This window comes from Petromyzon marinus, chromosome 29 (assembly GCF_048934315.1).
Source record: "Petromyzon marinus isolate PM22_M1 ecotype Great Lakes invasive population chromosome 29, UKy_Petmar_22M1.pri1.0, whole genome shotgun sequence".
NCBI classification, from domain to species: domain Eukaryota; kingdom Metazoa; phylum Chordata; class Hyperoartia; order Petromyzontiformes; family Petromyzontidae; genus Petromyzon; species Petromyzon marinus.
This window is the reverse complement of record NC_133695.1, coordinates 8027111-8095674: the sequence shown is the minus strand read 5'-3', so window position 1 is coordinate 8095674 and position 68564 is coordinate 8027111. Positions and strand designations below refer to the sequence as shown.

The 68564-nt window shown below is 57.0% G+C and overlaps 5 protein-coding genes across 8 annotated transcripts in view; 2 read left to right on the top strand and 3 right to left on the bottom strand.

Annotated features, from left to right (window-relative positions):
• LOC116947211 (WD repeat-containing protein 26-like) overlaps positions 1-16483 on the bottom strand; it is a 21388-nt gene extending 4905 nt beyond the window's left edge. Inside the window, exons 1-10 of one of the 3 annotated variants that reach the window (XM_032962715.2) lie at positions 15859-16483; positions 8909-9008; positions 7545-7601; positions 7213-7349; positions 3797-3915; positions 2401-2557; positions 1996-2134; positions 1514-1654; positions 834-953; positions 497-642 (exon numbers count right to left, since the gene is read on the bottom strand). In XM_032962715.2, the coding sequence (XP_032818606.1) occupies positions 497-642; positions 834-953; positions 1514-1654; positions 1996-2134; positions 2401-2557; positions 3797-3915; positions 7213-7349; positions 7545-7601; positions 8909-9008; positions 15859-16043 (1301 nt within the window). In that variant the 5' untranslated portion in view covers positions 16044-16483. Of the gene's footprint in view, positions 1-496; positions 643-833; positions 954-1513; positions 1655-1995; positions 2135-2400; positions 2558-3796; positions 3916-7212; positions 7350-7544; positions 7602-7880; positions 8869-8908; positions 9009-15858 lie in introns of those variants that run through there. The other 2 variants (XM_032962716.2, XM_076070377.1) reach the window with 2 other exon arrangements.
• Positions 16484-35600: 19117 nt separating this feature from the next.
• Positions 35601-41542, top strand: CNIH1 (cornichon family member 1). Its single transcript, XM_032962718.2, has 5 exons — positions 35601-35758; positions 38540-38608; positions 39277-39389; positions 39989-40132; positions 40394-41542. Exons 1-5 carry the CDS (start codon positions 35678-35680, stop codon positions 40419-40421), a joined length of 435 nt encoding a protein of 144 aa, XP_032818609.1. The 5' UTR covers positions 35601-35677; the 3' UTR covers positions 40422-41542.
• A 380-nt stretch (positions 41543-41922) lies between these two features.
• On the bottom strand, positions 41923-47317 carry LOC116947215 (glia maturation factor beta-like). The gene is made up of 7 exons (XM_032962719.2): positions 47162-47317; positions 45074-45170; positions 44184-44233; positions 44005-44054; positions 43310-43392; positions 42556-42629; positions 41923-42445 (listed from the first exon to the last, which is right to left on the bottom strand). Exons 1-7 carry the CDS (start codon positions 47162-47164, stop codon positions 42374-42376), a joined length of 429 nt encoding a protein of 142 aa, XP_032818610.2. The 5' UTR covers positions 47165-47317; the 3' UTR covers positions 41923-42373.
• Positions 47318-47416: 99 nt separating this feature from the next.
• Positions 47417-53635, top strand: LOC116947213 (nucleophosmin-like). The gene is made up of 11 exons (XM_032962717.2): positions 47417-47593; positions 48246-48331; positions 48723-48842; positions 49377-49470; positions 50317-50426; positions 50544-50572; positions 50730-50766; positions 52158-52217; positions 52520-52609; positions 52800-52874; positions 53402-53635. Exons 1-11 carry the CDS (start codon positions 47560-47562, stop codon positions 53447-53449), a joined length of 783 nt encoding a protein of 260 aa, XP_032818608.1. The 5' UTR covers positions 47417-47559; the 3' UTR covers positions 53450-53635.
• A 4142-nt stretch (positions 53636-57777) lies between these two features.
• LOC116947216 (leucine-rich repeat transmembrane neuronal protein 3-like) lies at positions 57778-63658 on the bottom strand. Of its 2 annotated transcripts, XM_076070390.1 has the most exons (3): positions 63099-63658; positions 62456-62495; positions 57778-60173 (listed from the first exon to the last, which is right to left on the bottom strand). In XM_076070390.1, exon 3 carries the CDS (start codon positions 60095-60097, stop codon positions 58478-58480), a length of 1620 nt encoding a protein of 539 aa, XP_075926505.1. In that variant the 5' UTR covers positions 60098-60173; positions 62456-62495; positions 63099-63658; the 3' UTR covers positions 57778-58477. The 2 variants fall into 2 exon arrangements, with proteins under 2 accessions (XP_075926505.1, XP_032818611.2); XM_032962720.2 differs by lacking the exon at positions 62456-62495 and having other exon boundaries at positions 57779-60173; positions 63099-63656.
• Between the last annotated feature and the right edge of the window lie 4906 nt (positions 63659-68564).

The following is a 68564-nucleotide window of genomic DNA, read 5'->3' as shown; positions in this document are numbered from 1 at the left end:
AGGGCCTTCCTTCCACAGGGCCTTCCCTTATAGGGCCTTCCTTCCACAGGGCCTTTCCCTACGGAGCCATCTCCTACAGAGCCTTCTTTCCACAGGATCTTCGTCTAGAGCAGTGGTTCGCAACCTCTCTGGACCCCTCCAACCACTGCCAACCCTCGAGGTGAATGTCACGGAGCAGCAAGCTCAAGGGAAGTTGAAACTACTTGTCGTCATCATTGCACCTGGTGTCGGTAGCAACTCTGCGGAGCACTTCCCATGGTCCCGCGCAGCACTGGGCGGCAACCACTGTCCGAGAAGACGCTACTCTGCAGGGCGTTGCTACCATGGGATTCAGGCTCAGTGGAGATTTCAGTTACATTGGCACCATAAATAAAACAAAATTCTTATTGTGTAAAATGTTGGAGCGAGGGTGTGAGCGAGTGTGACCGAGCGAGCGTGCCAGTGAGCAGATAAGCATGTGATTACTTGAGCAAGTGAGCAAGCGCGAGATGCTTACATGTTGCGGTCCGTGAGCTCCTCGAAGTTGTAACCGCGAATACGCTGGTGTGTGTCAGACGCCAGCACCGTCTTGCCATCACCAACGCAGCACAGGCACTGTACACGCACGCCCTCCCAAGAGTCTAGCACGTTCCCCTCTAGGTCCTGCACACACGCACACACAGCATGCCACCACGGTTTGACGAGCGATGTACTGCGATGGGCACCGTGTGCTAGGCTGCATGCTTGGTTGTGCTGCTCACCGTGTGGTGCTGCTGGCTCCCGGAGTAATCACACACACCGGTAGAACTTCCCGCAGTACTCAAGACACTGATAGAACTGCCCGTAGTACTCACACACTGGTAGAACTGCCCGCGCTGGCCGCCTGTGACGAAGCGCTTGCCGTCAGGGTTCCAGGCGGCGCAGGTCAGGCTATCCTCGTGCGACTGTGACATCTTCACCTTGAGTTCCCCGGTCTGCAGGGGAATTCAACAGCAGCAGCAACTCCGTCAGTCCACACACGTTAGTAAACACGAATCAAATCATTTTAGAATTCAACATAAAGCAGAGTGGGTTATTGATGAATGATCCAGAACTCACCGATTCACTCCAGTAACTCTGCTTACCGGTGGTCAGTCGTCTCCTTTTCACTCTTCTATTGCTACTACAATGGTTACCGTTCCTGTGAACTTGTCATTGATTCCATTCCCTCCCATGTTGAGGACTCGGTCTGCCAGACACTGTTTCGTCCCACCCACACTGAAGGTCACAACTCACTCACTCATTCATTCACTCTCCACACTGCAGATTACAACACTTATACTTCAGCTTATTCCCTCTCATTGCTCTTCTGTGGAATTCACTGTCATCACCATCTTCTCCCAAGCTCCTATAATAATCTTGCGTGATTACTTGATAAATGCGTTCACCATTATCTAATACTTCTCTGATAGTCCATATTTGTTGCTGGCTACCTGACGCTTTGGGTCTGTGCTCAGCAACAGGCCGAGAGACGGGCATGGCTGTGTACGCACACCTGCACGTTCCACAGCCAGAGCTCGGAGCAGTCATCGGGCCCGCAGGCGATGAGGTGCGCATCGTCGGGGCTCCAGGCGAGGTAGGAGACTCCATACGTGTGTCCCTCCAGTGTGCGCGCCACCTTGAGCTGCTGGCTCTCCTGCCATGCATCACACCATGCGCATCACATGACATGTAGTGCAAAGCACGTGCAGCGTGATGCACGTAACACATCCATCACACGCTAAAGTCAACACTGCCGCCTCCTATGGTGCAGCGTGGTGTGCGTGACGGTGCAGTGTGGTGCAGGGTGGCAGGCAGTGTGGTGAAGGGTGGCAGGCAGGGTGGTGCAGGGTGGCAGGCAGTACAGTGCAGGGTCGTGTGTAGTGCAGTTAATAGTGGTAGAGGGTGTCGCGCAGTGCGGTATGAAGTGTGGTGCAAGATGGTGTGTTGGGATGTGTGCTGTGCAAGGAAGTGCAGTGTGGTGTGCGGTGCTCTGACCATGTCCACGTCCCACAGGATGACGGTGGAGTCCTTGGAGCCCGTCGCGAGTTTGCTACCGTCGTTTGAGAATTTGCAGAACCAGACCTCGTTGCAGTGCTCGGTGAGGATCTGCCGCGTGTAGCATGGGAACTGCTTCCTATGCTCACATGGGGTCACACGGGATGGAGAGGGCCAGGCTGTGAGCCCTCAATGGAAGTATTTGGGCAGGAGTACGTACAAGCACACGGCACGAGGACGCACGACAACACGCGAAGCTTAAGAGCGTAGATGCCCACTCACTCACTCACCGCCACGAGTACCACCATTGAAGCCTGCACTCGCTCAGGCACTCTCGTATACCATCACGGGTGGGGGGTTAATAGTGGGGAAGGCGGAGGAGGGGTGGGTGCCATGCGGCGCTACCGGCTGCAGGAGTGGTCGGAGTAGAGGGAGACGCTGTCAAGCGAGGGCTCGTGCCGTGTGTTGTGGTAGACGCAGCGGTCGCGCTGCAGCTCTACCGCCTGGCGCAGCAGTGTCTGCAGCCGGTGCGGGGGCAGCATCACGGACGGCGGCAGGTACGCTAGCGACACCAACAGGGGGCAGCACGCACACGGGGAGAGACGCAGTTAGCACCGTCGCGCTCGCTAAACATTTTCCTCCACCTCCCTTGGGTGTCAGGCCGGTAGTAATTTACTTTTATTTCACCGAGAAATGGAATATAACCCGATTGTAGCAATGTGACTCACTGTCTCATTCGCAGCGGTGCCCGGCAAGCCAGAGCACACTGACGGCACCTGCTCTTACAACCTGTGTAGGCTACATGGGATATTTTATCTTTGTTTCGTCTCTATGCGTTTTTAAACACATCTATCTCCATTTTTTATTTTCAGATCCCTTTCTCGTTAGGTCACTTGGGAAAAGGTGACGTGGGTTTGTGGGTGCGTGCCCGTATGTTGCCTGGGGACGTGAGCATTTCTGCAAGCGTACCTGTGCGTACACCTTTGTGTGCACAGTTGCGTACGCCTGATGTTTCTGAGTGTACGTGGCTGTATTCTTCAGACCTACGCCGTGTCGAGGCGGTGCGATTATTGGTGAGGCCGATAGTTCAATGTTGAAGTGCAATTTTATTTAGGGACTGTGTGTTGTCTTGGTGTGGTCTGGGACTGTTTTTGTTGTTGTATTGCTGCCTTGCCCAAGATTGAATTTGGTGTAAAAAAAATTGGCAGGAATTGATGTACTTGTGCAATTGATACTTATAAACTTTATTTATTTATATTTAGTGACTTGCTTGGCTTTCCTATACTTTGCACTCCAATCGGTTTTTGTATTTTTTGCTGTTGTAACTTTCTGACTGGCCCCTACTGGACATCTGTGAAAAAAGAGCTTCATGGCTTGTCGGATTCTTCCAGTCAAAATAAAGATTCTGATTCTGACTCGACTAGACATTGTAACAGACTACGTTTTTCTTGCAGTCAATTACTCGGGCCCCCTTCCAAACGGTGACCACCCCCCACATCCTGCCTCCTGAAGGTGGGAAACCCCCACCCCCCCCCCCCAACGGGCCACAGACAACGTGACACAATGCGGGAGTTGTTGCCGATTACGTCATCAAGCCCCGCCCATCACCTGCCGTCCAGTGTCACACGCAGGAACAGAGGGGATAATTTTTTTTCAAAAATATTTTAAAGTTATCCGATTGGACAAATAATCAAATCAATAATCAATACAAGAGTCAATCGCTCAGACCATGTGATGAGAGCCTAGCATTTGAGAGGGAGAGTGGGATGAGAGTCCAGTTCTACTCGCGAGTGAAACGCACGGTTGTGGGTCGCGGTCTCACTCTGCAGCTTCTCCAGGAGTTTGGAGCGAGAGGCGGAGCCCTTCCCTTCCCACGCCGCCTTCTCGCGCAGCCCCGCTGCATCGCTGCACATCATATACCTGCCCGCACGCACACAAACATCCCCCAAGTAGCCTTTAATAGACTGTTGGGCCAAGTGCCATTAGCGAGCACCTATTCAAGCCGACATGGCACACAGGGGGGTGGGTGGCTAACAGCATGACCGCAGCCTTGGTCTGCACCAGGTATTTGTTTAAGGCTGAGTCCACCTAGGGCAGGCCCATAACCGGTTCAAATTTTAGACACTGTTATTGGACTTGAGCGGGAATTAAACTCTGGTCGTAGAACATTGCGCTAGCCACTACACTACCGCTTCACACATGGACACACGAGCAAACATGCGTGGGCACACATTTACATGAACACACACGTAACAACACTGGGACACATTTGGAAAATACGGACGCAGAAAACACGCGCGTGTGAACACAGCCAACACATAGGGATTAATGCACGCATACATACACATACAGCTTGACCAAAATACACATGTGTCACACACAGACTCGCGCATACACCTGCACACACCTACACGTGCTCAAATAGGAAAACAATGAGAATATAAACACTGACAAATATATACAGGATTAACAAAACACACACAATCACGCACGCACACCCCAAGCAAAGAGCAACAATCACAAGCACAGGGGAGCACGGCTCGACAAGCCAAGCGTGGATAAGACCACTGCGCGCTGTCGTGAAGGTTGAAGCTCCACTGTTGCTTCACTGATGAGGCCATTAATCAGTAGTGCAATCAGACGGTGCAAATAAAACTCAGCCAGGAAATTAATTGGGCCGACGCCGGCTGCTTCAGCACCCCCACGCCAGCTCCATCAGCTGGAGTCTGGTGGAACCACAAGCGTGTAGCGCCACAACTCCAATTGCCAGCGGAAGCGGCACCATGGGATGGAGATGCTACCTGGCGGCAATGCGCATCATCACGCATACCAACCTGTCGTCACAAACGCCCACAAACGCCCATGCACCCTCACGGCGTTGCACCAATGAAGTCAGCGTGGGTCGACGCTTTGTGAGATCACTGACGGAGCCCATGGCAAAGTGAACAGTGCCAGCGGCACGTGGCAGATGGCGCCGTGAGCGGTCGTCATTCCGACCTCGCCATCTGTGGTGCTGGCCCCTGGCTCTTGGCGCTTGCGTGCGGCAGCAGCAGTGCCGTGATTCCACGACCGTGGCCGGAGTGGAAGGGCGCTGCTTCAAGTATTGCCTGAGATTCTAAGGGCCACATTGATAAGGGCAGCACCGCCTCTTGCAATCGCTTTGGCAGAAGAATTCAAACACCTATTTATTACGAACCTATCGATTTGCATTGGCAGTGATTCGATGAATGCCCATGATTTGATTCAAGAATGAATAACAATTTTCTAGTTCGGATTTGATGGATGAGCCTCTGCGGCTGTGCTGACGCTCACCATGCACAAAGAGCCGGGCAGGGGAGCCACCTGCGGGTCGCCCTCTCAGCTAGGTCCCAGCATGCACCGGGGCCGTGTGCTCATAATCACCATCTAACAACTATCGTCAATTCTGCTTTGAAGCAGAACAATTGCCCAAAACGTCACCTATTGTTCAATATTCCCTCCTCAGGGCGATTTGTAATCGCCGAATGTGTTGAGTGTTTTTTTGCTTGTGCACGACAGCCAACAGTGTTACAAAATGTTCTGTATAATATTCCCATCCATAATGTCACCCCACTGCTGGATGAAGGCGACATTAGCAGTGGTGGAAGTTCGGGTATCACTCGCCACCGAGTGATATCCAAAGCATGGCCAGGAATGTAACTTGAGTCGCTGGGTTTATAGTGCAGTGCTCTAACCACAGTGCCACCGCTCCACCTCAGTCACAATTTTATTGAGTGGAACTGGATTTGTTCAGGAGACACTGTAGAGGTTTTACTCCTGGTTGTGAGTGGAGCTCTCAGCTAACCATGCAGCAGCTGCTGCCCTGGGCCCCCTGCAACGAGCAACTTATCAACGTCTCACCCTTTTGAACCCTGGTTAGACCACGCATGCACAGACTGTTTCAGTCTCGATGAAAACTCAAAACCCAGCCGAGAATAAAAACTAAAAAATAATCCGCACAGGCAAAGCAGAAGGAATCTAAATTCCCTGGCACGCGCCGCCACCGCCACTGGCGGCGAGGGGAGGTCGCTATTTGTTATGCAGAGACAGAGAAAGGGGCAAGGGAATGAAATGAATAAATAAGGACGAGCGAATAAATATTAACCAAGGAAACAGAGACAAACGGCTCCATCCGAACGCGAGGAGGGGCTGGGAGGGTTAGGGGAGGTAGTTGTGGAGGGAGGGAGGGAATGGCTGGGCGGGTGTGCGGGGAGGGGGGCGAGACTGCATTTTCCTGTTGAACAGGATGGTCCGCAGGTCAAACCGCAGCCCAAGTAATTGGTCTGGGTTAATGACCGAGCTGCCACCCGCGCGTCTCCCTCCACATTCACACGACACATAGAGCCAGTGTACATTCGCTCATTGCAGGACAGAGGTCAGGGTCAGGTGGGCAATGGGGTCAGGTGGGCAAGGAGGTCGCACACAATCAGGGCAACCAAAGGGTCCAGGCCACAAGGCCTCGGCAGAGCCCATTGGGCCATTATCACCTTCACCATCGGCCCTGAAATCCTGGAATCACGGGGGGGCGGCCACAAGGAAGGGTGAGGGGTCCACGTCCCTGTGTCATCCCACATAGTGTGGTGCCGTCAAAGTGAGCGACACCACACCGTAGCAACGCTCTCCTCCCAGCCCCCCAATGTGGCTGCAAATGACTGCAGTGCTCTGCGTATATAATCTCACACACGAGTTGCCCAGTGAACACAATCAACGAATGACTGCTGGGCAAGCGCTCTGTGGAGAAGCCTTAACTAGAGTGGGGAGAAACTCGCGAGGTGCGTGCCACTCTGCAGAGCTATCGCCGGGCAGGGTGTGGGATGGTAGGGGCAGAGTGTGGTGTACAGTGGACCGGTGTGTGCATTGGCACGGTGTTGCCAGGGAGTGTGCGGGGTGCCGTGTGGAGACTTGCGGCACCTGGAGCCGCTTTTTGGGTGGTGTGGTGTGTGCTGCAGTTTCTGCGATGTGTGTGTTGCTTGGTGTGGTGTGTGTGGTACGCAGTTAATTGCAGTTAATTGCAGTATGCAGTGCAGTGTTGTACGGTGTGTATGGTACGCAGTTAATTGCAGTATGCAGTGCAGTGTTGTACGGCACATGGGGTGGTTCACAGTGCAACGCGTGTGGTGCGGTGTACACCCACCAAGTGTGCGGCGCACATACGGTGCAGCACGTGACAGGTAGTGCGGTGCAGTGCGTGTTGCGTACCCGCTGAGCGCGTGGATGCGCTCCGTGTTGTACTTGAGCGGTGTGAGCTCGTGCCTGAGCACCTGCAGAGCCTCGAGCACGGCACCGTCCTCCAGCCGCTCCAGGTACTTCTGTTCCAGCAGCAGGAAGCGCATGCGCTGCACCGGCACCATACATTAGGTGGCACCACACCATTTACCACACTCCGCACTGCACCACACCATACCATACAATGCACCATACCTCGCACCGCATCATGCACGGAACTGCACGTCACACAGAAGTGAACACAAGTGAACACACGTGTGCTCACAGGTTAGTATGCAGGCGAGTGGTGCAGTTCAGCTACTCACCAGCATCCCCCGCGCAGACCGGACGAGAGATTTCAGCTCATTGAGGTCGGCTTCTGCCTACAGTACAAACAGACAACAGCAGGAGCAGCAAGGAGGAAACATCATGCACAGATTCTCAAGTGCCCTCCAAAATGCGTGGTCCTTGGGCGTATTCAACTCGTGACAATACGGTAACCTTTCCAAGCCGCACAATTAGATGATGCAGTACACCGCGCACGAAGTCATGAAATAGGCTCGAGACTCAGCGAGACGTTCTTGGGTAAACGAGGGGAATAATAATAAGAGGCGGGATATATGCTGGCACCCCGGGGTCTGTGTGAGGTGAGAGCCGAGTACCATTTGCAAGAAGCCAAAGGGGTAAATTTCCAGAGTCCTGCATCCAGATTCCCAACGGAAACTCCGGGAGGAACCTGTGGCTTCCAATTGATGCCTGACCAGTGTCTGGTGTCCAACTGGAAGCGTCTCTGATTGTAGATTTGGCTAGAGTTGAGAAACCCTTTCCACACGAGTGACGCTCCTGTGTCTCACAGTCGAGGGCAAGTGGAAATAAACTCAGAATCTTGAGACAAGCTCACAGCTACGATTAAAAAATATATATTAAATGAAAACAGCCTTGGCACTGCCGGGAACATTTATACGTCGGCTGGGCGGGAGAGGGGTAGTGAGCACAAGGCTGGGCTGGGGTCACGACTGGTTTATTGAGGCTAAATTTAGCCCACAGATGTCTCAGCCACTCGCCTACAGCAACAGCACGAAAATATAAAACAAACACTCTCCCTCCGTTACTAGAACGATGAAAAACAATAAACAGCCGCAAGGGCTGCTGCAGCTGGGCATCGGTAATCGAGCCAGACCAGTAACCGAGCTCGAGAGCCACATTGAGGGTCGCAGAAAATTCCTTTAGAAACTCACGCAGCCATTTCACGGTGCCTGCGTTTCACAGAGCTCCACTCACTCGCGGCATATCCCTTTTGCTGCTCCACCCGCCTCGACCCGTGGCACGGCACAGGAAGTCTCCATCAAAACCAACAAGCAGCTCGTTCATAACTCGAGCGCTCAGCAAGGACAGGGTGGCGAAAGGCTACCACGGTTATCACACACGGGCACGTGTGTGAGCGCCCATGTGTGTTAGTGTGTACTGTATTTGGGCATCTAGTGTAGTGGTGTAAACATCAGCACTGGGGAGACAAAGGAGCTCGGCGTAGTTCTGGCCACATCCCATCATCGTGCCGGCCTTCATTAGGTGCTCACTAACAGCTGCAACAGCCTGTCCAGGTTACACGGGGGATCTTTGTCTTTGTATACACGGGTATGTGTGTGCTGTGCGTGCCGTGTGTGTACTGTACGTTCCGTGTGTGCGTCACCTTCTCCCAGTCACCGTCCATCACGTGGCTGCGAAAGCGTGCGGCGGTCGGGTGCTCCAGCCGGCACCCGGCCTCCTGCATGAGCAGATCCACGGTTTGGCTGGAAACACAACAGATTGGAGGCTAACTCACCCGCTCACCTAACTCGCCCGCCACACTGCAAACTGGGTGAGAGGGTGGTGCAGCTGTAACACTTGTGTCTCACAGCAAGATGGACCGGGGTTCAATTTATGACGTTAGCACCTTCCTGTGTGGAGTTTGTGTTTTTTCCCCCTGTTGTGCAGTGTGTGTGTAGTCAACATCGCCACCAGGGAGATAAAGGCAGCCGGGCGCAGTGTTGGCCACCCACCCTCTCGTGTGCTGTGCTGGCCTTTATCGGTGCTCACTAACAGCACTTGCCCCAACAGTCTATTAAATATATATGGGGGATCTTTTTCTTGACTTTTTTGTGTGTGGATTAAGTTTTGTATGGGTTTTCTCCAGCGTTTATGGTTTCTTCACGTAACTAAACACATGTCACATAATTGGTGTTAGTAAAACATCCAAATACAGGACATTCCTGAAGAAGTGTGTAAGTATATACGTTCTATACTTGCACTCTAACTTCACTCACTACAACACCACTCTCACCACACTCACAATTTCCACACTCCATACTCATCACCCTCACTCCTCATCACTGCACTCACACTCACCACCATGACACCCACGAATTTGGTGACCCACATCACTCTTGCAAATTATACTTATCCTGGTCTCGTAAGTTATCACTTGGTTAAACAAAATAAACTTGAGATGTGAACTCGAACGACACCCACGGCAATAGCAGTCTCACATATCTCACCCACATTGCACTCACCAAAGTCCTTGGCGTCCCCCACGCCCCAGAGACTATCCTGCCCCATCACATCCTGACCCCGACTCGAACCTGTTTGGCTTTATATCCCCATTTGCCCCAGGGTATCCAGCTTCCATTCAGCCGTGGTGCACGATTGTCAATAAATTAATTAGTTTTGTCAATCTCACGTCTATGACCCCCGTATGTGGCTCCCCCACACACTCTCTGCCCGGATCACACAATGAGTGGAAACCAGACTCGAGGTGGGGCTCAATCGGCCTGATTACGGAGGCGGCTCGGAGACTTGGACGTCATAGACGCAACAGCCTCAATGACCCAACTCTCCACCCTCCATCCTGGGGTTCAGCTTTGTTACCCGGACCCCAGGGGCAGCACCTGGAATCTAGGTGGGTGGTGATGCAGCCACTGACACCAAAGGGGGAGGGAGGGGGACAGTCAAAGGCGAAAGACATAATTTACAGAGGGCAGGTAGATTGACCCATAGCTGCTCATGATGGGGAAATTGCCACCCATTTGCGTCATGCTGCAACACACAGACACACAGATAGATATAGGTGTTAAAACAGCACAGAACCACACACACAGGTTGTGGTACAAATACGAAACTCCCCAATATAGTCGACACAGGCTGTTGGCGCAAGTGCTGTTAGTGAGCACCTATGAAGGTCGGTACTGTGCATGTGGCGGTGGTGTGGCCAACGCAATGGCCACCTTTATGCTGATGTTTACACACAACACTCGTTACTCATTTAATTATGAGTCAACCTAGGGGACGCACAGGATGGATTCTTCTATCACTCACCACGGATGTTAACTGTGGCTAGGATTTAAACATAGGCGACCTGGTTCTTAGCGTCTTAGCACAGTGTGCTTACCACGGCGCCACACAGGAATACAAAGATACATACACACAGGTGTACATAGATAATACAGCTACACACATACATGCAAACATAGGTGTACAACTTTACTCCCAGATGTCCACAAAGGTACACACACAGCAGGGGCGTGCGGTCAGGGGAGGCAGGGGAGGCAAAGCCTCACCTGTCATACTCCAATGAAAATAGCTGTTACGAACAAAAATAATCAAATAAAATAAACATAAAGATTTTTCCACTGATTTATAAATGGAATTTCTGTACGAATCCAATCATTTTTATAGTCAAAATTGCTAAATTTGCGGAGCTCCGCTGCAAATACAGGAAGAGACGAGAGGTGAGGCAGCGACGAGCTCAGCCTCCCCTCTGATTGCGCAACCCCCTCAGTAACTGGATGGAGCGCGGGCAATAAGCGCGTGCCTGTTACTATCTCAGTATGTCACCAATGTAATGTTTGTAGACCCCTTCATTTCATGTCCTCGCCTTCCATACTCCAAGTAACTTATTTCACGTATGTGTATAAATATATTTAGGCTCGCTGGTGTCGTCATGAAACTGCAATGAAAACGTCTCAGGGGAGGCAGCTATCACATCTGCCTCACCTGAGGGGGACGTGTCTAACACACCCCCTCAGCGAGGCCACGCCCCCTCAGCGAGGCCACGCCCCTCAGCGAGGCCACGCCCCCCACACAGTGAGGCCACGCCTCCCTCAGTGTGTGAATCTGGCTTTAACATGAGCCAGTGCCTCCCCAGCCATTGACCTCGCCGCACGTCACTGACACACACAAAGGTAAAATAAAGTGTACACACAGGAACACACACACAATCGTACTCTCAAGTACACACAGACACGCGAAACTACACGCAGTACAAAGGCATATACACAAACACACAGATCATCCCTTTTTCCAGGTTCTTATGACTTCACTCGAAATATCTCGCACAAGGAGTAGAAACCAGACCCAAGATGGGTTTTATTTGTCCAGATTATGGTGGCGGCTGTTGTTGCTGGCTACTTGACATTTTGGGCCCTTGGGCCTGTGTTCATCAACCGCGATAAACAACCACATGGAGAGCCACACATCGGTGTACACCAGCTTGCTAGGCACCCTTGCCAAAGGAACTGTGTCTCATGTTGCCTGAACCGGGTTGTTTTCCATCAACCAGCGATTTAAAAACTGAACTACCCCCACAACTGGTGCGGCACTACTACATGCTTTGGGAGCTTGTGGAGAACCCAGGAACCCGGCGCCACGGACCCACATCAGGGGAGCTTTAATCCCAGCCTGGGCAATGAGTGTACAGAGCTGAGGAAAGGATCAGCTCTGCTGACACTCACAGGGCCAACATTCATTTGCCCGTTTTCCACCGAGCTTAGACAAAGATGTCCTTATAAACAACGTCCGTGCCTATGACCAATTCCCCTGATCTCGTTAGATCTCGGGAACTTATTGGGGTTCGGCCTGGATAGTGTATGGATCAATGGACAACCGTCCGTGCATAAAGCAGGTGTTATAGGCTGCTGTGGGTCTGCATTGTGGACTGCAGTGGGCAGTGCCACAAGCCAATTGTGATCTCCGCCTTCACCTATCCACGCTGACCAACACAGTGAAGTATGGTCAACACGACCCAAACGAGGTCCTCATCCACCAGTGGAATGACAAGAGGGGCTGTATATATACACACATGTCCTTGTACCCAGTGTTAACAAAGATTTTAAAAAAATCCCTCCTATAGCCTAAACAGACTGTAGGGCAAGTGCTGTTCGTGAACACCTATGAAGGCCGCCAAGGGGCACATGAAGGGGTGGGTGGCCAGCACCACGCTCGGCCGGCTTTGTCTTCCAAGTGGCGATGTTTAAACACTGCACCAGGTACTCATTCGAGACTGAGTCGACCTAGGGGAGGCCCAGGACCGGTTTAGATAATCGTCATTGGTGTTAGCCGTAAGCGGGAATCGAACTCGGGACGCCAGGTACACAGCGCAGCACGCTAAGCAATACACTACCGCTCCCCACGCCCGGTTTAGACAAACAGTGTTTACACGAACGTAAAACTCCACCCACAAAGTGTTTTCACTCGGATGTACGTATGCACAACGTTAATAACTGACTGCCCGCGAAGGAGCAGACTAATGTGTATACACGGCCCATCACATGTCATGGCGCCCGGGGGCCTGAGGCTGAGAGCGCACCTAGCCTGGTACCAGTGCCTTGTACCAGGCTTTGGTGAGTTCACTGCCACTTGGTGATGAATGACTCTTATAATGCTGCTGCTGTTGTTGTCACGCACTTAATGCACACGTCACTGTTATATAATCACCAGCGCTATCAGAGACGCAAACAGAAAGATCACCAGCACAAAAATCAACATCTTCCTCACCATCCATCGTCATCTCAGCCGTGACTGCAACCCAGGTCCCACGGTGTGTATGATAGGGTTGGAGTCTGGCACAAGGCGAGTGAAACGCGGATTGCTGTGTGGTGGTGATGGTGGTAGTGATGATGATGATACGTCCCCACGGCCTTTAATTAGACTCGCGCACGTGACGTGGTGGGCTGTTTACAGCTGAGAGCCCTAAACCAACTCACCACTAACACTCACAGTGACCCTCACACTCATCCCACCACGATACTCACCCTCATCACGACACTCACCACCTCACAATGATCCTCACCACCGACACTCACCCTCACCATAACACTTACACTTACCTCAAAGCACACAATGACCCTCACACCATGATACTCCCCCTCATCACGACACTCATTCATCACGTCACAATGACTCTCACACTCACCCTCACCGTGACACTCATCAGGATCCTCACACCACAATGACCCTAACACTCACCCTTACCGTGACACTCATCAGGATCCTCACTTACCACAAACCTCAACATAACAGACTTACCACGTCACTCACCCTCACCTCCACGACCCTCAACAACCTCTTCACACTCACTACAACGCCATCCTCATAACCTCCAAACAATCATTACATTCGCCCACACCAGAACAATCACCCAGTAAAGTGCAACCCGTCTTATTTACTTGTTTATATTCGAATTTGTGTTAAATTATTGTTCAATACTGTATAGTCTAGATTTGATACATTTTAAATGTTTTAAAATATTCTGTTGCATTTTGAGTGGCTTTGTGTAACCCATGAAGCCCTTGCAAAAGAGGTCATGTATCATGTGTCTCAATAGGCATGTGTTTAATCTGCTGGTTTAATAAAGGACGTTAATGCCCTCACCACGACCCTCACTCACCACGACCTTCACCCTCCACTACGTCCCTCAGCATCACACTCGCCACGGCCCTCACCATGACACTCGGACTCACCATGACACACACGCATCATCCTCCACCTAACCACGATCCTACACCCCTCAACTACGACACACTCTCACCGAGGCCCCTCACCATGACCGTCAAATTAGCATCATTCCTCGCCACGACTTTCATCACCACCCTCACCGACACAATGACCGTACTACTCTCAGTCTCATTCCGTCCCTCACCCTTCTTACTTACTCACTACAAGGCCTATGCTGGGCTGTTATTCTCGCGACCCTCACCTGTACCCTCACCTGTACCCTCACCTGTACCCTGAGCCCGTGCCTCATGAGACCTTACACCTCCCCTCCCCCGTCTACTTCACTCACGATTATAAACAAGGGTGAGTTTTGAGGTGGCGGGGTGAGTGGCGAGGTCCCCAGGTATCGGGGTGAATGGCGGCGGGGTTGCGGGTACACGGCGACCATGGTGGTGAGTAGTATGGCGAGTAGTATGGTCCCGGGGTGAGTAGTGAGGTCCTCGGGTCGTGGGGTTCGTGGTGAGGTAACGACGTGTCAGTGGTGAGTAGCTCGTGGTGAGGTAACGACGTGTCAGTGGTGAGTAGGTCGTGGTGTTCGTGGTGAGTAGCTCGTGGTGTTCGTGGTGAGGTAACGACGTGTCAGTGGTGAGTAGGTCGTGGTGTTCGTGGTGAGTAGCTCGTGGTGTTCGTGGTGAGGTAACGACGTGTCAGTGGTGAGTAGCTCGTGGTGAGGTAACGACGTGTCAGTGGTGAGTAGCTCGTGGCGAGGTAACGACGTGTCAGTGGTGAGTAGCTCGTGGTGTTCGTGGTGAGGTAACGACGTGTCAGTGGTGAGGTCGTGGTGTTCGTGGTGAGGTAACGACGTGTCAGGGTGAGTAGCTCGTGGTGTTCGTGGTGAGTAGCTCGTGGTGTTCGTGGTGAGTAGCTCGTGGTGTTCGTGGTGAGGTAACGACGTGTCAGTGGTGAGTAGCTCGTGGTGTTCGTGGTGAGTAGCTCGTGGTATTCGTGGTGAGGTAACGACGTGTCAGGGTGAGTAGCTCGTGGTGTTCGTGGTGAGTAGCTCGTGGTGTTCGTGGTGAGGTAACGACGTGTCAGTGGTGAGCAGCTCGTGGTGTTCGTGGTGAGGTAACGACGTGTCAGTGGTGAGTAGCTCGTGGTGTTCGTGGTGAGTAGCTCGTGGTGTTCGTGGTGAGGTAACGACGTGTCAGTGGTGAGTAGCTCGTGGTATTCGTGGTGAGGTAACGACGTGTCAGTGGTGAGTAGCTCGTGGTGTTCGTGGTGAGTAGCTCGTGGGTTCGTGGTGAGGTAACGACGTGTCAGTGGTGAGTAGGTCGTGGTGTTCGTGGTGAGTAGCTCGTGGTGTTCGTGGTGAGGTAACGACGTGTCAGTGGTGAGTAGCTCGTGGTGAGTAGCTCGTGGTGTTCGTGGTGAGTAGCTCGTGGTGTTCGTGGTGAGTAGCTCGTGGTGTTCGTTGTGAGGTAACGACGTGTCAGTGGTGAGTAGCTCGTGGTGTTCGTGGTGAGTAGCTCGTGGTGAGTAGCTCGTGGTGTTCGTGGTGAGGTAACGACGTGTCAGTGGTGAGTAGCTCGTGGTGTTCGTGGTGAGGTAACGACGTGTCAGGGTGAGTAGCTCGTGGTGTTCGTGGTGAGTAGCTCGTGGTGTTCGTGGTGAGTAGGTCGTGGTGTTCGTGGTGAGTAGCTCGTGGTGTTCGTGGTGAGGTAACGACGTGTCAGTGGTGAGTAGCTCGTGGTGTTCGTTGTGAGGTAACGACGTGTCAGTGGTGAGTAGCTCGTGGTGAGTAGCTCGTGGTGTTCGTGGTGAGGTAACGACGTGTCTGGGCGAGTCGTAAAATCACGAGCCCCGAGGGGGTGCGTGCACCACCGTGCCCCTCACCTGAGGCCCAGGCCGTGGAGGTACTGGCCGATGACGCGCACCACGTCCTGCTCCGTCTGGGACAGCGAGGGCCGCTTCTTCTTGGTCGTCGCCTCCTCCTTGGGCAGTCCATTCGCGATGAGGCCTCCCCCGCCGGCCTCGCCGTTCTGCAGCGGCGCCGCGTCGGGCGCGCCGTTCGCTTGCATCGCGGCCTCACCCGGGCCACCCCCCTCAGGGTCCCCCTCGCTGCCTTTCCACAACCCCCTGGGTTACCTAGGTACCCCCTGGGTTACCTGGGTACCCCCCGGGTTACCTGGGTACCCACCCCCCACCCCGAGCTTCTCTCGCCGCCCGCGCCGCTCACCGAGACAACCCGCCGCCGCCGCCGCCGATCAGAGAGCCCGCGACGCGATCACCCCGATCCGTGTCGGCAGCGAGAACCGCGGGGCTCGATCGGCACGGTTCGGGTTTTTGAACGAGCAACGGTTCGGGTTCGATTCAGCTCGCAGGAGCCGTTGTTGACTCGGCACGGCTGGGCCCGGCTGGTGCGGATCGCGGCCCCGGGGGTCTCTCGGCGTCTCGCAGCCTCCTCTCGCTCCCGTCTCGGCTTTTGTGTTTGCCGAGTGACGTCATCACAACACGGCCCGCGCGCGGCTCGCCGGGACACCGCCCCCGCGGCTTCCGTGCGCCGGGCAGGAAGTAAACACGAAGCACGTGGCCTGCGGCGCGGAGGTGCGGAGGTGGTGGGGCATCGTGGAGGGGCAGAGGTGGTGGGACACCTGGAGGGGCAAAGAGGTGGATCACGTGGAGGAGCGGAGGTGGTGGGGCAACGTGGAGGTGCAGAGGGGGTGGGGCACGTCAAAGGGCAGAGAGGTAGGGGCACGTGGAGGGCCAGAGGTGGTGGACACCTGGAGGGGCAGAGGGGTGGAGCACGTGGAGGGGCAGAGGGGTGGGGCACGTGGAGGGGCAGAGGGTTGGCGTGGAGGGGCAGAGGTGTTGGGGCACCGTGGAGGTGCAGAGGGGGTGGAGACGCCGAGGGGCAGATGGGTAGGGCACGCGGGGCAGAGGGTGGCACGTGGAGGGGCAGAGGGGTGAGGCACGTGGAGGGGCAGAGGTGGTGGGGCACGTCGAGGGGCAGAGGTGGTGAGACACCTGGAGGGGCAGAGGTGGTGAGACACCTGGAGGGGCAGAGGTGATGGGGTACCTGGAGGGGCAGAGGTGGTGGGGCACCTGGAGGGGCAAAGAGGTGGGGCACGTGGAGGAGCGGAGGTGGTGGGGCATCGTGGAGGGGCGGAGGTGGTGGGGCACGTGGAGGGGCAGAGGGGGGCCCATGGAGGGGTAGAGGTGATGGGGCACATGGATGGGCAGAGGTGGTTGGACACCTGGAGGGGCAAAGAGGTGGAGCACGTGGAGGAGCGGAGGTGGTGGGGCAACGTGGAGGTGCAGAGAGGGTGGGGCACGTCAAAGGGCAGAGAGGTAGGGGCATGTGGAGGGCCAGAGGTGATGGGGCACGTGGAGGGGCAGAGGTGGTGGTCACCTGGAGGGGCAGAGGGGTGGAGAACGTGGAGGGGCAGAGGGGTGGAGCACGTGGAGGGGCAGAGGGATGGCGTGGAGGGGCAGAGGTATTGGGGCACCGTGGAGGTGCAGAGGGGGTGGAGGACGCCGAGGAACAGATGGGTAGGGCACGCGGGGCAGAGGGGGGCACGTCGAGGGGCAGAGGTGGTGGGGCACGTAGAGGGGCAGAGAGGGTCACGTGGAGGGGCAGAGGTGGTTTGGCACGTCGAGGGGCAGAGGTGGTGAGACACCTGGAGGGGCAGAGGTGGTGAGACACCTGGAGGGGCAGAGGTGATGGGGTACCTGGAGGGGCAGAGGTGGTGGGGCACGTGGAGGGGCAGAGGTGGTGGAACACGTGGAGGGGTAGAGGGGGCACGTGGAGGGGTAGAGGTGATGGGGCACATGGATGGGCAGAGTTGGTGGGACACCTGGAGGGGCAAAGAGGCGGAGCACGTGGAGGAGCGGAGGTGGTGGGACACCTGGAGGGGCAAAGAGGTGGAGCACGTGGAGGAGCGGAGGTGGTGGGGCAACGTGGAGGTGCAGAGGGGTGGAGAACGTGGAGGGGCAGAGGGGTGGAGCACGTGGAGGGGCATAGGGGTGGCGTGGAGGGGGAGAGGTGTTGGGGCACCGTGGAGGTGCAGAGGGGGTGGAGGACGCCGAGGGGCAGATGGGTAGGGCACGCGGGGCAGAGGGGGGCACGTGGAGGGGCAGAGGTGATGGGGCACGTGGAGGGGCAGAGGGGTGAGGCACGTGGAGGGGCAGATGTGGTGGGGCACGTCGAGGGGCAGAGGTGGTGAGACACCTGGAGGGGCAGAGGTGGTGAGACACCTGGAGGGGCAGAGGTGATGGGGTACCTGGAGGGGCAGAGGTGGTGGGGCACCTGGAGGGGCAAAGAGGTGGGGCACGTGGAGGAGCGGAGGTGGTGGGGCATCGTGGAGGGGCGGAGGTGGTGGGGGACGTGGAGGGGCAGAGGTGGTGGGGCACCGTGGAGGTGCAGAGGAGGTGGAGGACGCCGAGGGGCAGATGGGTAGGGCACGCGGGGCAGAGGGGGGCACGTGGAGGGGCAGAGGGGTGAGGCACGTGGAGGGGCAGAGGTGGTGGGGCACGTCGAGGGGCAGAGGTGGTGAGACACCTGGAGGGGCAGAGGTGGTGAGACACCTGGAGGGGCAGAGGTGATGGGGTACCTGGAGGGGCAGAGGTGGTGGGGCACCTGGAGGGGCAAAGAGTTGGGGCACGTGGAGGAGCGGAGGTGGTGGGGCACGTGGAGGGGCAGAGGTGGTGGGGCACGTGGAGGGGTAGAGGGGGGCACATGGAGGGGTAGAGGTGATGGGGCACATGGATGGGCAGAGGTGGTGGAACACCTGGAGGGGCAAAGAGGTGGAGCACGTGGAGGAGCGGAGGTGGTGGGGCAACGTGGAGGTGCAGAGGGGGTGGGGCACGTCAAAGGGCAGAGAGGTAGGGGCATGTGGAGGGGCAGAGGTGGTGGGCACCTGGAGGGGCAGAGGGGTGGAGAACGTGGAGGGGCAGAGGGGTGGAGCACGTGGAGGGGCAGAGGGATGGCGTGGAGGGGCAGAGGTATTGGGGCACCGTGGAGGTGCAGAGGGGGTGGAGGACGCCGAGGAACAGATGGGTAGGGCACGCGGGGCAGAGGGGGGCACGTCGAGGGGCAGAGGTGGTGGGGCACGTAGAGGGGCAGAGAGGGGCACGTGGAGGGGCAGAGGTGGTGGGGCACGTCGAGGGGCAGAGGTCGTGAGACACCTGGAGGGGCAGAGGTGGTGAGACACCTGGAGGGGCAGAGGTGATGGGGTACCTGGAGGGGCAGAGGTGGTGGGGCATCGTGGAGGGTGCGGAGGGTGCGGAGGGGGTGGGGCACGTGGAGGGGTAGAGGGGGGCACATGGAGGGGTAGAGGTGATGGGGCACATGGATGGGCAGAGTTGGTGGGACACCTGGAGGGGCAAAGAGGTGGAGCACGTGGGGGAGCGGAGGTGGTGGGGCAACGTGGAGGCGCAGAGGGGGTGGGGCACGTCAAAGGGCAGAGAGGTAGGGGCATGTGGAGGGCCAGAGGTGATGGGGCACGTGGAGGGGCAGAGGTGGTGGGCACCTGGAGGGGCAGAGGGGTGGAGCACGTGGAAGGGCAGAGGGATGGCGTGGAGGGGCAGAGGTGTTGGGGCACCGTGGAGGTGCAGAGGGGGTGAAGGACGCCGAGGAGCAGATGGTTAGGGCACGCGGGGCAGAAGGGGGCACGTGGAGGGGTAGAGGTGGTGGGGCACGTTGAGGGGCAGAGGGTTGGGGCACGTCGAGGGGCAGAGGTAATGGGGCATGTGGAGGGGTAGAGGTGATGGGACACGTGGAGGGGCAGAGGGGTGAAGCACGTGGTGGGGCACGTCGAGGGGCAGATGTGGTGAGACACCTGGAGGGGCAGAGGTGGTGAGACACGTAGAGGGGCAGAGAGGGGCACGTGGAGGGGCAGAGGTGATGGGGCACGTCGAGGGGCAGAGGGGTTGGGGCACGTCGAGGGGCAGATGTAGTGGGGCAGAGAGGGGCACGTGGAGGGGTAGAGGTGGTGGGGCACGTCGAGGGGCAGAGGTGGTGAGACACCTGGAGGGGCAGAGGTGATGGGGCATCTGGAGGGGCAGAGCTGGTGGGGCACCTGGAGGGGCAGAGAGATAGGGGCAGAGAGGGGCACGTGGAGGGGCAGAGGTGGTGGGGCACGTCGAGGGGCAGAGAGGTAGGGGCAGAGAGGGCCGCTTCGAGGGGCAGAGGGGTTGGGGCACGTCGAGGGGCAGAGAGGGGCACGTGGAGGGGCAGAGAGATAGGGGCAGAGAGGGGCACGTGGAGGGGCAGAGGTGGAGGGGCACGTGGAGGGTCAGAGGTGGTGGGGCAGAGATGGGCACGTGGAGGAACAGAGTGGTGGGCCACGTGGAGATGCAGAGGGGTGGGGCACGTGGAGGGCAGAGAGGTGAGGCACGTGGAGGGGCAGAGGTGATAGGGCACGTGGAGGGGCACCTGGAGGAGCAGAGGGGTGGGGCACGTGGAGGGGCAGAGGTGGTGGGGCACGTGGAGGGGTAGAGGTGATGGGACACCTGGAGGGGCAAAGGGGTGGGGCACGTGGAGGAGGAGAGGTGGTGGGGCACCCTGAGGAGCAGAGGCGTGGGGTACGACGAGGGGCAGAGGTGATGGGGCACGTGGAGGAGCGGAGGTGGAGGGGCAGAGAGGGGCACATGGACGGGTAGAGGTGATGGGGCACATGGATGGGCAGAGGTGGTGGGACACCTGGCGGGGCAAAGAGGTGGAGCACGTGGAGGAGCGGAGGTGGTGGGGCAACGTGGAGGTGCAGAGGGGGTTGGGCACGTCAAAGGGCAGAGAGGTAGGGGCATGTGGAGGGCCAGAGGTAATGGGGCACGTGGAGGGGCAGAGGTGGTGGGCACCTGGAGGGGCAGAGGGGTGGAGCACGTGGAAGGGCAGAGGGATGGCGTGGAGGGGCAGAGGTATTGGGGCACCGTGGAGGTGCAGAGCGGGTGGAGGACGCCGAGGAACAGATGGGTAGGGCACTCGGGGCAGAGGGGGGCACGTCGAGGGGCAGAGGTGGTGGGGCACGTAGAGGGGCAGAGAGGGGCACGTGGAGGGGCAGAGGTGGTGGGGCACGTCGAGGGGCAGAGGTCGTGAGACACCTGGAGGGGCAGAGGTGGTGAGACACCTGGAGGGGCAGAGGTGATGGGGTACCTGGAGGGGCAGAGGTGGTGGGGCATCGTGGAGGGTGCGGAGGGTGCGGAGGGGGTGGGGCACGTGGAGGGGTAGAGGGGGGCACATGGAGGGGTAGAGGTGATGGGGCACATGGATGGGCAGAGTTGGTGGGACACCTGGAGGGGCAAAGAGGTGGAGCACGTGGGGGAGCGGAGGTGGTGGGGCAACGTGGAGGCGCAGAGGGGGTGGGGCACGTCAAAGGGCAGAGAGGTAGGGGCATGTGGAGGGCCAGAGGTGATGGGGCACGTGGAGGGGCAGAGGTGGTGGGCACCTGGAGGGGCAGAGGGGTGGAGCACGTGGAAGGGCAGAGGGATGGCGTGGAGGGGCAGAGGTGTTGGGGCACCGTGGAGGTGCAGAGGGGGTGAAGGACGCCGAGGAGCAGATGGTTAGGGCACGCGGGGCAGAAGGGGGCACGTGGAGGGGTAGAGGTGGTGGGGCACGTTGAGGGGCAGAGGGTTGGGGCACGTCGAGGGGCAGAGGTAATGGGGCATGTGGAGGGGTAGAGGTGATGGGACACGTGGAGGGGCAGAGGGGTGAAGCACGTGGTGGGGCACGTCGAGGGGCAGATGTGGTGAGACACCTGGAGGGGCAGAGGTGGTGAGACACGTAGAGGGGCAGAGAGGGGCACGTGGAGGGGCAGAGGTGATGGGGCACGTCGAGGGGCAGAGGGGTTGGGGCACGTCGAGGGGCAGATGTAGTGGGGCAGAGAGGGGCACGTGGAGGGGTAGAGGTGGTGGGGCACGTCGAGGGGCAGAGGTGGTGAGACACCTGGAGGGGCAGAGGTGATGGGGCATCTGGAGGGGCAGAGCTGGTGGGGCACCTGGAGGGGCAGAGAGATAGGGGCAGAGAGGGGCACGTGGAGGGGCAGAGGTGGTGGGGCACGTCGAGGGGCAGAGAGGTAGGGGCAGAGAGGGCCGCTTCGAGGGGCAGAGGGGTTGGGGCACGTCGAGGGGCAGAGAGGGGCACGTGGAGGGGCAGAGAGATAGGGGCAGAGAGGGGCACGTGGAGGGGCAGAGGTGGAGGGGCACGTGGAGGGTCAGAGGTGGTGGGGCAGAGATGGGCACGTGGAGGAACAGAGTGGTGGGCCACGTGGAGATGCAGAGGGGTGGGGCACGTGGAGGGCAGAGAGGTGAGGCACGTGGAGGGGCAGAGGTGATAGGGCACGTGGAGGGGCACCTGGAGGAGCAGAGGGGTGGGGCACGTGGAGGGGCAGAGGTGGTGGGGCACGTGGAGGGGTAGAGGTGATGGGACACCTGGAGGGGCAAAGGGGTGGGGCACGTGGAGGAGGAGAGGTGGTGGGGCACCCTGAGGAGCAGAGGCGTGGGGTACGACGAGGGGCAGAGGTGATGGGGCACGTGGAGGAGCGGAGGTGGAGGGGCAGAGAGGGGCACATGGACGGGTAGAGGTGATGGGGCACATGGATGGGCAGAGGTGGTGGGACACCTGGCGGGGCAAAGAGGTGGAGCACGTGGAGGAGCGGAGGTGGTGGGGCAACGTGGAGGTGCAGAGGGGGTTGGGCACGTCAAAGGGCAGAGAGGTAGGGGCATGTGGAGGGCCAGAGGTAATGGGGCACGTGGAGGGGCAGAGGTGGTGGGCACCTGGAGGGGCAGAGGGGTGGAGCACGTGGAAGGGCAGAGGGATGGCGTGGAGGGGCAGAGGTATTGGGGCACCGTGGAGGTGCAGAGGGGGTGGAGGACGCCGAGGAACAGATGGGTAGGGCACTCGGGGCAGAGGGGGGCACGTCGAGGGGCAGAGGTGGTGGGGCACGTAGAGGGGCAGAGAGGGGCACGTGGAGGGGCAGAGGTGGTGGGGCACGTCGAGGGGCAGAGGTGGTGAGACACCTGGAGGGGCAGAGGTGATGGGGTACCTGGAGGGGCAGAGGTGGTGGGGCATCGTGGAGGGTGCGGAGGGGGTGGGGCACGTGGAGGGGTAGAGGGGGGCACATGGAGGGGTAGAGGTGATGGGGCACATGGATGGGCAGAGTTGGTGGGACACCTGGAGGGGCAAAGAGGTGGAGCACGTGGAGGAGCGGAGGTGGTGGGGCAACGTGGAGGCGCAGAGGGGGTGGGGCACGTCAAAGGGCAGAGAGGTAGGGGTATGTCGAGGGCCAGAGGTGATGGGGCACGTGGAGGGGCAGAGGTGGTGGGCACCTGGAGGGGCAGAGGGGTGGAGAACGTGGAGGGGCAGAGGGGTGGAGCACGTGGAGGGGCAGAGGGATGGCGTGGAGGGGCAGAGGTATTGGGGCACCGTGGAGGTGCAGAGGGGGTGGAGGACGCCGAGGAACAGATGGGTAGGGCACGCGGGGCAGAGGGGGGCACGTCGAGGGGCAGAGGTGGTGGGGCACGTAGAGGGGCAGAGAGGGGCACGTGGAGGGGCAGAGGTGGTGGGGCACGTCGAGGGGCAGAGGTCGTGAGACACCTGGAGGGGCAGAGGTGGTGAGACACCTGGAGGGGCAGAGGTGATGGGGTACCTGGAGGGGCAGAGGTGGTGGGGCATCGTGGAGGGTGCGGAGGGTGCGGAGGGGGTGGGGCACGTGGAGGGGTAGAGGGGGGCACATGGAGGGGTAGAGGTGATGGGGCACATGGATGGGCAGAGTTGGTGGGACACCTGGAGGGGCAAAGAGGTGGAGCACGTGGGGGAGCGGAGGTGGTGGGGCAACGTGGAGGCGCAGAGGGGGTGGGGCACGTCAAAGGGCAGAGAGGTAGGGGCATGTGGAGGGCCAGAGGTGATGGGGCACGTGGAGGGGCAGAGGTGGTGGGCACCTGGAGGGGCAGAGGGGTGGAGCACGTGGAAGGGCAGAGGGATGGCGTGGAGGGGCAGAGGTGTTGGGGCACCGTGGAGGTGCAGAGGGGGTGAAGGACGCCGAGGAGCAGATGGTTAGGGCACGCGGGGCAGAAGGGGGCACGTGGAGGGGTAGAGGTGGTGGGGCACGTTGAGGGGCAGAGGGTTGGGGCACGTCGAGGGGCAGAGGTAATGGGGCATGTGGAGGGGTAGAGGTGATGGGACACGTGGAGGGGCAGAGGGGTGAAGCACGTGGTGGGGCACGTCGAGGGGCAGATGTGGTGAGACACCTGGAGGGGCAGAGGTGGTGAGACACGTAGAGGGGCAGAGAGGGGCACGTGGAGGGGCAGAGGTGATGGGGCACGTCGAGGGGCAGAGGGGTTGGGGCACGTCGAGGGGCAGATGTAGTGGGGCAGAGAGGGGCACGTGGAGGGGTAGAGGTGGTGGGGCACGTCGAGGGGCAGAGGTGGTGAGACACCTGGAGGGGCAGAGGTGATGGGGCATCTGGAGGGGCAGAGCTGGTGGGGCACCTGGAGGGGCAGAGAGATAGGGGCAGAGAGGGGCACGTGGAGGGGCAGAGGTGGTGGGGCACGTCGAGGGGCAGAGAGGTAGGGGCAGAGAGGGCCGCTTCGAGGGGCAGAGGGGTTGGGGCACGTCGAGGGGCAGAGAGGGGCACGTGGAGGGGCAGAGAGATAGGGGCAGAGAGGGGCACGTGGAGGGGCAGAGGTGGAGGGGCACGTGGAGGGTCAGAGGTGGTGGGGCAGAGATGGGCACGTGGAGGAACAGAGTGGTGGGCCACGTGGAGATGCAGAGGGGTGGGGCACGTGGAGGGCAGAGAGGTGAGGCACGTGGAGGGGCAGAGGTGATAGGGCACGTGGAGGGGCACCTGGAGGAGCAGAGGGGTGGGGCACGTGGAGGGGCAGAGGTGGTGGGGCACGTGGAGGGGTAGAGGTGATGGGACACCTGGAGGGGCAAAGGGGTGGGGCACGTGGAGGAGGAGAGGTGGTGGGGCACCCTGAGGAGCAGAGGCGTGGGGTACGACGAGGGGCAGAGGTGATGGGGCACGTGGAGGAGCGGAGGTGGAGGGGCAGAGAGGGGCACATGGACGGGTAGAGGTGATGGGGCACATGGATGGGCAGAGGTGGTGGGACACCTGGCGGGGCAAAGAGGTGGAGCACGTGGAGGAGCGGAGGTGGTGGGGCAACGTGGAGGTGCAGAGGGGGTTGGGCACGTCAAAGGGCAGAGAGGTAGGGGCATGTGGAGGGCCAGAGGTAATGGGGCACGTGGAGGGGCAGAGGTGGTGGGCACCTGGAGGGGCAGAGGGGTGGAGCACGTGGAAGGGCAGAGGGATGGCGTGGAGGGGCAGAGGTATTGGGGCACCGTGGAGGTGCAGAGCGGGTGGAGGACGCCGAGGAACAGATGGGTAGGGCACTCGGGGCAGAGGGGGGCACGTCGAGGGGCAGAGGTGGTGGGGCACGTAGAGGGGCAGAGAGGGGCACGTGGAGGGGCAGAGGTGGTGGGGCACGTCGAGGGGCAGAGGTCGTGAGACACCTGGAGGGGCAGAGGTGGTGAGACACCTGGAGGGGCAGAGGTGATGGGGTACCTGGAGGGGCAGAGGTGGTGGGGCATCGTGGAGGGTGCGGAGGGTGCGGAGGGGGTGGGGCACGTGGAGGGGTAGAGGGGGGCACATGGAGGGGTAGAGGTGATGGGGCACATGGATGGGCAGAGTTGGTGGGACACCTGGAGGGGCAAAGAGGTGGAGCACGTGGGGGAGCGGAGGTGGTGGGGCAACGTGGAGGCGCAGAGGGGGTGGGGCACGTCAAAGGGCAGAGAGGTAGGGGCATGTGGAGGGCCAGAGGTGATGGGGCACGTGGAGGGGCAGAGGTGGTGGGCACCTGGAGGGGCAGAGGGGTGGAGCACGTGGAAGGGCAGAGGGATGGCGTGGAGGGGCAGAGGTGTTGGGGCACCGTGGAGGTGCAGAGGGGGTGAAGGACGCCGAGGAGCAGATGGTTAGGGCACGCGGGGCAGAAGGGGGCACGTGGAGGGGTAGAGGTGGTGGGGCACGTTGAGGGGCAGAGGGTTGGGGCACGTCGAGGGGCAGAGGTAATGGGGCATGTGGAGGGGTAGAGGTGATGGGACACGTGGAGGGGCAGAGGGGTGAAGCACGTGGTGGGGCACGTCGAGGGGCAGATGTGGTGAGACACCTGGAGGGGCAGAGGTGGTGAGACACGTAGAGGGGCAGAGAGGGGCACGTGGAGGGGCAGAGGTGATGGGGCACGTCGAGGGGCAGAGGGGTTGGGGCACGTCGAGGGGCAGATGTAGTGGGGCAGAGAGGGGCACGTGGAGGGGTAGAGGTGGTGGGGCACGTCGAGGGGCAGAGGTGGTGAGACACCTGGAGGGGCAGAGGTGATGGGGCATCTGGAGGGGCAGAGCTGGTGGGGCACCTGGAGGGGCAGAGAGATAGGGGCAGAGAGGGGCACGTGGAGGGGCAGAGGTGGTGGGGCACGTCGAGGGGCAGAGAGGTAGGGGCAGAGAGGGCCGCTTCGAGGGGCAGAGGGGTTGGGGCACGTCGAGGGGCAGAGAGGGGCACGTGGAGGGGCAGAGAGATAGGGGCAGAGAGGGGCACGTGGAGGGGCAGAGGTGGAGGGGCACGTGGAGGGTCAGAGGTGGTGGGGCAGAGATGGGCACGTGGAGGAACAGAGTGGTGGGCCACGTGGAGATGCAGAGGGGTGGGGCACGTGGAGGGCAGAGAGGTGAGGCACGTGGAGGGGCAGAGGTGATAGGGCACGTGGAGGGGCACCTGGAGGAGCAGAGGGGTGGGGCACGTGGAGGGGCAGAGGTGGTGGGGCACGTGGAGGGGTAGAGGTGATGGGACACCTGGAGGGGCAAAGGGGTGGGGCACGTGGAGGAGGAGAGGTGGTGGGGCACCCTGAGGAGCAGAGGCGTGGGGTACGACGAGGGGCAGAGGTGATGGGGCACGTGGAGGAGCGGAGGTGGAGGGGCAGAGAGGGGCACATGGACGGGTAGAGGTGATGGGGCACATGGATGGGCAGAGGTGGTGGGACACCTGGCGGGGCAAAGAGGTGGAGCACGTGGAGGAGCGGAGGTGGTGGGGCAACGTGGAGGTGCAGAGGGGGTTGGGCACGTCAAAGGGCAGAGAGGTAGGGGCATGTGGAGGGCCAGAGGTAATGGGGCACGTGGAGGGGCAGAGGTGGTGGGCACCTGGAGGGGCAGAGGGGTGGAGCACGTGGAAGGGCAGAGGGATGGCGTGGAGGGGCAGAGGTATTGGGGCACCGTGGAGGTGCAGAGGGGGTGGAGGACGCCGAGGAACAGATGGGTAGGGCACTCGGGGCAGAGGGGGGCACGTCGAGGGGCAGAGGTGGTGGGGCACGTAGAGGGGCAGAGAGGGGCACGTGGAGGGGCAGAGGTGGTGGGGCACGTCGAGGGGCAGAGGTGGTGGGGCACGTAGAGGGGCAGAGAGGGGCACGTGGAGGGGCAGAGGTGGTGGGGCACGTCGAGGGGCAGAGGTGGTGAGACACCTGGAGGGGCAGAGGTGATGGGGTACCTGGAGGGGCAGAGGTGGTGGGGCATCGTGGAGGGTGCGGAGGGGGTGGGGCACGTGGAGGGGTAGAGGGGGGCACATGGAGGGGTAGAGGTGATGGGGCACATGGATGGGCAGAGTTGGTGGGACACCTGGAGGGGCAAAGAGGTGGAGCACGTGGAGGAGCGGAGGTGGTGGGGCAACGTGGAGGCGCAGAGGGGGTGGGGCACGTCAAAGGGCAGAGAGGTAGGGGTATGTCGAGGGCCAGAGGTGATGGGGCACGTGGAGGGGCAGAGGTGGTGGGCACCTGGAGGGGCAGAGGGGTGGAGCACGTGGAAGGGCAGAGGGATGGCGTGGAGGGGCAGAGGTGTTGGGGCACCGTGGAGGTGCAGAGGGGGTGAAGGACGCCGAGGAGCAGATGGGTAGGGCACGCGGGGCAGAAGGGGGCACGTGGAGGGGCAGAGGTGGTGGGGCACGTCGAGGGGCAGAGGGTTGGGGCACGTCGAGGGGCAGAGGTAATGGGGCACGTGGAGGGGTAGAGGTGATGGGACACGTGGAGGGGCAGAGGGGTGAAGCACGTGGAGGGGCACGTCGAGGGGCAGATGTGGTGAGACACCTGGAGGGGCAGAGGTGGTGAGACACGTAGAGGGGCAGAGAGGGGCACGTGGAGGGGCAGAGGTGATGGGGCACGTCGAGGGGCAGAGGGGTTGGGGCACGTCGAGGGGCAGATTTGGTGGGGCAGAGAGGGGCACGTGGAGGGGTAGAGGTGGTGGGCCACGTCGAGGGGCAGAGGTGGTGAGACACCTGGAGGGGCAGAGGTGATGGGGCATCTGGAGGGGCAGAGCTGGTGGGGCACCTGGAGGGGCAGAGAGATAGGGGCAGAGAGGGACACGTGGAGGGGCAGAGGTGGTGGGGCATGTCGAGGGGCAGAGAGGTAGGGGCAGAGAGGGGCACTTCGAGGGGCAGAGGGGTTGGGGCACGTCGAGGGGCAGAGAGGGGCACGTGGAGGGGCAGAGAGATAGGGGCAGAGAGGGGCACGTGGAGGGGCAGAGGTGGTGGGGCACGTGGAGGGGCAGAGGTGGTGGGGCAGAGATGGGCACGTGGAGGAACAGAGGGGTGGGCCACGTGGAGATGCAGGGTGGTGGGGCACGTGGAGGGCAGACAGGTGAGGCACGTGGAGGGGCAGAGAGGGGCACGTGGAGGGGCAGAGGTGGTGGGCATGTGGAGGGGCAGAGGTGGTGGGGCATCGTGGAGGGGCAGAGAGGGGCACGTGGAGTGGCAGAGGTGATGGGGCACGTCGAGGGGCAGAGGGGGGCACGTGGAGGGGCAGAGGTGATGGGGCACGTCGCTAGGCAGAGGTGGTGGGGCACGTGGAGGGGCAGAGAGGGGCACGTAGAGTTGCAGAGGTGATGGGGCACGTATAGGGGCAGAGGGGTTTGGGTACGTCGCGGGGCAGAGGTCGTGGGGCACGTCGAGGGGCAGAGAGGGGCACGTGGAGGGGCAGAGGTAATGGGGCACATGGAGGGGTAGAGGTAATGGGGCACGTCGAGGGGCAGAGAGGTTGGGGCACGTCGAGGGGCAGAGGTGGTGGGGCACGTGGAGGGCAGGGCACGTGGAGGGGCAGAGGTAATGGGGAACGTGGAGGGGCAGAGCTGGTGGGACACTTAGAGGGGTAGAGGTGATGGGGCACGTGGAGAAGCGGAGGTGGTGGGGCACCTGGAGAGGCAGAGGCGTGGGGCACGACGAGGGGCAGAGGTGTTGGGGCACCTGGAGGGGCGGGGCGGTAGGGCACGCGGAGGGGCAGATGTGGTGGGGCATGTGGAGGGGCAGAAGTGGTCGGACACGTGGAAGGGCAGAGGTGGTGGGGCACGTCGAGGGGCAGAGGGGTAGGGGCAGAGGGGGGCACGTGGAGGGGCAGAGGTGATAGGGCACGTGGAGGGGCACCTGGAGGGGCAGAGGGGTGGGACACGTGGAGGGACAGAGGTGGTGGGGTATGTCGAGGGGCAGAGGGGTGGGGCACGTGGAGGAAAAGAGGGGTGGGCCACGTGGAGATGCAGAGGGGTGGGGCACCTAGAGGGCAGAGAGGTGAGGCACGTGGAGGGACAGAGGTGGTGGGGCACGTGGAGCGGCAGAAGTGGTGGAACACGTGGAAGGGCAGAGGGTTGGGGCACGTCGAGGGGCAGAGGTAATGGGGCACGTGGAGGGGTAGAGGTGATGGGACACGTGGAGGGGCAGAGGGGTGAAGCACGTGGAGGGGCACGTCGAGGGGCAGATGTGGTGAGACACCTGGAGGGGCAGAGGTGGTGAGACACGTAGAGGGGCAGAGAGGGGCACGTGGAGGGGCAGAGGTGATGGGGCACGTCGAGGGGCAGAGGGGTTGGGGCACGTCGAGGGGCAGATTTGGTGGGGCAGAGAGGGGCACGTGGAGGGGTAGAGGTGGTGGGCCACGTGGAGGGGCAGAGGTGGTGAGACACCTGGAGGGGCAGAGGTGATGGGGCATCTGGAGGGGCAGAGCTGGTGGGGCACCTGGAGGGGCAGAGAGATAGGGGCAGAGAGGGACACGTGGAGGGGCAGAGGTGGTGGGGCATGTCGAGGGGCAGAGAGGTAGGGGCAGAGAGGGGCACTTCGAGGGGCAGAGGGGTTGGGGCACGTCGAGGGGCAGAGAGGGGCACGTGGAGGGGCAGAGAGATAGGGGCAGAGAGGGGCACGTGGAGGGGCAGAGGTGGTGGGGCACGTGGAGGGGCAGAGGTGGTGGGGCAGAGATGGGCACGTGGAGGAACAGAGGGGTGGGCCACGTGGAGATGCAGGGTGGTGGGGCACGTGGAGGGCAGAGAGGTGAGGCACGTGGAGGGGCAGAGAGGGGCACGTGGAGGGGCAGAGGTGGTGGGCATGTGGAGGGGCAGAGGTGGTGGGGCATCGTGGAGGGGCAGAGAGGGGCACGTGGAGGGCAGAGAGGTGAGGCACGTGGAGGGGCAGAGGTGATAGGGCACGTGGAGGGGCACCTGGAGGAGCAGAGGGGTGGGGCACGTGGAGGGGCAGAGGTGATGGGGCACATGGAGGGGCAGAGGTGGTGGGTCACCTGGAGGGGCAAAGGGGTGGGGCACGTGGAGTAGGAGAGGTGGTGGGGCACTTGGAGGAGCAGAGGCGTGGGGCACGACGAGGGGCAGAGGTGGTGGCGCACCTGGAGGGGCAGAGGCGTGGGGCACGACGAGGGGCAGAGGTGGTGGGGCACCTGGAGGGGCGGGGCGGTAGGGCACGCGGAGGGGCAGAGGTGGTGGGGCACGTGGAGGGGCAGAAGTGGTGGGACACGTGGAAGGGCAGAGGTGGTGGGGCACGTCGAAGGGCAGAGGGGGGCACGTGGAGGGACAGAGAGGGGCACGTGGAGTGGCAGAGGTGATGGGGCACGTCGAGGGGCAGAGGGTGGCACGTGGAGGGGCAGAGGTGATGGGGCACGTCGCGAGGCAGAGGTGGTGGGGCACGTGGAGGGGCAGAGAGGGGCACGTGGAGTTGCAGAGGTGATGGGGCACGTATAGGGGCAGAGGGGTTTGGGTACGTCGCGGGGCAGAGGTCGTGGGGCACGTCGAGGGGCAGAGAGGGGCACGTGGAGGGGCAGAGGTAATGGGGCACATGGAGGGGTAGAGGTAATGGGGCACGTCGAGGGGCAGAGAGGTTGGGGCACGTCGAGGGGCAGAGGTGGTGGGGCACGTGGAGGGCAGGGCACGTGGAGGGGCAGAGGTAATGGGGAACGTGGAGGGGCAGAGCTGGTGGGACACTTAGAGGGGTAGAGGTGATGGGGCACGTGGAGGAGCGGAGGTGGTGGGGCACCTGGAGGGGCAGAGGCGTGGGGCACGACGAGGGGCAGAGGTGTTGGGGCACCTGGAGGGGCGGGGCGGTAGGGCACGCGGAGGGGCAGATGTGGTGGGGCATGTGGAGGGGCAGAAGTGGTCGGACACGTGGAAGGGCAGAGGTGGTGGGGCACGTCGAGGGGCAGAGGGGTAGGGGCAGAGGGGGGCACGTGGAGGGGCAGAGGTGATAGGGCACGTGGAGGGGCACCTGGAGGGGCAGAGGGGTGGGACACGTGGAGGGACAGAGGTGGTGGGGTATGTCGAGGGGCAGAGGGGTGGGGCACGTGGAGGAAAAGAGGGGTGGGCCACGTGGAGATGCAGAGGGGTGGGGCACCTAGAGGGCAGAGAGGTGAGGCACGTGGAGGGGCAGAGGTGGTGGGGCACGTGGAGCGGCAGAAGTGGTGGAACACGTGGAAGGGCAGAGGTGGTGGGGCACGTCGAGGGGCAGAGAGGTAGGGGCACAGGGGGGCACGTGGAGGGGCACCTGGAGGGGCTGAGGTGGTGGGGCACGTAAGGGGCAGAGGTGGTGAGGCATGTCGCGGGGCACAGGGGTAGGGCACGTGGAGGGACAGAGGGGGGCACGTGGAGGAACAGAGGGGTGGGTCATGTGGAGATGCAGAGGGGTGGGGCACGTGGAGGGCAGAGAGGTGAGGCACGTGGAGGGGCGGAAGTGTGGGGCACGTGGAGGGACAAAAGGATGCGGGCACATGGAAGAACAGAGAGGTGGGGCATGTGGAGGGGCAAAGGGGGGGTGGGACGTGGCTGGAAAGGAGGGTGGGGCTTGTGTAAGGACAGAGGGGTGGGCACATGGAGGGACAGAGGGGGGACGTGGAAGGAAAGGGGTGGGTCACATGGAGGGGTTGAGGGGGCCTCAATGATAGGACCTCAATCCAGTATCTACCATTACCAGTGAAGCATGGAGGCCAACGTTTCGGGAAAGGATGTCAGGGCTGTAAATTGAAAGTGCCCAACTCTGAAGGGCCATTTGTGGCGCGTCATCCCTAATGGCGCGTTTACAATGGCGGGGTGAAATATTTTTAACACCGAGTCATGATAACGGCAAAAGCTCCGAGAAGTGCCTTAAAATATTCCCCGTGGTATTGGCCATCACAATTCCGTGTGACTCACGGGGCGCGGTGGTGGGCGTCTCTCCAACTCTTCTCTGGCCTATATTGTGAATAAGGGCCATTCGTCACCTCATATACCTGTAATGAGTGGCTCCGACACGGTAAAGACTTGAAGTTTGTTTATTAATAAATCTTCGGTACAGACTTGTTTCCCTCTCTGCGGATGTCCACCCGTTTGGGTGGCTGCGCTGCCCCGCGCCACGTGGCGCTCACCCGCTCACCAACACGCCGCTGGCTGACGGCGCGCTGGGGAGCGGCTGAGGGTCGAGCCGCAACGTGGCAGGTGAAGACGGCGGGGCAGCAGCGACAGGGAGCTCCTATTGATCTTCAACACCGACCCCAAACGTTGCTCTGCCCCCGGCTTATATTCGCTCCCCGGAGGCTAAGCTCCGCCTCTGGCCACGCCCCTCTTGGTACCTTCGGAAACGTTCGAGAGGCTTCCCTGGTGGATCTGCCCTATCACCTTTCACCCAGATGTAATACCCACTATAGAACACATGCCTGCGGAGGGGGCTGGTAGGAAATTTTTCCTACCAGTAATGCCCACTAGGAGCGCATTTGTTATATATCCGGGTGTCCGGATATACGTGGACAGACATCCACAGACATACACAATTAATCCCCTGCCTCCTGTGAATTAATCCCGGTTGGGCTTCGAGTCAACTACGTTTCCTACCAGTATAAACATATCCTGTATAAGGTAATACACCCCCCACAATAATACAGGTGATGGCGCTCTCTTATTACATACCTGCTATTAAATTTTGATTCAAAGCTTTCGTGACTGCAGTAATTCATATTCTTAGCTCTTTCGGTAAAGTCACGTTGAAGGGAAACAATAAAATAATAAAATATGTAAAACAACGTGACTTTACCGAAAGAGCTAAGAATATACCTGCTATTTTAAATGAAGTAACGATTGAGTTTTTATTTATTAATTATACATGGGGTAGATAGATGGGTAAGGCGGCAGAACAATATTTAAGCCTGTGCTGAATACAAATTATGATTAAATAACAGCCTTTATATTGGGCCCATTACATAATGAAATATTTCAGTATTTGTTAATCCGTAGGGGACCCGCAATGCCGATTTGTCCTTGTGCGGCACAAGGTGTTTCAGCAACGGTATACGTGAAAATCCGTCTGCCAGTAGAGGTCGTCGCTATTGTGGTCACTAAAATTAAGTACTGTAACTGTGAAGTGAATTATAAATGGATGTGGCGACTTTAACACAGTAAAAGGGAATTCCACACTAGTCGTCTTTCCAAGGGAACTTAATTGTTTCAGCAACACAACTCAGTCGTAGGAAGCTGTCTCCAGTCAAGCCCCGTGCTCACGTCGCATCCCCTTTTATGCGTCCTCGTTCCTTCTGGAACCATCCAAACGGTTCTCATCACACCCTTTCCACCAACACTGTCGCTTGGTATCTTTCTCCGCCTCTGTCCCCTCTCCCTCGTTCCTCTTTCTCAACATATCTCCAAGTCAGCCATTCTCATGCTTCCTCCCCCTTGGCTGTCCTCCCAGCCGTCCTTTATTAATTATTTAAGGTGTCCTCGCACGACACAGGGAACGGAAGACGACGAAAGTAATCCAGGTTATCTGAAGCCACAAGAAGAAGCAAGCTGCAGCAAGGCCCCCAATATTCAAATATGCTCAAAATGTCCCCCCCAATATATTGCTATAAAAACATAATAATTGCTATGCTATGTAAATAAAAATAATTTGCTAAACCTTGGCCAAAATATCTGGACTTGTCTTCATATGAATCAATGCATAGATTTCTGTTTATATGATTGTGGTTATGGTTGTACTTTATTAATACCTCATCTCAAACATTACATACAATGCAACAAGAAATGGTAAAAAAGTACAAACAAAAATGTAATACAATACACTATTAGACATTGTAAAAAATAAATAAAAAGTCCATCCCATGTGTTAGTGAATTTTAAAATATTTTTAGGCAGGAAATGGCAGAGAATTATTTTTCAAATTTAGATATTTTTCTGGGTTGGGACCCCTGGAAGATTTGGTCCCTCCCCCCCCATGTTGGCTCGATGGCTCCGGCCTTGAGCTGCAGGAACGGAGAGGTAGAGCAAGGGGATGAACATACCAGGCAGAGCACGAGGGGTACGACTGTGACCGTCCTTCACAGCACAGTACGTACGTGCTATGCAAACTGCAAAGGAGTTTACACGTTTATTGACTTTCGATTTAAAGCTTTCGTGACTGCAAGGATTCGTCTTCTTTGGCTCTTTCGGTAAAGTCACGTAGAATGAGAATTTTATTGTTTTATTTTATTCTCATTCTACGTGACTTTTCCGAAAGAACCAAAGGAGACGTTTATTGACATCAACCACCTAGCCCATCAACCGAGACCTCAACAACGTTCCTCGGCTCAAGTTCCGATCCACATTCTGGGACCGCACTGAAGTCGCCATCCTAGAATCTAACCCAGAATAACTCTGTGGTGAACAGAGTGGCACAACGCGCACGTCCAGAATAAACCCCTCGTTCGAGAGACCCAAACATTACACCTGCTGGCTTTTGACTTTCCTCCTCAAAGACACTGGCGCTACATAAAACCGCATCAGAACTTCAACAGGCTGATGAGCACATCTCCGACATGAATGGAAAATTAAAGACGCAAGTCACGGCAAGTGTGACCGTCCATGCAAACCAAACTATGGACCATACAGCAAAACCACTGTAGAGTCTGCGCTCCTTCAATGGAGGAGGGACAGCAAAACGACACGAACTCTCCTAAAGTCCTCTCGTTGTGGCCAGCAGACCTCGACATTGGCATTTAACTCCTGCACATATTGCTGCCATCGTACGCTAAGATGCAACAGAAACGCACTTGTTGCAAGTTACACACTAAACAATACGATTATCGTTGACATACCGTACGATATTTTATCGCGGGGACCTTACAGTGGCCACCCAAGCTTAAATTCCACCCAACTTGCTTTGAGCGGCTTCTGGCCTAGGGAGCAGCTTCTGTATGCTGGAGCGGCATCTGGCTGAGCGAGCGACTCCTGTTTGAGCGAGCGACTCCTGTCTGAGCGAGCGACTTCTGTCTGAACGAGCGACTCCTGTCTGAGCGAGCGACTTCTGTCTGAGCGAGCGACTCCTGTCTGAGCGATCGACTCCTGTCGGATGACTTCTGTCTGACCGTCGAGGTAGGCGCTGCCGGCTCAGCGGGGTGGGACTGCGCATGCGCGGCTGGCGCCCCGTCTGTCAAGATGGCGTTCACGCTCGCCGCCTTCTGCTACATGTTGGCCCTCCTGCTTACGGCCGCGCTCATCTTCTTCGCAATCTGGCATGTGAGTGACGCCAAATTCCGCGGCCTCCCTCCCCGAGCCAGCGCCCCGTGCCCGCGCGCCCCAGGGCCCCGGCCCGCGCGGTGGGCATTTCGTGGATGCGCGGGGCCCGGGCCTCGGATTTCCTAGCGCGGATAGGCGCCGCATCGCGTCGCCGCGTTTGACTTAGCGCCGCACGTGACCGGTTTAGCACCACGCGATTGGGTGGAGCTGCCAGCTGTAGCCAATGGCGAGCCGCGAAGAGGTCGCGATGCGTGTCCAGTCTGGGGAATGTAGCGGCGGTGCCCCGGAGACACGGGGACACAGGGAAATGAGGATGCTGGGACACAGACACAGAGACAAAGAGACATGGGGACACGGACATAGAGACATGGGGACACGGACATAGAGACATGGGGACACGGACATAGAGACATGGGGACACGGACATAGAGACATGGGGACACGGACATAGAGACATGGGGACACGGACATAGAGACATGGGGACACGGACATAGAGACATGGGGACATGGGGACACGGACATAGAGACATGGGGACATGGGGACACGGACATAGAGACATGGGGACACGGACATAGAGACATGGGGACATGGGGACACGGACATAGAGACATGGGGACACGGACATAGAGACATGGGGACACGGACATAGAGACATGGGGACACGGACATAGAGAAATGGGGACACGGACATAGAGACATGGGGACATGGGGACACGGACATAGAGACATGGGGACATGGGGACACGGACATAGAGACATGGGGACACGGACATAGAGACATGGGGACATGGGGACACGGACATAGAGACATGGGGACACGGACATAGAGACATGGGGACACGGACATAGAGACATGGGGACACGGACATAGAGAAATGGGGACACGGACATAGAGACATGGGGACACGGACATAGAGACAAGGAGACATGGGGACACGGACATAGAGACATGGGGACACGGACAAACAGACATGGGGACACGGACAAAGAGACATAGAGAGATGGGGACACGGACATAGAGACATGGGGACACGGACAAAGAGACATAGAGACATGGGGACACGGACATAGAGACATAGAGACATGGGGACACGGACATAGAGACAAGGAGACATGGGGACACGGACATAGAGACATGGGGACACGGACATAGAGACAAGGAGACATAGGGACACGTACATAGAGACATGGGGACACGGACATAGAGACATGGGGACACGGACATAGAGACATGGGGACACGGATATAGAGACATGGGGACACGGACATAGAGACAAGGAGACATGGGGACACGAACACAGGGAGAAGGAGACGGAGACACGGACATAGAGACAAGGAGACATGGGGACACGTACATAGAGTCATGGGGACACGGACATAGAGACATGGGCACACAGACATAGAGACATGCGGACACGGACATAGAGACATGGGGACACGGACATAGAGACAAGGAGACATGGGGACACGGACATAGAGACTTGGGGACACGGACATAGAGACAAGGAGACATGGGGACACGGACATAGAGACATGGGGACACGGACATAGAGACATGGGGACACGGACATAGAGACATGGGGACATGGGGACACGGACATAGAGACATGGGGACACGGACATAGAGACATGGGGACACGGACATAGAGACATGGGGACACGGACATAGAGACATGGGGACACGGACATAGAGACAAGGAGACATGGGGACACGGACATAGAGACATGGGGACACGGACAAAGAGACATGGGGACACGGACAAAGAGACATAGAGAGATGGGGACACGGACATAGAGACATGGGGACACGGACAAAGAGACATAGAGACATGGGGACACGGACATAGAGACATAGAGACATGGGGACACGGACATAGAGACAAGGAGACATGGGGACACGGACATAGAGACATGGGGACACGGACATAGAGACAAGGAGACATGGGGACACGTACATAGAGACATGGGGACACGGACATAAGAGACATGGGGACACGGACATAGAGACATGGGGACACGGATATAGAGACATGGGGACACGGACATAGAGACAAGGAGACATGGGGACACGAACACAGGGAGAAGGAGACGGAGACACGGACATAGAGACAAGGAGACATGGGGACACGGACATAGAGACAAGGGGATATGGGTACACGGACATAGAGACAAGGAGACATGGGGACACGGACACAGGGACAAGGAGACACAGGGCAAGGAGACGGGGACACGGACATAGAGACAAGGAGACGGGGACACGGACATAAAGACAAGGAGACATGGGGACACGGACATAGAGACATGGGGACACGGACATAGAGACAAGGAGATATGGGGACACGGACACAGGGACAAGGAGACATGGGGACATGGACGCAGAGACAAGGAGACATGGGGATACAGACACAGGGACAAGGAGACATGGGGACACAGACACAGGGACGAGGAGACATTGGGACACGGGGAAACAGACACTGGGACAAGGAGACAAGATACGGGGACACAGAAAAAAGGAGAAATTAGAACAAAGGGACACATTGACAGGAACATAGGGATTCAGTCTGGCTCTCTTAATGAATGAGTTAAGTCTGGAGCTCCCATCTCTCTCTGACCTGGTAAAGCGGCCATTCACTGACATTGCCAGTGCCAGAAGACTGTAGCAACACTTTTAAGTTGTATGAGCTGTGCTGAAACTACTCATACTTCAAGTTTACACATCGGTAGTACTATTGCACTAATGCCGTTGAAGCAGTGACATGTGTTCCCGCTCTCTTCTCAGATCATCGCCTTCGATGAACTCAAGACCGACTATAAGAACCCGATAGACCAATGCAACACGCTCAATCCGGTAAGACACACAGTCTCTTGCACATGCCTACATGAATAGCAACTTATAAGTTTGTGTTCAGGTTAGTTAAACTGGAAATTACTTTGGTTGAGGTGCGGTTGACTTGCTTCAATACCTTCGTTGAAATTTCGGAGTTTCGCAATGCTCCACTGCCCGATGAGATGTTCGAGTTGGAGGCCATCATGGCAGGCAGACACGGGCAGGTAGGGATCGCGGTGACGACTAACATTTATGACGTAGTCGTAACGTAACAAACGTCTCCGCACATAAGTACAAAGGAGGGGGCAACTGGAGCGAACAGGAGGCACAGGAAAGGAAACCACTCGAGGGAAGGAGAGAAAATAATGAAGGGTCGAAGGGCACGTGGTTGAAGGTTATTTTTAGCAGACTTGAAAGTAGAAAGAAGGGACCAGGGGGAGTCGCCTGGGGAGGGAGTTTTAAAGAGTGGGCGCGTAGTGGCGAATCGAGTGGCCACCAATGATGGAGCAGCGAAGGACACCAGAGTCCACGGAGCGGATGGAGCGGCTGGGACATGGGGGCGAATGTTGCAGAGGTATCGAGGGTGAACAATGCCGCGGATGGATTTGAATGCAAGACTGTGAAGTCCTGGTGATGAGGGGCTTAACGAGTCGTAAGGAGGTGCTTGTGCTCACCCGCCCCTGCCCCAGCTGGTGCTGCCCGAGTATTTCATCCACGCGCTCTTCTGCGTCATGTTTCTGTGCGCCACCGAGTGGCTCACGCTGGTGCTCAATGTGCCCCTCTTCTCCTATCACATCTGGAGGTGAGCACCTCCCTTGGGGTCTTCATGTCTCAACCCAAATTCCCAGCACCCTGAAAGATGCAACCCAAACAAAACCCTTATTCTCGTACATGTGCACCTGAGTTGTTAAACACAATGAGTTTTCTTCATGTGAAACTGAAAATCAAGGTCAGGCGCATCATCAGAGCACTGTAGTGACACGCTTTGCTTTGATCTATTACAATGTGCTTGAAGAACGCGATGATGACGCATGTGACGGACATGCTGTATCCCCCCCCCCCCTTCTTGTATGCCTCTGATCCCATCAATCACGTTAAGAAGCCGTTTATTTTGAAAGAAAAAATTATAATTTCTGTCAGTCTGGGCCACAGAGCCCCAAAACATATGGTGTCTACAAAACAATTGTTTTCATGTTGTCTTTAACACTAATGACATCACGGGCAATGCTAACACTCAGGAACACAAAGTTTGACACCATCTCCTCACTCTCACCACTAACAAGTCATGACGATACCAAACTTTGTCAGTGCGGCACAAACACTTGCGGAACGTTTATATTAATGAACATTGTGGGTGTTGTGGTTGGCTGATGGTCCATGGTTGATGGCTGCCGATGACAGGTACCTGCATCGGCCGGTGATGAGCGTGCCTGGCCTCTATGACCCCACCACCATCATGAACGCTGATGTCTTGGCCTACTGCCAGAAGGAGGGCTGGTGCAAGCTCGCCTTCTACCTGCTGTCCTTCTTCTACTACTTATACAGGTGCAGTCACCGTCCCTCCGCAGGGGCTTCACCCCTAGTGTCGTGAAGGTTGCAATTGTGTGCAGTTGCTGTGGTAGGTTGTGGTTGCTGAGGGTTTGTGGTTGCTGAGGGTTTGTGGTTGCTGAGGTGTGTGGTTCATTTGGGCATGTGGTTGCTGATGAGCTGTGTGGTTGGTATGGTGTTTTGATGGGGTGGAGGGGTGTGCCTTGTGTTGTGCGGTTGGTGCGAGTTACCTACCACCCGTGTGTGCTCCATTTGCAGCATGATCTACGTGCTGGTGAGCTACTAGCATGGAGCACAGCTCCACGCCCAGCCTGGCCTCAAGAGATCCAGCACAGGGTGCAATCACTACAGCAAAAGCATGCAGACTGCCTACATGTGCCTAACCTGTACACACACTTCGCGTGCATACACATCCTCATATGTGCACAAATGACACGTGCATTCCGCGTGTGCACTTCCACAGATACAGCACATTCACGTGGATACAACACTTCACATGCACACACTTGTACCACCCGCCACTCCCGCAGCCTGGCGTCACATTCCCCAGACTGCCGATCCCCACTCCGTTGTCCAGAGGCCATTTACGTTTTACCTTTTTACGCAAACCCCGTTCGTGAAGGCATACTCATTAATGTACAAACACAAAGCAGATTGTTTGTCAAGTTTAATTAGAAACTGCCTGTGAGGCTCGAGCCCGATGCAGTTCACACCAATGATCGGCCTCCAGTCACCCCCTTCCCCACCCCAGTGATGGACCCTAATAAGATGCCTCCACGTGCAAGATGACGCCGGCCTCTGGTGTTAACTTTAAGGTGGGAGGAGGGGTGGGTGTGGCGGGGCAGGGCGGGTAAGGAGAGGTGACACTGCAGCAGTAGCGGCATCGGGACTCCTCTAATGAAGCCACGGGGAGCTCTGTAACTGTACTGCACCTAATGCTCACGAACGTTGAATCGGAGTGGCTGCACAGAACCTGCGTGGGGGGTGGGGGACGGTATGCTGTGTGAATTGGTTTACTAAGAGCGCTTGGACTTAGACCCCTGTTTGGAGTTATTGTTTTAATTGTCAACCAATCAGTTGTGCAAAAAAAATCACAAATGTGTCAATTATGTAACCACCTCCCCACAGCACAGGCAGGGGGTGGTGAAATCTGCCAGCTGTGGTCAGGGCAGCCCACAGGTGCTGAACTGAGTGCAGGGATCAAACCGCATGGCTGCAGACCCCCCCCCCCCCCCCGATGCAATTTGCTCTGTGAGGTTACAGAGGTTTACCTGGGGAAGCACTGTGTTTGTTGGTTAAGAGTGTGCGTTTCCCCCACGACTTACGTGTGCTTTGACCCCAACGATTTCGATTCTTGTTTTTGAGTAAATGTGTACAATTGCATGCCAATAAAACACAGTTTGATAAGCTGCGTAGTCTTATTCTAATGCCATGATGCACAGTCCACCGCAAGGTGGCCAGAGCTACACCTGCTCAGAACCAGCCTCCATCTCCAGTGGAGGAACAAGCACACATGAGGCAGCCACGCAATACAGCTTGGGCTGTTTCTCCCGCCACTTTTGGGATTTGTCAAGAGTTGGTTTAGCTTGGCGAAAGAATAAAAAAATGTGATCTGGTGTGATTTGTGAAATTTACAGGAACGTGCCTAACGTTGGTAGCGAGTGGCATCCATAGTGGGCCCTTGGCCCATTACTAATCTGCACCGAGTGGCAAGTTGGAAATACTGCCCAATGGCAATTCACCGCACAAGCACACATGAGAATAGTACACAACAGCTCATTCCCACCTCGTGAACATTTCTCATTTAATCTCAGACCAAAGCAGCCCACAAATTAGTTTCCCTGCAACATTTATTCCAGTGAGAAAAGCCAGTGGTGGGTTCTGCTCCCTATCATGAATACAAAATGGGCTCGGGGAAAGCGTTAAGAAGCTGCCTTCACGTGCATCAGTCGGCCCAGGAGAAATCAAATGGCCATGCCGGCGACCTTCAGCCCTGGCTGAACGTGATCCAGGCAGTGCTTGCACGGACTTCATTCTTTGCCAAGCGGCGAGAATAGCACTCACTAATGGCTTGATTACCCGTAAAGCTTTTGGTCCCTTAAGGGTAAAAAGTTAGAAAACGTGCAGCAAGTTAGACAACAGACAGCGGCTGGTGCGGAAGGGGGAATGATGGGGCCCAGCACGAGACCTCTGGGAGGGGCCACTGAGCCCTGCTCTCCCACCCATCTCCCCTCTTGGTCAGCGGAAGAAGCACAACTTCTCCTGGAGCCACTCCTCTGTCAGCTCCTCCGTGTTACGGATCTCAAAGACCTGTGTGCACACACACACAAGCATGTTATATCCTTCACATCACTAATCGACATGGTCCAACTTTCCTCCGGGGCCCTAACCCTTCACCGAGGGCCCCTCTGGGAAGATACCTTGGAGAGCTGTGCTGTCTGCACGAGCTTGTTCTTGCTGCCAGCGTACATCATCTGCTGCTCTGGGTTGCACCCTGCACACAAAAGACAAAGATCCCCCATATAGCCTTAACAGACTCTGCACACACCATAATAAAGGTTTTTGGGTTAGATCGCGTTTATTTATAAATGTGTCGTAACCCTCCACCACCCGACACGGCCAATCAGCAAAACAAGTGTCACGTTGACAAAAAGACAAATAATTCACTACTTTAGCCCACCGGTGTGTTGAAGAGTGAATCCACATTTACAGTTTGAGTACGACGTTTCGCTGGTAAATACATCCAGCATCATCGGGCAATTCGCCAGAATGGTAAAGCCCTCGCTTGCTCCCAGTTTTATATAGAGCAGCAGGGTGACGTCATCACTTAACTCATTTATAAATAAACGCGATCTAACCCAAAAACCTTTATTATGAATAATATTGGTTGCGAAAGCCTACATGTTAATCTGCACACACCCATGACAACACAGACATGCAGTGGGGTGTATGACTATGTGGTGCGATTTGCATTGGTGTCCTAGTATGTGGTGGTTTACAGAATGTGTTCAGCTGTGTGAGTGTGAAGTATGTGTTCTACTTTGTAAAGTGTGTTTTGGGGTGTTACACTGCATGTATGCTGTGCAGTGTGTGGCACGTGTCCCACTGTATGGTCTGTTCCACTGTGTGGTGGTGTGTTGAGCTGTGTTCTCTGTATGTGGCTGCCATGCTCACCTTGGGGGCTGATGAAGATGAAGCATAGTGGGTAAGACACACGCCCGTCATCATGCTGATACTTGTAGCTGTAGAGAAGGTATGTGTCGCGACGCAGTCAAGGATGACTCCTCTGTCAGTGTCACCAGCGAAATGAAATCGGGGTTCCCATTAGCAGCAGCCCTGCACCACTGATGAACGAGCGAGTGGGTGTATGAGATAGTATGGGTGAGTGAACAAGTGTGGGTCATAGAGTGGGGGTGTGTGTAGGTGAGTGTGAGAGTATGGGTGGGTGGTTGGGTGTGTGAGTGCGTGTAAATGTGCAATAATGGGAGACTGGGTGTGTGTTTATGAGAATATTGGTGATTGCGAATGGACATTAGTTGGTGTGGGAAAGCAGGTGTGTGAACGTGTCCTGCTGAGAGTTGTGATGCAGTGGTTCGCGCACTGCGCTAAGAACATAGAAACCTAAGTGCAATCCCTGGTCACAGTTAACACAGGTGGCAAATTATATCAGAACCATGCTTGTGCCTCCCCTAGCTTGACGCAGGCTTAAACACTCTTGTGCGATGTGTAAACATCTGCACAAGGGAGACAGGCGAACTGGCCTGGTGCTGGCCATATCACCCCCATGCAGGTCATGCTGGCCTTCATAGGTGCTCGCTAACAGCACGTGACCCAGCAGTCAGTAAGGCTTTGCTCTGGAAGAAGGATATCGAGGTTGCCGCTCTGGCAACTCCTCCCTCAGGTCTTCGGGTGTGATGTCCTGCAGACAGTGCAGCAGAGGAGAGGCTGTAAACCCCCCCCCCTCCCAGTGAAAAACCGTCGAGGCATCAAAGCGCAATTACAGGGATGGAGAGGGGTGCGGGGACACAGTGCGGGCTGTGTCGCTCACCTCATGCTCCTCATCCAGCACCACCAGCCTCCGCTCCTTGTCAATCTTCACTGGAACAAATCAACACACGTCGTCATCATCCACCCACGAATCAACACACCTTGTTATTATCCATCGACTCAGTAAAGAATCGAGACATCTCGTTATCACCTACTCAATAATCAACACAGATATTCACTCACACCGCTAATGAGTGCTAAGACAGCGACGATATCTCATTGCCGCCGCCGTGAGCGGTAACCGACATACGGAGGCGAGGCTGTGTGAGGTCCGATGGATGTGGGGTCAGGCGGGGGTCTCGTGAGATCCCTGGGTGGTGGGGGAGGGGTTGGAGATGGTGGGAGGGGGTGGCCAGCCACTAATGACCTCGCTTGACTGCGCTCGTTTGTCAATGGATTTGCTGTCGTGGTGACGGCGTTAGAGTCTAACAGCTCCCGGCGGCCATCCCTTCACAACTGCTCGCCACGCTCCATCATCCGACCACCGCGTTATCGCAAACATGCATCACCGCCATGTGGACTGGCGCACGAAGAGGTTATTGTTCAGCCGATTTACCACCACCACCCAGCCAGTGGCATTACCTCCAGCCAGCTTACAGCACCCAGCCAGCAGCACTCCCAACCTAACACAGGGAAGCAGGACAAGAAGACCCCCCTTCACGCGTTTCCCCAACAATCCTCACACTAACACCCTCTCCATTGGAATGATAGCAGACTTGAGCAGATGACAAAATGGTAGAAAGTGAGACAAGGAGACAAATTAACAGGCAGTCAGTAAGATACATGGGCAGACAGACAAAGGATATGCAGTGAGACAGACTCGACTGACAGTAAAGCAGTCAGACAGAGTGCCGCTCGGACAGGGAGGAGCTGGATGGGCATGGCACGTACTGATGATGGCGCCATTGGTGGTTTCCTTGCGAAAACGGAATTTCTGGATTTTCCCCTCCAGCTCAGGGTCCACATCGCAGACAACCAGGGATTCTGCCTGGACACACACACATACATACACACATTTACAGTCACGCACATGTATACCATAAAAAGACACAAATATTCCTGTATAGCCTTTAACAGACTTGGGGAAAGTGTTGTTCACGAGCACATATGAAGGCCGGCATGAGGTCAGCGGGTGGCAAACACCATGCCCCACACGCTTTTGTGGCAATATTTACACATCGCACCATTCATCATTTTAAGGCTTAATAGACCTAGGGGACGCCCAGGACCGGTTCAGATATTCGTCACCGATGTTGACCGTGAACGGGAATCGAACTCGGGTCGCTGGATTTGCAGCGCAGCGTGCTAACCACTGCACTATCTTTCCCCACTACGTAGAAAGCACGTGTACATCCTGTAATGCATACAAATACACAGATGTATACAGCCGGAATTCGCCTTTCAGTGATGGTTCCGTGATCACCGCACGTGTGCCAAGCTAGGTGCACTTTACTTTAAGGCTATCATGTGACGTGTTAAAGGCTCGCTGCTGATAGGCCACGGGACCAGGTGTTGTGAGTTGACTGGTAGATGAATCAACACCCGTGCTCCCTACCATGCCATGTATACGTACATAGGTGCACGCCGTAACAACCGTTATACAGACTGTGGGGACAATTCAGCGAGCAAAAATATACACTTACTATCTGAGATTTTTAAAAACTGTAAAATATGGCTAAATAAAACAGGACTGTATTAACAGCTAAGTATTGTACGAACAGTCAAACGCCGTTGGATACGTACTGTGCGAAATAAGTTAAACATACCGTACACACTCTTTTGTATCTTTCGGTAAAGTCACGTAGGCATAAAATAAAATAAATCACGACGTTTCGGACGCAACACAAGTCGGGCGCTTGTGTTGCGTCCGAAACGTCGCGATTAATATTGTTTTATTTTCTAACTGCGTGACTTTACCGAAAGAACCAAAGCGTGTGGATTCCTGCAGTCACGAAAGCTTCACATCAAGATTATACCGTGTACACATCTGAATGAAAGAGATGATGAACACTGACCCTAACCGTCGGTGGTTATTTGTTGTACAATTTTTTTTCATAGTTTTCACTTGTGCCATTTTTACTGGCCACCGTACACTTACAGGCAACACACACAGCACCTATACCGCATATATTTATACACACATCCCACACACACACACACTGACAGCTTTCCACACACTATACAAACATCCCATGTATTGCATGTTCAGGCTGTTGTTCGCGAGCATCTATGAAGGGCCGAACGGCGCACGGGGGGCGGTAGGGTGTATGGCCAGCACACCACGCTCAGCCGCCTTTGTCTCCCCAGTCCCCAGCCAAGTGCATCAGGGGTGATGTTTATATACAGCCGGTCACTCGCTCGCACCCGTGAGCAAAGCCGCGCCTCGCGTGACCACTTAGCGGACTCGTGATCACAGATTCCGCCCCCCTCCTGCCGCTCATCACGCACGGCTGATCGAACACCGGTCACCTCCACCCAGTGGGGCGGCGGCGGTGACCATCCACGATGACCACTCAAGAGTGGTCATCGTGGATGGTCATCCCGTGGCGTGCGGCTACATCAGTACACACAATTAGGGCGTCCGCGCGACCGTAGCCACCACCACTTTGTACCGGGCTCCCTGCACCCCACCCCCTCATTCCCACCTCGCTCCCCGGGTGCCCTCAACTACCCCATAACGAGCCTCCCCGGGGCGCTGCATTAACCAAACAATCAGCACCCCCCTCCCCTGTGCCCCCCCTCCCCTGTGCCCCCCCTCCCCTGTGCTCCCCTGTGCCCCCCCTCCCCTGTGCCCCCCCTCCCCTGTGCTCCCCTGTGCCCCCTCCCCTGTGCCCCCCTTTCCCCTGTGCCCCCCTCCCCTGTGCCCCCCTCCCCTGTGCCCCCCCTCCCCTGTGCCCCCCCTCCCCTGTGCCCCCCCTCCCCTGTGCCCCCCCTCCCCTGTGCCCCCCACTGGCCCCCTCCCCCCGCGTCCCCCCTCACCATCACGAGTTTCGTGCCGTTGCCGCCGCTTCCTCCACACTCCTCATTCCCCTCCTGCGCATGCGCGGCGGATCAGCCCGGGATCCCCGAAGGCGCGCACCTCCTTTGATTGGCTGCTCTCGAAAAACCATTGGGCCAATCAGCGCGCGGTCACGAGGCGTAAACCATGACTCGAAGTTGCGCGCGACGCCTACAAAATACGGGTGACGTCATCACGTGTGGCGAATGACGTCACCATTCAGAGGCCCGGGGGGGGGGGGGTTTGCGGAGGTCCCGCCCCTCGCCGGGGCTGTCCGGAAGGCGCCGCGGTGCAAGCCGGGAGTCTCTCACACGTGGTCGCCGCTTCCCCTGCAGCTGCTCGCACGTGCTCGCTTCTCCTCAGCAACCCGGGACTCACAATGGCAGACGCCAAGCACTTGAGTTTTCTGTTCGGTGAGTACCTTCCCCCCCGGGCGCTTCCCGCGAGGCTGCGTTAACACGGGCAGGAGGGGCCGCTCGAATTTGGGGACTCCCACCAACCCCCCCCCCCTAATCCGACTATTTTTAGGGCTGCGATAGTGTCGTACTTAACTATCTCGGTCCACTCGGACTCAATTGAGTAGTACTGTATTTCGGTGCGCTGTATAAAAAAATCTACACTCGGAAGACAAAAGCGGTCGGGTGTGGATTTATGTTTTGCTTTAACCGAGACTTCGTGGGGAAACACCCGAAATCTGAGGCGGCTGCGGCGCACGTGGTCTTGGCCTTGGGGGATATCTTTAAGTTCCCACTTGGCTGCCCCCTGGCATTTGCTTTGGGGGTCCCCATCCTGTGCCGTGTTCCCCACCTCCCGGATCCCCCTAGTGCCCCCCAACCTCGGTTCTCTACCCTGGCCCCCCTTGAAGTCCCGCTCGTGTCCGCCCTCCACCCACCCCACCCTCGGGTCCCACCACGTCTTCTTTCCCGAGTCCCTCCGTGAATCCCAGTCTTGAGTTTCTCCAGGGTCTCTCTCGAGTGCCCCCACCTCGTGGTCCCTCGGTGCTGCCCGGAGCGCCGTGACTGAGCCACGCTATGTGCCCCCCCCACCACCACCGTGTTCCCGCAGGCTGTGAGCTGACGGCAGCAAAAAAGGAGTTCGCGTTCGAGGAGGAGGAGGACCCGAATGTGGAGCATCACCTCCTGCTGCACACGGTACGGCGCACACCCACGCCGCCCGCCGGAGGCACCCCTCGACCGAAGCGAACTTGGCCAGAAACTTTCACTTTCATTTTACGAAATCCCATGAGCTCTGAAGCTTTTTTTTTTGCTAAAGCTGAGGGTGCTTCGAGACACTCGAGGGGTCCCCGATTCATGAACAAAAATATATATCGGCGTGCTAAATATCGCGAATTCACAAACTGACTAATAGAGCTCGTAACTTTTTTTTATTATCACAAAATACTTGTTAAAAACCCGATCTATTTGGGTAATTATTTCGCACAACCGTTATGCTGTGGCAACCACGCGCACAATCACTGCTCAGCGACCCCAGCGGGGCGCAGCCTCACCGCCTGCGTGCCTTCTCCCCGCCCACCCTGCGCAGGTATGCCTGGGGGCAGGGGCTCCTGACGAGTTCCACTCGGTAAGCCTGGTGGCGCTGGACCATTCGGGGAAGATGACGACGGTGCCCGTGGCCACGCTCAAGCCCTCCGTGCAAGCCTCGGTACGGGCTTCTCCACGGCGGTGATGCGATAGTGTGTGGCTGGTGTGGTCATAGCGATGGTGGTGAGGTTATGTATTCCTGTGGTGCTGGTTTGGTCATGGTGGTGATGTGATATCCTGTGGTGTGGTCATAGATATGGTGAGGTGATGTATTATTGTAGTGCTAGTGTGGTGATGGCTATGGTGAGGCAATGTATTCCTGTGATCACCGACAAAGACTGATGTTTCAATGGGGTGTTAAATGCATTGTGATGTGTTTGATGATGTGTTGAGATATTGGTGATTGTGTGGGATGTGCATGATTATTTGTGGTGACGTATGTAATGATGATGATGTTTGTGATGTATGGTGGAATTTGATGCTGTGACCCTGGTGATGGTGTTGGTATGGTGGTGTTGGTGATGTTGATGTAAGGATGGTGATGATGCCGTGCTGCGTGTGATAATGTGCTTTGTCATATTGGTGATTATGATGTTGATGACACGATGGTGTTGCGACGTTGACGAGTTGGTGATGTGTGTGTGGTGTGGTGCAGCTGTCTCTCGCGGGGCTCGAGCTGGCCCCCCCCGTGCTCCTCCGCCTGACGGCAGGCGCGGGCCCCGTGCACATCTGTGGCCAGCACGTGCTCAGTGAGTACCCCAGCGCAGGGGCCCACATGGGTCCTCGTCGCACACGAGTCCTGCCACGGGGGGTGTCTTTTCTCTCGGTGGGGTGAGGGTGGTGAAGCTGCAGGTGTTAAGTAAGAAGCACAACTCCGTGGTGGCTTTGTGGAGCGAGAGCTGAGGGGTTTGGAGCTCGAGGCAGCCTGGTTTAACTCGTGAGCAACATGGACCCCAGCTTGGGCGACACGTGATGTGAATTGGCTGCCTCTTAACGAGCGGATGCTCACACGTCCTGCATGTTAATCCAACCCTGTCAACAGCAGCACCGCCGCTCCTTCGTATTCACATTGAAAACATTTGCCTCCTAGCCGCCTCTGCCCAGGGGGAGTTGTTCTTGAAATTTCAGCTGGGACTTTGGGCCAGCGACCCGGAAACTACTTCTTCACGCGGCACACCACATCCAGTATACCCCTCGCCATAGCTTTGGGAGCGAGTCACATGTATGTATGTTGAACGTCTTTCGCACCATACGTAGCCAACCGATTAGTGCGAAGGACAACTAACCACAAACAGCAGTCCAAATTTTTTTTTTTACGATTTAGATTTAAAAGTGCATGGCTCCAGTGCCTTCCTAATATCCAGACGGCCGATGTGCATGAACGCGCGATGCAGTGACCGTCGTTGTCACCTATGCCAGTTTACCAGCCACCAGGAATCGTTTCTCTAAGAAATTACGCTGTGGGTGGAACAAGTCACTGGTTGCACCCCCTCAACATCATGTTTGTGGGAGTCCACAGTCCCTCACTATCCCCTTGTGGTGCTGAATGGTACTGGCCTTTAACTCAACTCATGTCTCCTCCCTCGTGTGTGCAGCCTCGGAGGAAATGTTCTCTGATATGGAGAGCGACGAGGAGGAGGAGGAACAGGCTGTGGTGCCGGCCAGGAAACGTGCTAACGAGGCGTCACCCACGGGGGGCACGCAGGTACCCCTCCCCCCGCCACCTCAAATAATTCCTCTCCTGGTTTACTCTGAAATCACTCTATGGCGACTGTTATGTACAACTCACAACTGATATCTCTGGGCATTTTTATCGTTACAGAAAAAGCTGAAGGTGCTTGGCAATGAAGGGTACGTATCATAACTTACACTTGTTGAGTCAGCGTTTTTTGGAATTTGGAGGGGTGGTGGGGGGCTGGGGCCTTAACGGGGGTCAGCTGCTCCTTGAGTTACTGCTGAAGAAAGAGTTGCATGTGCGTTTCCACTTCTCTTTCTCTCTCTCGTCCAGGCAAGACAAGATACTAGCGACCGTGACGCCAGCCAAGGTGAGGCCAAGGGGAAGGCATTGCTGGTGTTGTGTGCGCTTGTGTACCTGTTAGTTTGGTGAGTGGTAGTGCAGAGGTTAGCGCACTGATGCGAAATCCGGCGACCCGAGTTCAATTTCTGCTTGTGGCGAAAACCAGTGAGGATTATCTGGTCCTGGATCTTCCATAGTTCGACTCGGCTGCAAATGAGTACCCTGTGTGATGTGTAAAAACATTGCACTGGGGAAACAAAGGTGGCTGGGCGTGGTGCTGACCACCCACCCCCTGATGTGCTGTTCTGGCTTTTATAGGTGCTCACTAACAGAACTTGCCTCAGTCTATTCTTGGTTATTTCAGTAAAGTCATGTTGAAGGGAAAAATAAAATAATAAAAATATAAAACAATAAAATTCTCACGACGTTTCGACTGCAACACAAGCAATCATCATCAGGTGTGAAAACCACAGCAAGAAAATTTGAAAAGCGGTGGTTATTTTTAATGTTAGCACCACGGAGAGCGATTTGACAGTTCAGATGGACGAGTCCATCTATGTTAGGAAAAGAGGAGGGGGGAAGACGAAAATAATGGATGCGGTCTGAAAGCCACTGTAAGCGTGAACAATAAATTAAGACCCGAAATGGTTTATCAAATCCTTCCAATGATTGCTAAGCCATAATCCATCTTCTCGTTTGAAATTGTCTGTGTTTGTATATGTGGATAGCCTCATGAACGAATCTCTCATGGTAGCCAGATGGCTTGCAAAGAACCTGTGTCTTGGAGAAGTCAATGTCATGTGAGCCTACTGAATTATAACAGTGAACTGCCATGGCTGAGGTGTTGGTCCTACCGTGTTTAAGGTCTGCTTTGTGGTCACGAATGCGGTCCAAGACGTGTCGTTTGGTTTCTCCAATGTAACTACTACCACAGAGGCAACTTAGTTTGTAGATGCCAGGGTACTGTATGTCCGGAATCGCATCTTTTACAGACGGGACCAGATCACGGATTTTATGTAATGTGTTGAATCGGACCTGGATCTTGTGTTTATTCAAAATTTTGGCGATTTTTTGTGATCCCTGCAATGTAGGGTAAAGTGATGGTTTTGAAAGGCTCCTCAAGAGGGTCCTTCATCGTTGGAGTGATAGCTTTGCGGATTGTGTAGTCCGAGTAACCATTAGCCTTAAGAGCTTGGTGTATGTGTGTAAACCGCTGGGGAGACAAAGGTGGCTGGGTGTGGGGCTAGCCACACCAGCCGCTTGTGTGCCGTTTGCCTTCAGTTTGTGCTGGCTCGCAACACTTGCCCCAATCGTCGCCATGGATGGTTTGGGGGTGGGTCAGGGATCCTTGTGCAGGTATGATTGTGTGCATGTGTGTTCGCCAAGGCTGAGCTGCTTTGCGCTTCTGGTTCTCTATAGAAGGCGGCGCCGAAGAACGGACAGAATGGGAGCATTCCATCCACCCCAAGCCAGACCAAGGTGTGGTGGAGCTCAGCAGGCTGTGTGTGGAGCCCCGTGTATGTGGTGCTAGGTGTGTGTGGAGATGTTGAGGGGCTGTGCATGTTACATTCTTTGTAAGTAGCTGTGTGGATGTAAATGTATGTGCTAGGGTGTTGTAAATAGCCGGGCTTTCATATTTATTCTTGGGTGTATAGTTGCTAGTGTAGGTATGTGTTCCATGCTGAGTGTAGCTGTGTGTAATGTCTGCTTGGGCGCATGTAGCGGTAGGTGTGTTGTTTTGTGCTGTCTAATGTGTGTTTGGGGTTTTTTTGTTTACCCAGACTCCAGATTCTGCTGCCAAACCCAAAACCCCCAAGAGCCCCTTGCCAGTTGCTGATATCAAGGCCACACTGCAGCAGAAGGTCGAGAAGGTGACGTTTGCAAAAGCAGCCAATATTTGTGTGTGCTGTCCCTTCATTCCTGAGCGTGCGCTGTCACCAGGGTTAATAAGGTCAAGTTTTAATTTGATCTTGGCGTTAAATCACAAACGAGCAGCGTTGGGGAGGAGTGTCCCAGGACTGGATGGCGGCTGATACCGTCCTAATTGGCTGTCACCCTCAGGGGGTGAATTTGCCGAAGAACAAAGAAAAATTCTCCAACTTCATCAAGAGCAGCTTCAAGGTTGAGGATCCAAAGGTGAGAGCGCAAGTCTGTGACCTCGAGGGGACTTTAAAATTGAGTTAAGTGCAGGATGCAGCACATGTTTAAACATTTCTTGGTACTTTTGAGTTAACTTTTGTGACTGCAGGAATTCATATTCTTGGTTCTTTCGGTAAAGTTGCGTAGATTAAAAATAAAAGCAACACAAGCGGTCTTCATCAGGCCTGATGAAGACTACTTGTGTTGCGATCCAAACGTCTTGGTTTATTGCTTTAAATTTTATTTTCTATGTACGTGACTTTACCGAAAGAACTAAGAATATTTCTTGGTGCATTAGAATTCCAGGCACTGGAGCCTGGGGAGGGGGGGAAGAGTGCTGTGAGCTGGATGTGCTTGATTTCCCTGGCTTTCCATGGCCAAATAGACTAACGACCACAACACCATTCACTTTTACTCAGTGGCGCTTTAATCTGTTGTCTAGAAGGTCCTGTTACCTTTGGATGTTTGGTCATGTGCCATCAGTCTTCTTGGAGTAGTGACCAACCTATGTTTGACCCCTGCAGGTGCTGAGTGAGCTGTGGGCCTTCACCGAGACCCTGAAGGCAGCATAGGAGGACAAGCAAGTGGACCCACTACCATTTCAACGCAGTTTGAGCCATCTTGCTCCTAGGCCATGAACCTGCCAGTTACCCATCCGTCCTAGAAGAACCAATTTTGTGAAACATGCAAGCTCCAAACCAGAATCTGTGCGCTTTTCAAAACATTTTTGTGAATAAACATTAAAATTTTTGCTGTTCTGTTGGGCAGTGGTGTCATCTTCCAGTGTGGATGGTGCTATTAGCTGGGACCTATGAGCTGGGCTAGGAAAAGCTGGAATTGGGGATCAAACAGTTGGGTTCTCCCACCACTGCCATGGACCAGCAGCACAAACGCTACTAGTGAGTTGCTGATCTGAGGAAATGGCTGGCAAGTGTTTGATGGTAATGGTGTGTGTGATGAGTGAGTAATTGGATGTCATGAAAGGCTGATGGAGCTGCTGGTCGGGGCGCGCTCTGAATGCAGAACGCGGGTGGCTGAGCAGGTTCCGTCAATAATTAGTCTGAGGTGTGCTCGCCTGAGTAATTTAAGTTTTTGCATTAAAACACCTTTGCCAGGGAGCAGCAGCCTGGCCACGGTGAACACTGCTTCTGTCAAACGACGGTTGGCACGTTGGAGTTGAAACGAGAACCTCTGGCCAGGACTGAATGATGGAACGCTTGCAGCGCTCGTACAAGGCCCACATTCTCTCAAGGCACTTGAGCGAACTGTCCACTCCCTGTACCTCCCAAGCATCTGATATCCCCTTTGCTCACTTGTGCAAATGTGGTGGACAATTTCGACACAGCTGCCCAATCGTACCTAGAGAGATGACATGGCCCAGCTCGTTGCAGATTGAAATCCGGCGGGAGGCCACCCTGGTTATTGCTGTGGAAGTATTAAGAAAATGCACAGTCTGCTTTGCAGTGGGCAATAAAAGATCCTGTGATGTCATTTAAAAAAGGCCGTTGTGTGCAGGCCTCGCGGTACAAATTTGAAAAATTGCCCCCAAACTCCATTGGGGTTATATGGCAATATCTCCCCTTCCTGTGAAGCTACTGTAGATTGAAGCTGTGTCATCGTGCATGATGGCCACGCACGATAAGAATGGCGCTTATCAAATACTCTATTTTATGGAAATATTTCTTAAATTAATATCCAGGAACTCTAGACTGGATGCCAAACTTCACACTGTAAAACGTTGATATTCCTCCGTCTAACGTCATCGCTTACTTAACCTACCCATCAACTAAGACCTCAACAGTATACCTCGCCGTCGACTCGGGTCCTGATACCCATTGTGCAATCGCCCTGCCACCGGAATAGAATCTCGCCCAGATCTGGAAGAACGGTGAACGCTGACGTCTAGAGTAAACGCCTCATTTGAGCACCAACCACCACACCTGGCATTGACAAATCCTCGAACATACTGGTGGAACATCAACTGGCCTTTGTGCCACATCTTCATAAATGGAAAATTAAAGACAAACCAGTGTGACTGGCCATGCAACTCAAACTATGGACCATACACCTTGACCTACTGTAGTCTGTGCTCCAATGGAGGTTAAGCAAAAAATTACACAAACTTCTCTGCTGAAGCCATCTCGTCATGGATAGCAGACCTCGACATTGGCACTCAGCTCCTGAACATATTTCGCCTGCTACCGTACGCAAGGATAGAATCGCTCAGCAGTCTCCTCACTGCTGGCACTACGGGAGAGGCGATTGAGGGACGTTACGAAGGTTTCTCCATCGTCCGAATGTGCCGGCGAACACTGCCACTTGTGTGCACCGTTAATATTTCATGGCACGTCCCCTCAATTCTGAACAAGTTTGTGCAGTGACAGATCGGGGACTTGTTGACGTAACAGCCTCAAACAGCCCCTGTTAAATAATAAAATTGCTTCCTGCTGCGAAAGTGGTGTTCAGACCTGGGTGTTTGGCGCGCTCACATCGCCGGCCGTAGGTTGGCCGCCAAATGAGTTGTTCCAAATGCGTGCGGGCACCTGAGCCAGGATCGCTCTCCCAGCGCGGTCGGGGACGAGGAACCCACGGGCACCGCTGCCTCGACGCTCTGAAATCCCCACGTGGTGACACCTCTTGAGTCGCTATCCCGGCTTGCGTTCCAGCCGGCCAGCCTCTCCGGGTTGACAATCCACGGACCTCCGCACCCAGCACACCACGTCCAGTATACCACTCACTATGGCCTTGGTTACGAGCCGCGTGTCACCTACTCCAGTTTACCAGTGACCCAGAATATATTAAATGAGATTTATTTCTGAATTACCATGTTAGCCAGCCCAACGCCATCATCGCTATAGCAACACCACCAATAGCACAAACACTAATATCACAATGTATGCATGAATGTTGACCATCTTTCGCACACAAAAAGCAGTTCTAAAGTAGTTTTAAATCTAGATTTAAAAGTGCATAGCTCCAGTGGCTTCTGAATATGAGAAGGGAGGGCGTTCCAGACGGCCACAGACACGCGATGCAGTGACCGTCTTTTTGATGGTTGACCAAAAGCTGCTGCAAGGTGACCGGAGTTGAGTGATGGTTTATAGTCCTTGACGTGATCAGCAAGGTATTGTGGTAAGCACTTGGTGTGTAATGAGTGCGACCTTATAATGTATTCGTTCAGCAACCTGAAGCCAATGCAGGCTCAACGAGCACCGGACTGACATGGGTCGGATCTTGCAGTACCCCGTTGAAGATGCCAAATAATATTGTCCACGATGCAGCTTGCTCGTGTTTTTTTTTGCTTCCCGTAAGTAGAGAGTTGCAATAAAAGAGCCTTGTCGATACCACGCTGCATGCCACCGTGGTGTTGGCTATGTCACGACTCAATAGTGGCCGAATTTGTGTCGGCGAGCGCTGATATGGAAATTGCAGGACCCGACTATATTTTGCACTTGGTGATTCAAACGATATTCTGGTCGAGTACGGTGCCGAGGTTGTTTAGACGAGGGGAAAACTGAATCCTGGAGTCTGCAACCACCACACCTGATCCTCCCACAAACGCCATCAACACCACGCATATCGCGATGCGTAGATTTGTCCATTAAATTTAAGCTTACCCTCGCCACCGTAACCACGCTGTCCACTCATGGCCATAGCTCCTCCAACGTCTCACCAATCTACACCACCTCCACCACGGCAGCGAGCTCCAAGCTCCAGCACGGCCTCAACTGCTGTCAACACCGCCACTGGGCCACCCTGCGCCCTCCCGACCCCTCCCCAGTGACCACCCACACCAAGATTACAGACACCACACGACCACCTGCTGTTAACGCAAGTAATTCGCGTTAACACCACTCTCCCAAGCTAACCCAGACTTTGGAGTTAGGGTTCGAGACCCGGTCTGGGGTCTGGTCGCCTCCTGCACCCCCGAATGAGGGGTGGGGGGGGGGCTCATAAGGAGACGGGACACGGTGACCCAGGCAGAGCGCGCCATTTATTTAAGTGGGATTCAGACAGCGAGGATGCACTTCGGTCAAACGAGGCAAATGCACAAGGGGGGGGGGGGGGCCCAGAACCACGGGGCCCCTCACCGCTCTCCCTGGAGGGGGCCCCTCACCGCTCTCCCTGGAGGGGGCCCCTCACCGCTCTCCCTGGAGGGGGCCCCTCACCGCTCTCCCTGGAGGGGGCCCCTCACCGCTCTCCCTGGAGGGGGCCCCTCACCGCTCTCCCTGGAGGGGGCCTCCTCACACGCGCCCCATTACGAGCGAGGGTCGCATTCCGATAACGAGCAGGAAGAGAACGTGGGGTCTACACCCCCCTCCACCCCACATACACACAGACCCCTATACCCCCCCCCCCCCGATTCACAGACCCCTATACCCCCCCCCCACATACACACAGGCCCCTATACCCCCCTCCACCCACATATACACAGGCCCCTATACCCCGCCCCCCCACATACACACAGATCCCTATACCCCCCCCCCCACATACACACAGGCCCCTATACCCCCTCCACCCCACATACACACAGGCCCCTATACCCCCCTCCACCCCACATACACACAGACCTCCATACCCCTCCCCCCCCATACACACAGGCCCCTATACCCCCCCCCATACACACAGGCCCCTATACCCCCCTCCACCCCACATACACACAGACCTCTATACCCCTCCCCCCCCCATACACACAGGCCCCTATACCCCCCTCCACCCACATACACACAGACCCCTATACCCCCCTCCACCCCACATACACACAGACCCCTATACCCCCCTCCACCCCACATACACACAGGCCCCTATACCCCCCCCCCCACATACACACAGACCCCTATACCCCCCCCCCCCCACATACACAGACCCCTATACCCCCCCACCCACATACACACAGACCCCTATAGCCCCAACAACAACCGCGGTTGGCCACTAAATGGCGGTGACGTAATCGCGATGCTTGTGCCAGGCTCGGTGCACCACCCCCCCCCCTCTATACACACACACACCCCCCCCTGTAGCCCCAGCGACTTGCATGGCGCACGCATGGCACTCACTGGTCCTTGGAACTGCACGAGACGTATGGCTCAGTAGTGGACACCGCCGTGGGACAGAGACGCCCTCAATCCGGCGGGCGGAGAGTGGGGGCGACCGTCGAAAGTCACTCGGCATGAGAGGAGGCGGCGTGCAGAGGGCGCGCGTGGTGCGGGCGTCAATGTTGTTGGGAGTGTGGCGAGTGCGGCGCGCGTGGTGTAGTAGAGCGGCGCGCGTTGCGGCACGGCGAGCGTGGCGGGGGGCGGCTGTGATGTGTGGCGAGTGGCGTCAGCGAGCGGCGCGTCGTGGAGCAGGCAGCGTGGTGGTGGGTGGGGGACAGGAGCCGTGACCCTGACCCTGCTGCCCTGACACTTCACCCCCTGGCATCACCCGAGCACTTAATCCTTGTCCTCACCTCCCACCCCATCTCGCGTCTCTCTCCCTTACCTCCCCCACCACCCTCACACCGCCCCTCAGCTCCACTCCTCACCCGTCGCCCTCACCACCGCACTCCATTTGCTTCACATCACCTCCACGGATCACCTCCAACCCCCTCACCCCACCTCTCACACCTCGCACTGCCGGGAGTCGGCTCCGAGACCGCGGGGCGCGGCGAGGCCATTGGGCAGCACGAGGCGGGCCCGCTCGGCCGCCGCGGCCTCCCCGGGCAGCTTGAAGTCCACGTAGTACTCCATGGGGATACCGGGCGGCTCGGCGGCCACGACGCTGCCGCGGAGGCCGCTCCCGAGGCCGGCCACCAGCCCCGCGCGGGCCCAGCCGGCCCGCTCGGGACCGGGGATCTGCGCCTCCTGCAGCCTGCGTAGCGTGTCGGGGTAGCGGCGCCAGGACGCGTACGTGACGAGCAAGATGAGGCCCACGGAGAGGAGCAGCGCGGCGCAGCCGGTCACCACCTTGTGGAGGGGCAGCCGCTCCATGTCGGCCTCCGAGCCGGGGGTGGCGCTCGAAGCCGCCGGCGGCACTGGGGGCTCCGGTGGCGAAGGTGGCCGAGGGGGCGCCCGCAGCACGGAGCGGTTGCTCTCGGCCCCCCCTCCTCCTCCATCCGGGGCCGTGGGTGGAACGCGAGGCCGCGCGGGCGGCTCGGGCCGCGCGCTGCACACGGCGCGGCCGTGCATGGCGTCCAGCACGGTCGTGCCCTCCAGCTGCTGCGGGGACGTGCACTTCACGGAGCCCTCCCATTGGCCCCGCGTCTCCCACAGCCACTCGGCCAGGGGGCACAGGGGCCGCTCGCACTCCCAGCGGTTCCCCGCGGCCGTGATCGTGCGCAGGGAGCGCAGGGTGGCGAGAGCCTCGCCGCCGAGGACGCGCAGGCGGTTCGAGTCCAGGTGCAGGGTCTGCAGGTTGGGCACCCCGGCCAGCGTGTCGGCGCTCAGCGCCACGAGCTCGTTTCCGGCCAGGTCGAGCTTGCGCAGGCTGCTCCACACCCAGGGCGGCTCTCCGCGGACCACCTCGGCCACGCGGTTCCACTGCGCGTACAGCATCTGCAGGCCCAGCAGCCGCGAGAAGAGCGCCAGGTTGAGGCGCACCAGCCGGTTATTCTCCAGATGCAGCTCGGCAAGGCGCGGGAGGCCCGCGAACGTGCGGCGCGACACGCTGCGCAGGCGGTTGTGGCCCAGGTCCAGGAACTCGAGGCTGCGACAGTCGCGGAAGAGCAGCGGCGGTAGAGCGCGCAGGGCATTGGCGCGCAGATGCAGGGTCTGCAGTTTCCGCAGGGCGCCGAAGAGGCGCGGCTCCAGGCGCCGCAGCCGGTTGTAGGAGAGGTCCAAGTTGCGCAGGTTGGGCACGGCCGAGAAGGTGGAGTTGGAGAGGCGCGACACGCGGTTGGAGGTCAGGATCAGCTCCTTGAGCTTGCGGATCCCGCGGAAGGCGTCGGCGGCCACGGGCCCCACGTGATTGTGGTCCAGGTAGAGCCAGGTGAGGTGGCGGAACCGCGCAAAGGCCCCGTCTCCCAGCTCGCGCAGGGCGTTGTAGCGCAGCGAGAGGCCGTGCGCCCGCGGGGACGCGTCGGCGGGGAGGTCGCTCAGACCCAGTGACTCGCAGTAGACGATGCGGCCGTCGCAGCGGCACCCGGGCGGGCACGCAGGGCGCGCGGGGCCCCGCGCCGAAGTGCAGAGCGCCGCACCCAGCAGCGCGCCCAGCCACAGGGGCGGCCCCGTGCCGCGCCCCATGGCGGAGGCCCTCAGCGGCTCCAGCTCGGGCCCATGGCTGCCCCTCCCTTGCTCGCCTCACTGCCCCCCGAGGGCCCTGCACGGCAGTTGCATCGGATCCACGTCAAAGCGGAAGTTGCCAAGCGTTCAGCGACCATAAAAGGCCTCCTTCCCCTAAGCTACACGAATGTCACCACGAGGCAGGTCCCCGAGTATCACGCCGAGGAACTGCTCTGCACAGGATAGAGACCTGGGATAGCTGCTAGGTCTGCACAGCATCCTAGTCCCGATGGATCGCTCGACATGGAAACCCAAAACAAGTCATTAAATTCTAGACACACCACGTGGCGGAGTTGGTGACACCGTTGCACGGGGCAGGGCCAGGAGACGTCCGGTGAAGCAATGGCACGAGTCCGTGAAGTGTGGCGTGACAGATTGTGACAAGTATGATTGTCGTGCTCAGACACGATGGTTACCCTGGGCATGTGAGAGGGCGTGTGTTTGCGCATATCAGGAGTTATGGACCAATAAATGGTGAAACGTTTGACACTTGCAATTGGTTGTTTATTGTGTGGAATTGCTTACAATTGGCTCTATTAGGATTGTTCATGTGTAAGGGTTGTGGAAGGACACGTTGGGGTGGCGTCAGGGCACGTAGGTACACCATGAGTAAGTAATGAAAGGTAGCTGGGGACACGGCTGTGAAGGAAAAAGCAGGGGATTGACTAAAGGACTGGGGGAGAGATTTCGCGTGAGAGCAAGAGGGGAGTGGGGAAGTGAGGGAGTCGAGAAAGAGGGCAAGGGACGGGATTGGCGGAGAGGAGGAGATTAGAAGAACCTGCAGGAAGGTTCTAATATTATCGAGGGGAGATTGTCGAGTGTCGGCATGAGAACCGAGTGATTAGACGAGGGAGGGGTGATGGTACTCTCAGCGTTGGATCCCTGTGAACCCAGGCAAGAGATTCCAAAGCGGAGCAGTGAGCGGGAAGAAAGAGGGGAGTGTCGTGACCTTCAGTGGGGTGGGCGAGTGAGTGGGTGGCTGAATGGGCGAGTCGTTAAGGGAGTGGGTGAGTGTGTGGTTGAGTGGATGGATGGATGAATGAGGGTGTTGTTGTGACTAGCAGTGTGTGTTGGTGGTGGTTGAACACTGCGGATGAGACGCATTCTCGGTAGACCGAGAATGCGTGAGGCTGGCTGGAGCACAAATCGACAACAACAAGCATGACCCCACCATCAAGACTCTCGCCTCGCACGCGATTTTAGCCGGAATCCATCAGCATGCAGCTTCCGTCACGTGATCCTAATTACCGCCAGACACCGCCACGTGACTAATCACAGCCTTTAATCAGCCGCCGTCACGTGACGTTAACCGCCGCGTCGGACACCACCGGCACGTGACTAATTACCGCCAGACGCTGCGGCACGTGACACTAATCACCACGAGATGCGCAAGGTGGTGGCGGGGGGGCGGGGGGGCGGGGGAGCGAGCCCCCGCCCCCACCGCCCTCTCCGCACGCGATGTTTGAGCAGAATTCAATTGATTTGAGAATTGAATTCCAGGAATGAGACAAATGTTCCGGAGCCGCCATAAACGAGCCAAATGTAGACGGATGTGGCGGTGGTGGAGTACGTGGTGGGGAGGGGAGAAGGGGGCGGGGGGAGAAGGGGGCGGGGGGAGACGGAGGGGTGGGGCCCCCTCCCTCCTGGGCGCGGAGCCAGGGGGGTTGTTTTAGATCAGAGCTCAGTCTGCGTAGGAGGTGGGGTATTGGGGGGGCAGGAGGAGTGGTAAACGGTGCTGGTGGGGGGCGTCCCCGTTTCCACGATGCCGTGATGCAGGCGGTGTTGACAGGGGGTCCCGCAATTTTTAGGTAGGGCCCCACAGCACAAACATTCAATGTAAAGGTGTCTGCTAAATACCACTATTGTACACCAGTGTTTGGGGTCTCATGGGGGTGATTGCTCCCCACCCCTCCCCCACCTTGGATTCGTCACTGGCTGCAGTGGTGGGATGGTGGTGATTGTGTTGAGGTGGTAGCGTTGTTAGGGTTGTGGTGGCGGTATTGGGGTTGGCGGTGGTATCGTTGATATTGTGGTGGCGATGGAGATAATCTGGTTTGCAATGGTGGTGTTGCCATTGTGGTGGTAGTGTTGAGATGGTGGTGGCGGTGTGCTCGTGGCGGTGTGCTCATGGTGGGTATGGAGTTCGGAGTGGGCTGTTATTCACGTGACAACACGAATACTGGGAGGGGTCCAGTCGTCCCATCGTCCTTCGTTTAAACACGACGTTGAGTCCACCCGTAAGAGAAATCACCCGGGTTTCACTCCCGGTGTCAATACTCAGCGATTCTCACTCCACCTCCCTTGCCCACACCGCCTCACCTCTCCACCATGCTCGTCCCTCGAACGCCGCTGGGAAGGTCTAGGGTGACAGGAGAAGGGGGATAAAGTGGACCCCTGTAAAACCCACGACCCCCATCGAGTTTGAGATATCCCCGTTTAATTCCAGGGTCCAGATCCGACCCTTCTGCACAAGCATTCCTCTTCGTTACCGCTTGGGTCTCAACACGACCATGGATAATGACCTAGGTTCCCCCAGAACCTGGGCTCCCCGGACCGATAGACCCGAAAACCACAGATCCTGAGACCCCAGACCCCTAAACGCGGATATTCCCAGACGCTAAGACTCTGGTGCCCCCACAAAGCTGACACCCGGGACCCACAGACCCCAAGACTCCCCCCCCTCCCCAAACCCTAGAACCTAAAGACCGCTGATCCTGAAACCCGGGTCCCTCCCAGACACTGATACCCCGATGCACACAAATCCGGAGACCGTCAGACACTGGAACCCGAGACCCCCAGTGGCTGGGTCCCGTTAACCCCAGACTGTGGGACTCGGGGCTACCAGCACCTGAGACGCTGAAGCCATCAAGTCCCGGGCCCCCGGATCTTCGGACATTGAGACTCTGAGCTCCCGGGATCCTGAGACCTGGGGGGGGGGGGGGGTGAAGAGGCGCCCGCTCACCTCGCGAGGGCCGCCCGGGCTCCCGTGCGCGGCGCGCCGCCCTCCATCGCGCACGTCTCCTCCTCCCCGAACCTTCCTCGTCCCGGCGAAATTGCGAACGGATCAGGACCTGGGCCGGTGAAGGAATGGAGAAACAAATGCACGACTCAGCAAATAAATAACGGCAATGAAGGAATGAATAAGATAATCGGGGAGCCGGCTGCGGATTGAATTCGTGGAGCGGACTCTTCCCGCCCGCAAGCCCAGACGCCCAACGCTCGTGTGGAGGCGCTCACAGCGAGAGCAGGGAGATTGGGAGAAAGAGAGGGAGGGGAGATGGGGAGGGCGAGCGGGAGGGAGGGATGGAGGAAGGAGAGCCGCGAGAGGGAGAGAGCGCGGGAGATGGCGGAGAGATGAGAGATGGGGGGAAAGAGGGGGAGACGGAGGAGAGAGGGAGAGAGGCAGAGAACAGGGAGGGTGGGAATAGAGGGGGAGGGAGAGAGCTATGGGGAGGACGCGTTCGAGAGAGAGTGATGGAGAGGGAGGGGGGAGAGAGAGGGGGGAGACGGATGGTGGAGGGAGGGAGGCGGCTCGTTTATTAAACTTCACGCGTAAAGAGGCAAAACCACGGCGCGGGAAACGCGGCCAGGGGGACGGGAGGGATGTGGGGGGTGGGATGGAGGGATGGGGGGTGCAGCAGGGCTTTCCCGCGATTTGTGGGCACCTGCCGTTAAGGGCCACTCAGAAATCAACTCAGAGATTACCCTTGCAGCTAACCATCACGGAATGAGCCACCCTCCACAATCACAACAACACCTGCACTCATCACTGTGGAGCGGGAGGGGGTGATTGGGATGCTTCGGTGTGTGAATGAGGGATGTGATGGTGGATGAGGGGTGCTGTGGTGTGTGAGTGAGGGATGGTGAGCAGCGCACTGGACTTGTAATCTAGAGGTCGTTGGTTCGATTCCGTCTCTCGGCGCGGCAATTGAAACAATCGTGCACTTTTCTTAAATCCCCCCCCCCCCCGCCTCTGTTATTTAAACTGAACAATTTTTTTTTTATTTACCAGGTAAGGCCCACTGAGCCATAGCTCTATTTCAGACCTGGCAACAAATTATAGCTCAACGAAGTGGCTTATCATGGTGTGGTAATGTATAGCAGCCAAATACTCTAAAGGCACTGTTCACTCATTGCTGTCCACCCAGCAATGTAAATGGGTTCACCGTAGTTGGTCGAGCGGCAGGTCGCGTGTGGTGGGGCAAAGTGTGGGTACGCTCACCTCTTTAAACACAAATGGCCAGCGTGTAAGAGTAGGCCAGATTCCCTCGAGCGAACGGCTCTCTAGAGCTGCCTCCAATGGAGGCCTCTTCCGCCAGCTGTGACGCGAGTAAGACATTGCAGGGCTGCGCCTGTACCATTTACCTGTATAACGAGGGCAAGTGTCCCATGCGCTCATTGAAGCTGCCTTGCCGTTTGAACGTTCGCGCGTGCCAATGGGTGCTTACATTCACCACGAACATTCCCCTGGAAACGATTTCCGGTAACCGATCCTTAAAACCAAGACCATAGGATGGACTTTTTCTTTATTTTTTTACAATAATGTCCAATAGTGTATTGTTATTACATTGCTCCGTTTTTTATTTTTTACCTTTTCTTGTTTCATTGTATGTAATGGCAGAGATTAGGGATTAATAAAGTACAACCATAACCACAATCATATAAATATAAATATATTTTATAGCAATATATTGGGGGGTACATTTTGAGCATATTTGAATATTGGAGGGGATGTGTCCACCCCAATGATTATTATAATTACGGCCTTGCTTAAAATGGTTATTGGTTCACCGATTGTGGCGTTTAACGAGCCTGGTCTAGATACCCGTAGTTATCGCCTGTTACCTTGGGTAACGGGGACTAGCTATGCGTATCAGGGAGTAACTCAGATGAACACGGGTAACGGGGTAACCATGGGTGACGGAGGGTAAGGACCCGTCAAGTGGAGTCGTCGTTGCCGTGGCGACGCCTCTGCGTTAATTGCGTGAGTGGCGTTGACCCAGATGAATGCATGAGTGCGGCGAGAGTACAGACGGGAGCGTACAGAGGTGACAGCGCAGACAAGAGAGTACAGAGAAGAACGTACAGATGGGATAATGCATCTGTATAGATGAGAGTACAGAGACGGGAGAATACAGAAGAGAGAGTATTGTACAGGGTGGAGAGTACAGAGGGCAGAGTACTGGCAGTATAGGCTATAGACTGCACAGGAGACAAGGCAGCGGGCCGAGAATATATGAGAATACGGAGTAGAGAGTGCAGGGGAGACTACACTGGAGAGCGCGGAGAAGAGAGGAGTGGAGGAGGAGAGAGTGGGAAGAGGGCGCTGGAGAGATGAGGAGCTATGAGGTGAGGGTGAATGGGAGGAGGGGTGGGCATACGCCCGGGGGCTCTCGATGAAACCTCGGGCGAGGAAAAAGAGCAGCGGATAAATAAATGAGACAGCGGGGACCCCGCCCCTCGCCTCTCCCGCAGTGGAGCGGGAGGTGGGGGGGTCGCAGCTTCTGCTCTGCTGCTCCTACAGACTGAACACGGCCGCTCCCCCCATCTCCGCCTGTCCGTCTTTGTCTCTCCCAGCCTCACTGTCAATTATGAATGAAAGGGGCCCGACCCCATCACCACGCGAGCGTCGCCCGCGGCACGAGATGAACCTCGCCCCCCCCTCCTCCCCACCGCGAGTTGGAGCCCAAACTCCGGCCCCTTCCCAACCTCCTACCGAGCCTCACGAGGCGCCAAGCGGGACCACGGGATCCAGGCTCGGATCTGAGCCGGGGCCGACTCCTCTCCATCCATCATCTATCCCCATCTCTCCTCTCCCCCATCTCTCATCTCCCCCATCTCTCCGCATCTCCCTCCCTCAACCTGCCATCTCCGATCCATCACCTCTCTCTCAACTGCCAACCTCTCTCCACATCGTCTGTCTCCCCTCCATCTCCCCATTCTCACCTCTGCTCTATCTCCATCTGTCTTCTTTTCACATCTCTCTCCCCTCCATGTCTCCTCTCTCTGATTTAGCTCATCTCCCTCCTCTCCCCCTGTTTTGCCAGGCGATTGAATCAGCGGGCGCAGTAAATTATTTAATAAGGCTCCGTGAACCCACTCCACTGCAGTATTTATTTTACCGCCCCCCTCGCCATCATCTCTAATTTATTAATTCCTCCGACTGGCCGGTGGGGTGGGGGGGGGGATCGCGTCACGAGGAGGTGGGCCCAGCGGCGACGCTCCTGGGGGCCTCGCGGTGTGCCGGGCAGTGATGAACAAAGGCAAAGATCCCCTGAAATCCCTTAACAGACTGTCGGGGCAAGTGCTGCGAGCGAGCAGCACCTGTGAAGGCCGGCATGGGATGCGAGGGGGTTGAGTGGCCAGCACCACACCGGGGAATCGAACTCGGGTCGCCGGGATCGTAGCGCAGCGCGCTATGTGTCCTGCACACATTGTGTCCAGTGATACAAAGACAACGATCTCCCATATAGCTTTAACAGTGGGTGACCAACACCACGCCCGACCGCCTTTGTCTCCCTAGTGGCAATGTTTACACACTGAAAAATGTACTCATTTGAGGCTGAGTCGATCTAGGAGAGAGCCAGGATCGGTTCAGATTATCGTCACTGGTGTTGGCCGTGAGCGGGAATCGAACTCGGATTGGTAGCGCAGCGTGCTAACCACTACACCACCGCTCCCCACGTGTCCCATTATACACGTACACAAACTCTCTGTGCCATGGGACGAACCAGACAAAATAAACGCAACTTAACATAATGGATTATATCGAATCGTGATAATATATTATGTCGCAGTGGTGGAGGGATTTTGTGGTGGGTGTGAGGGTGAGCAACTGCTGCGGCGAGTAAACATCAGCACCGGAGAGACAAAGACGGTCCGGCGTGGTGATTGCCACACCACTCCCTCGTGTGCCGTGCCGGCCTTCATAGCTGCTCGCTAACAGCACTTGCCCCTACAGTCTGTTAAAACTATACACGGGGGATCTTTGTCTTTGGGGGTGGAATGGGGGAGCGGTAGTGCAGCAGTTAGCGCGATGCGCTACGAACCCGGCAACCAGAGTTCGATTCCCGCTCACGGCGAACACCAGTAACGTTTATCTTACCGGTCCTGGGCTTCCCATAGGTTGTCTCAGCCTTAAATAAGTACCTGGTGCGCTGTGTAAACATCGTCACATGTGGGTGTGTAGGGGGGGGGGGTACACGCATGCGGAGCCCCGCTCCCGTCTTCATCCATCAAACGCATCCGCTCACTGAGCTAAGGGCCCCCATGCTCACTGAGGGGTCACATGGGGGGAGGGGGGGTATTTATTATTAAACACACACAATGTCATTGGTGTTGGTCAAACATCCCAATGCAAGGATCCTCCTGAAAATAATCTTGCGATTCAGCGTGGCCTTCCTGGGGTAAATATATATTTTTTAAAATATGAATCAGCGTTGTCGTTGATAAATTAATTAGGATCATCATTAGCATCGCCATTATCATCAGCGGCAGCCGCAGGCCCAGCACGGCGCGTGTTGCTGTAAGCCACTCGTGGTGCACGTGCACCACGAGTGGTGCCGAAACGTTGTGACGAGAGGGCGCAGCGGCGAGGAAGGGACTAATGGAACACGAAGAGCGGGTCGAGAGTGGCGGAGAGCGATGAAGCTGGGGTGGTGAATGGAGAGATTGGTGGTGGTGGGGGGAGAGTGGTGATGGAGAAATGCAGAGAAATGAGAGAGAGCCCCAGGAATACTGAGAGAGAGTGTGTGAGAGAGCGTGAGAGAGAGGCCGCGGTTCTGATTAATTTCCCGATGCCACGCATGGATCCCAGCAGCAGATGGAGGCGAAGACGGGGGTAACGGAAGAGGGGGTAGGGGGGATGCACAGACCCCCCCCCCCTCACTCATCGCACACGGACCCCCCCGCCACTCTCATTCATCACAGACAGACCCCCCCACTCATCACACAGAGACCCCCCACTCTCACTCATCATAGACAGACCCCCTTCACCCACCACAGACAGACCCCCTAACACATCACAGATCCCCCACTCATCACACAGAGACCCCCCACTCTCACTCATCACAGACAGACGCCCCACTCATCACACAGAGACCCCCCTCCTCACTCATCACATAGAGACCCCCCCACTAACTCGTTCTGCCACCGCCCGGTGATAGATCACACGTGCTCATTATTCTCGTCCCTTCGCAGTGTGTGCACGTGTTCGTATGTGTGTGTATATGTGTCCGTGTGTGTACACGTGTCAGTGTGTGTGTATACACGTGTCAGTGTGTGTGTACACGTGTCAGTGTTTGTGTGTATACGTGTCAGTGTGTGTTTGCACTAGTCAGTGTGTGGGTACACGTGTTAGTGTGTGTACACCTGTCAGTGTGTGTGTCTACACGTGTCCGTGTGTGTTTGCACTAGTCAGGGTGTGTGT

Bases quoted from the DNA above. Each gene is read 5' to 3' on its own strand.
- CNIH1 (XM_032962718.2), top strand. From the start codon at position 35,678: ATGGCGTTCACGCTCGCCGCCTTCTGCTACATGTTGGCCCTCCTGCTT. The intron at 39,390-39,988 runs GTGAGCACCTCC...TGCCGATGACAG, and splicing joins TTCTCCTATCACATCTGGAG to GTACCTGCATCGGCCGGTGA. The intron at 40,133-40,393 runs GTGCAGTCACCG...CTCCATTTGCAG, and splicing joins TTCTTCTACTACTTATACAG to CATGATCTACGTGCTGGTGA.
- LOC116947213 (XM_032962717.2), top strand. From the start codon at position 47,560: ATGGCAGACGCCAAGCACTTGAGTTTTCTGTTCG. The intron at 47,594-48,245 runs GTGAGTACCTTC...GTGTTCCCGCAG, and splicing joins GCACTTGAGTTTTCTGTTCG to GCTGTGAGCTGACGGCAGCA. The intron at 52,610-52,799 runs GTGACGTTTGCA...TGTCACCCTCAG, and splicing joins TGCAGCAGAAGGTCGAGAAG to GGGGTGAATTTGCCGAAGAA.
- LOC116947216 (XM_076070390.1), bottom strand. From the start codon at position 60,097: ATGGGGCGCGGCACGGGGCCGCCCCTGTGGCTGGGCGCGCTGCTGGGT.
- LOC116947215 (XM_032962719.2), bottom strand. The intron at 43,393-44,004 runs ATATCCTTCTTC...GCGTCGCGACAC, and splicing joins TTGCCAGAGCGGCAACCTCG to ATACCTTCTCTACAGCTACA. The intron at 42,446-42,555 runs GTATCTTCCCAG...GTGTGCACACAG, and splicing joins AGACAGCACAGCTCTCCAAG to GTCTTTGAGATCCGTAACAC.